Source organism: Brassica napus, chromosome C3 (assembly GCF_020379485.1).
Source record: "Brassica napus cultivar Da-Ae chromosome C3, Da-Ae, whole genome shotgun sequence".
NCBI lineage: Eukaryota > Viridiplantae > Streptophyta > Magnoliopsida > Brassicales > Brassicaceae > Brassica > Brassica napus.
The window spans coordinates 60,289,326-60,361,414 of NC_063446.1; the positions used below are offsets into that span (position 1 = coordinate 60,289,326).

Sequence of the window (72,089 nt, forward strand, 5' to 3'; positions counted from 1 at the left end):
AGAAGATTGGCCAGCTATGGCTTCGGAATGTAATGAATTCATTCATCTCTTATCTCTTTTTACTGTTTTTTCAATTTCTTTTATCGCAAGAGAGCGGAATGTAAGAACGGACCTTTTTGCAAAAGGAGCTCGTTCACAAAACTCTATTTTCTTCCATGTAGACTCTGTAATCCGGATGGTTAGCCCACAAAGCTAACCTTTTCATCCTGAATTAATAAAGCATGGAGTTCGATGTTAAAAAAAAAAGAATCAACAATCTACTACTTAAGATTAACTCGAATTTACATGAATAAAGAGATCTCGCTCGCCTGTCTACGTGGCTTTGAGTGTATAAATGGGTTCATCTATTGAATTATAATGGTAGTTTTCGTTGACTTACAAGTCACTACAACGAAATCGATCACTTCTAAACGAAGAATTGAATATTGAATGCACTAATTTATCTTATTGTCAACTAGTAGAGTAATGAATAAATTCTCGTAGCTGTTCAAAAGGATAATAAGACTTAACAATGTGAACATAGTCTACTACTACTATAGATAATAATTAATGAGCGGATTTATTGGCCGGACCCAAATTACGGCTTCTCAACCAGAAATGTCGCCGGCAATTATTCAACACGTGACATGTTTTACCGTAATACTGAAGCAATTTTTGACAATTTTTTTCTTTTCAAATCTCACTACAATGTGAAAACAAATTATACAAAAAGCTACACTGCATGAACTTTTCTCTATAAACTTTACCAAAATATAGAATTCTGATAAAAAAGATACATCTGACGAACAAATCACTAAAAATAATGAAAACCAATCATATTTATTATACTTTTATTATAAAAATAAACCAGACTATCGTTCCTCGGGTTCACGGTCCTGAAATGATAACCGTAAAACCCAATTAGAGACTTTCATCTTTCTTAAAGGCTTTAGCCTTTGATGTTCACTTTGACTTCTTGTCGTAGATGACGGTCCATCAACGAACATCTTCAATCTAATCAAAGCAACCTTTAGTGTTTCCTCGCTCATATTCGCGAAACAAACCCTAAACCAACCCGGTTCGTTGCAATGGCACGAAGAACCGGGAGAGATATTGATCTTAACCTCGTAAACGATTTTTTTCCATAGCTCAATCTCGGCTTCAAACGTGTTAGATCTCAATAGGTGTCTCATGTCGACCCAGCAGAAGAGTCCAGCATTGCTCTTGAGACACTCGATACCTACAGCCTCTAGACCAGACACAAGCTTATTGTGTCGATTTTTGAGTCGGATTTGATTCTCTTTGAGGTAGTTCTTTGTGAAGTTTTTGTCGGATAACAATGCGGATAAGAGGTACTGCGTTTGAGAAGATATTAGACCGAAACTAGACATTTTTGTCGCTGCAGCCACAACAATATCATCGTTGGAGTAAATAACTCCAACGCGAAAACCAGGTAGGCCTAGATCTTTAGACAAACTGTAAACGATGTGGACACGTTTAGAAACATCGGTGTTTTCGAGTTTTTTTTCTTTGAGGACTTCCATTACGCTGATGAAACCAGGAGAAGTGAAAACAGTACCCGAGTAGATCTCGTCGCTTATCAAATGTATATTCTTACGTGACACGAAATCTAAGAGACGGTTTAGTTCGGTTCGGGTTGTTGTAGTACCCAACGGGTTAGATGGGTTGGTTATAAGGACTCCTTTAACTTTTAGGTTAAGCATTTGAGCTTGCTTGTAGGCTTCTTCGAGTGCGGATTTGGTGGTGCGGAATCCGTTTGCACTTGTGCATTGGATTGGTACAATCTCAACTCCGGTTCGCCATTTCAAATCCCTATCAAATCTGCAAATGATAAATGTAAAAAGAAAAGTGTTTTAGTTAACGTAAGCTTTCATGTTACTTGTGAATGAAGCAAGGATTTCAACAAAAGTTAACTAACCCTGGATAATATGGAGTAGGGAGCAAGAAAGCCTCTCCAGGATCAGCGAGACAGAACATAAGAGTTTCATTAGCCGAAGTAGCACCCGCGGTGAGGACAAGCTTTTTAGGATCAAAAGAAACTCGGTTTCCTCTATTTTCCGACATGAAATCCGCCATAGCCTGAAAAATAGTTATGACAAAAACATACCGATTTAGAAAATTGTGGTTTAATAGGATAATAGTTAGTAATATTTATCCGATTATTTTAAATACTTATATAATCCTACATTCTTGAAGGAAGGAAGGCCATGGTAATCTTGGAAGAGAGCTAGTTCCCGGAAAATAGATTGGCCTTCTCTTTCGAAGTTTGCTGCTTCAGGGTTCTTGGCAAGCCATGACTCAATAAGATTGAAAGATAACTGCAAGAGCGAACCAAGACCATAAGATATATAACATTTTGCTGTACACTAATTGTCAAATCTATTTTATGATTAGTGTTAGCTAGTTACCTGATTTTCTGCGAGACCCATTTGGATAATGCCATTAGGGTTCTTGACCTCGTGGTAAGGGTTCTTCTCGTACGCTTCCCAACCCAGAAAATACGAAGAATCTTGGCCATGAGTGATGCAAGTAGCTTTTCTTGACAATATACCCATTTTCGTTAGCTCTAGAGAGAGAGGGAGAGAGAGGGTAGGAGAATAAAGTGGAGAGAAAAAGTAGATATGGAAATGAAGATTTGAGAGAGAATGAAAAGAGATGTTTTGATTGGATTGTGGCAGATGTTGTAGGTAAGCTACGATGGAGAGGGTCACTAGGCATGTGTGGATGTTTATATATAGTTTTCATGCTACGCCACGACAGAAATTTGACCAGTCAGATATTCCAATTTTCAACAATTTTTGTTTTAATGATTAATCAAGAGAATTGAGTTTGATCCAAAAAAAAAGATTAATCAAGAGAATTAAAAGAATATTAATCAATTCACGCGTTTCCATCCACCGTCCCTAATCACTCAAATAAGCTCAGCTTAGAGAGTTATTACCACGCTTACCACAACGGTTTATGTTACGCCTCTCTCTTCTAAAGGCCGTTTTGGATTAATGTGTGCGTTTTAGGTTATTTTACCGTTAAGAGTGAAATTATTTTAGATAGTTAATAAAAAAACCATGTAGAACAAAGAGAGAAACAGTAACGAGATGCCCGTAACGACAGGAAATCAACTTGTAAAATGGGATATATACAACCCACATATTAAAATATATTGGCAACAAGTAGTACGAATAATTGAAAAAAGAATGTGAAATTGCCATTGTTGCATTTAGGAACTCTTTGGACCATGTTAATGTTGGTTTTTACCAAAAAAAAAAAAAAAATGTTGGTCCAGGAAATTGCCATTACAGTCCTGCTTCACAATCTATACTGTTGTGAACGTTGTCGGCTGTATTTTTTATATAGTTATTCTTGGGTTCATCTCCTAGGGTGAACTTCTAGGTTCACCAACCAATAGAATTTCATTATTTCAAATTCGATATCTTTAAAAAAAGAAACAAAATATTGTCAAGTTATATTATGTTTTTTAAAAAAAGTAAAAAAAAAATAGTAGATACAAAAAAAAGAATTTTAAAAAATATATTTTTAACGTCGTCAGCAAAATATTAAACCCTAAATCCTAATCTGTAAACCCTAAACCCTTGGGTAAACCCTAAACTCTAAATAAAAAACACTAAACACTAAAACCCTAAACCCTAAGCCCTAAATCTTAAACCCTAAACCCTTGAGTGTTTTAGTGTTTAGTGATTTGGATTTAGAGTCTAAGATTTATCCTACAGTTTATCCTACAGTTTAGGGTTTACCCAAAGGTTTAGGGTTTAGGATTTATGGTTCATGGATTAGGATTTATGGTTTAATGTTTTGCTGACGACGTTAAAAATAATATTTTTTTTGTAATTACTACTATTTTTTGTTTATTTTTTTTTATCTTTTAATTTTAAAAACATAATATAATTTGATAATATTTTATTTTTTTTTTAAAAGATATCGAATATGAAATAACACAATCCTATTGGTCGGTGAACCCAAGAATAAGTCTTTTTTATATATACTTTAATAGATAGTTTATTTATTTATGTAAACTAAATTATATTTTCAAATATATATCTATAAAATTTCACAATATTACAACTGGAAGGCTTGAAAAATGCTGGAATTATAATTAACATTCACGCTAGGTTCTAAAACTCATTAAAAGTGTTACTTACGAACAAAAAAAAAATCCTTACGTTATACAAAAAATCCTTACATCTTTAGATCTATATATATAATTAATTTATTTCCAAATTTGAGAATATAACAAAAGTATTAAAATAATAATTAAATAGAAAACTATTTCATTCTTTAGTTTCTAAATCAGGTGCTAAATTTTAACACAAATGAAATTTTAGAATATACGTTTTTTTTTTTGTGCTCATTTTAGAATATACGTTTTTTTAATATATTAAAAGACTTGAGGATATTCTCGACACATCGGATAGAGAGCTTCAACGCATGCGATTATGTTGGTTGCAACTTGCATTACATAGTCTGTCTTATTTTCTTTTTTTTGAACAACAGTCTGTCGTATTTTCAAACTTGATATTCCGAAGTAATATTCTATAACCAAATCAAAATATGGTTGATGACGTATACAAACGATAAAACCAATGAGAACAAGAACAAGAACAAGATGAAATCTTTGAACGAATTATATAGCTAGTTCTCTCGCCGGAAATGTGTCGGAACATACCAAGTTTAATTCGAGTTTTCTTCTTCTTTTTGCATAATGATAACCACTCAATTAAATTTACAAATTATATTAATAATAAATGCATATGTCTATTTTCGGAAACTAATATGGTTGGATATCGAACCAGTAATTAAGTAACTTTTTTGAGGTGTGAAAATCGTAGTACTTTTTTACAAAAAAAAAAAAAAATGGTAGTACTTGTTTCTTTTATATCATACTGTATGTCGTTCTCAGTTTGTATTCCCCGAAATTGAAAAGTAATCCATCTTGTGATGCCGAATCACATCGTGTTTATTACTCCCTCTGTTCCTGAAAGTAAAATTTTCTAGAGTATGCACGCTTATTAAGAATTTAATAAATGTTTATAATTTAAATTACTTTTTACTTTATTATACACTTTTCAATAACTTCCCACCAATGAAATTTAATCAATTCAAATATTCTCAATTAATGTTCCTTAAAAGTATAAAAAAATACCTTAACAATATAGAAAATCTATCTTTGTGGAACAAGAAAAAAATCTAAAACATCTTACTTTCGGGAACGGACGTAGTAGTTTAAAGCTTAAACAGATGTCGGCTCAACGATCGCTTTTGCTTCTATCTTTTCAAAATTTTACTTTAATTTTACTTAGTGTGCGTATGTTGTCCGAGCTGGTAAAATGCCGAAAACAATGATGAAAATATAAATAAAAATGGGACAACAATAGTTATTGTTCAACAACTTAGTATACTGGCGCAGTAAACGCGCCCATAGTTTTTAACTCCCTGATTAATCAGGTTTCCCGTTGTAACTTGTAAGCATAGATCCCGACATCTTATAAACGGATCCAATATAGTACTAACTTACTAAGCACTTCTATTTTTTAGTTTGTGATCCATTACTTTTTTTCTGGTGATTCCATCATCTTAATAAAAAACACTTGTACAAAGAGTTCGTTTGACTTGTACTCTATTTTCACCCGTATTAGAAGAAAACAATCTTTCTCACACTTTTTGACTTTCAGAGTTTGCAGATTATAAGTTATGTATCTCGCGAAAACTTTTGACTATCTGAACAATGCTCTCTTACAAAGTGCTCTTTCGAACGATCAGAATTGCCAAATATATGTATGTTTAGTTTGATAATTCATCGTTTCATTGATTATAGGTCGATTTAGTCAAACCGTGTTCAGAATCAAAACATTTAATACATTGCCATTAAATATATTCAGCTAGAGGTACACATGTAGTATCATTTGTCAAACTGCATTAATGCTATCCTGTATTGATATTTTTCCCTTCTTCACTATTTTTGGAATATCTACTTCAGAATCAACTAGCGGTATTTGTCAAATTTTTTTACTTTTAGCTGACTGAAATCTAGTATAACATATGTGATATATGTAATCACATGTTTTAAATATCCTAATTATTTAATTTTGATAATCATAATTAAACAAGTATATCTTATTAAATAGATAAAATGGTATATATACATATAATAATTAAAAAATCAAGAAATAAGTAATAATCAAATTTGAAATGTTTTATTACTCTTCCACATAGTAGTGCTATATAGTTTTATAATATTTTTAAAAATTTATGGTAGATACCAATCAAGAGATGATTAAATCGTGATATGTAATATATTGGTTTGTATTAGTGTTACTATTTTATTCTTTTACTTAAATACGGTTTAACGTATGCTGTTGAAAGAACAAAAAAACTAATCAAGTACTAATGAAAATCCGAGACCACGCTTAATAGGGTCTGCATATAATATTGAGACTAGGATATGACCCGCACTTTTTAAGTGTGGGATTATTTTTGTTGAAAATATATTAATACGTCTATTTGTTCACTAATATATTTAGGCGTGGTCATTAATTTCTGAATCACTTACATATTATTTTTGTTTTTTTGTTTTGGTTTGATTTTAATTTTGTAATGTTTCATATGGTTAAAGATGAACAAAACATGAAACAATTTGATCTTTCGGTGGATAGGTTGTGTATTAATAAAAATGAAAGAGTCCAAAATTTAAAAACAATTTTTCTATGGTAGATAAAGTTTAGGACTCTAAATTAATACAGTAGATTCAACAAAAATGGGTCCATATGTATATTTTTCCGACAAGGTCTTGCGGTTTGTGACCTTTAAGTTCAACAACATTAAGTGAAGACATATTGTTGTATAATACTCCAAAAAGTGCAAATCCCAAAATAAACTCGTACTCCTTCCTATTCAACATGGTGTATATTTTAGAATTTCAGACATATTAATAAAATATATTAAATTTTAATTATAAATACATATTTTTTTGTGAATATTTATTTTTCATAACTGTAAACCATTAAAAATCAATTTTGCAAATTGTTTTTAATTTCTACAATTAATTATTATTAGTTGATAAAAATGCATTGACAATATAAAAATATATTCTGAAACAATTTTTTTCAACATGTATTTTTATGAAGCGGAATGAATATGTTAGTTAATTAATTGATCTTCGACAATATGTTTCCTTTGTACGTATAATTAATTTAAAAGTTGACATTGAGATAAATTAGCATGGAGACAAGACTTCCGATAAAAAGACAAGACTTCCGAAAATATACATATTGGTTTCTAGGGAAGGGGAAAATCAAACATGTATTATGTACAATTGAACTGGGTCTGGTGGCCCAACTAAACCAAATTGGATTTTGTGGGTTTGGTTTTGGTTAAGTTATTAGTGATTACCGGTAAGTATATCGGGGTCTTTTAAGCAGCAATTTATGCTTTATTAAAAATAATTTACAGGTGAGTTTACCGGACTCATTCTCATTTTTGTTTCGATCATTTTCCTCTGGAGAGAATTTCACTATCATACATTTTTCCTATCGAGGAAGATGTCTCCTCGGATTAGTTGTCGAGCTTCGCCTTCAGTTTCTTCGTTGGTTTGTTATCTTGCATAGCGGTTTATAAGAAGTTCGAAGATGCAATCAAAATTATTATGGTCTTTTTCATAGGTGAGGGCTAGCCTTCAACATCACACTATATGATTAAATTTTAAATTTCATACTCTATCGTGAAGGCTTTCTCATTCAAACTTTGTTTTGAATTCGTTGTAAACTTCTTGTGAATATCTATCTTGTTTAACTTATTCAGATGTTGTAGCTTTTAGTTATTATTGCAGAGGATGGATAATCTTCTCTTGTTATTGTAGTTTGCAAGTTGAAGTTTAATGAATGAAAATAAGACTCTGAATGGTAACATGCGGGACAAGTGCGATATGGTTGTAACAGTAACAAAAACATATAAACATGTAAAGATTTTTGTTACTATTATTCACGGCGGTACGCTGCAGTCCATCACTATTCGAAGGCTAAATTGTGTTCACTCGATCTAACCATTTGAAAGCATTGGGTAGCGATCAATTCTACATTAATGGAGATCGGTTTTACTTATGTAAATGGCATAATATTTATTGCTTTAGTTTTTTTGGTAAAAGTGTATTGCTTTAGTTTTAGTGATTTGTTGTGTAAACTGTTTCTTTATAAAAGAAATGCACCTGTTTCAGAAAATATTCTAGTGTGATCAATAATCTAAATTTTACGAAATACATGTTTAGGGATTTAAGGGGATAATAAGCACGTGAAAGCCCAAACGCATATATGTCCCACAACGAAAATGTCACATATTATCCGTGAATGCAATATATATCTATACAAGATTAATAGTCACGATGTGAATTTCTATGGAGTGGGGTTTATAGTATTGCCAATCTATAAATAATCATTTTTATTTTTCAACTAATCGATTTGGGTCCAATTCAGATTGAGTGACAACTAACGTGACGTTCATGTAGCTCCGATCCTCAAGAATTTCCTACGAGAGACACTCTATGGACCAATTTTCTTCACCTCTTCCATAACGTAGGACCCTTCTTCATCCCCTCCATCGTCAATTTTACATTTCTTTTGTCTCTTCTTCCTTTCTAAATAAAAACAAAAACAGCTCGATATTTTTCATTTTGACAAGGAAAACATATTTATCCAATTTTTATGTCTTACTTTTGACTCGGATGGCCATAGTGTTTCATAAGCAACCCAAAAACCCGACAATGTTGTTCACTACCGTTGAATAAACTCGATCTTCAATTCAATTGGTCTTTGTTTTGGCTGAAGTCAAAAATATATATATAATTTTTTTATTAACACGAGGGTGTCTCGGACCTAAAGAAGAGTCTAGATTAATCATCAAGGGAAAGTCTAGCCTATGGATAGACTCTCTCTTCGGACGTTCAGATGGACCGAAAGCAACTCATATCCATGTGAATGTCCAAAATAATGTGAAGTAGTTTCGCACAACAAGTTGATCGAAATGTGTTGGCGTCCCAAACCATTTCTCTTACCACTCGACTACAAGATCCCGAACAAAAATATATATATTTGATTGCATAATTTTACTTTTGGTAAACATGGAGAACTATAAATGTGTTCAAATAACCATAACAATATTTGATTGCATAGTTTTTTCGTAAAGATAATTTAACTTATATATGGTGGTTAATCAAGTAGTTAGGTCCATAAAGTTCATTATGTTGCACACATTGACTAGTATTTTTTTTTACATCCATTCTTTATAGTTGAGTGGTCCTCATAACAAATTCTAGGTCTCGAGATTTCTGTGAGATTGAATTTACTGGATCTTATAAGTTATAACCCAATAAAATTTGAAGTTTATTTTCAGTTAAATTAATTAATGTCCGTGCAAGTTGGAGGAAATTAAAACACGCAACATGTACACGGAGTTATTCCAATAACTAGACGTGATATCTTTGAAGCGCATATATATATGTAGCGTTTAGGCTTTGAAGTCCCTCTTGTGTGTCGTTAACAAGTTGCATAATTGGTGGATATGTACCTGCATTGTCCAAGTCAACGAAAACTACACATATTATTTCAACTAACTCCTTATATTTTTTCGGTGTAAAACTAAGTCCTTATATTATCCATAAAGTCTAAACCATTTTATTTTTCGACATGTTGAGATATATAATCAATTATCAAAATTTCTAATAGAATCGATAACTCTTATCACATCACTATTCAGTAACGTCTCTCTCTGGAATGCATTCTCTTTTACAGCTAAAAACATACTTTCTCAAAAAAAAAAAAAACAGTATGGGAATGGGAGACGTTACGAAGGTGCGTGCGTGTGGGGGGGGGGTTGTTTATGTATGGGAGTGATAGATTAAAATCGATGTAATATTATCTTTTTTTTTTTTTTGATAATCCAGGGGTTTCCCCACTTACGTGGGTCATTCTCCTGGGTCCGGTTAGGCAGCGGTCCACTTCATCCGGGAGGGCTTTACCTGGGCTGGGGACAAGGTCCAACACCCAATACCGCATTTGGTGACAGAATGGGCAGTTCGCCTCCGCCTGGCGTCGAACCCGTGAGCATGACAATTGGCCCACAGGGTCCTTACCAAGTGAGCTACCTCATCCCATCATGTAATATTATCTTTGAACCTAGTATTCTTTTCGTGCTAAAAAAAACCTACTATTCTTTTCATATTATATAAGTTATCTTTCTAGTATTCATTATAAGTTATATATTAATTTTACTTAGGATCCTTTATACTAAAGTCACATGAGCAATCAAAATTTTGACACATGACATGACATGGCACGTGGTTACAAAAAAACAATTTTGATAAAATAAAATGTGATCTCTGATTTTTTTCACATTATTACTCCCACGTTCGTTAAATCACATATGAAACTGTTTTATATGCCGAAAAAACTGTCTTATCTATTTTGGATCGAAATATTTTATTCCATTAATTCTCTCTCTCTCTCGTTTCTTCATCACTTTTTTTTATTCTCCATCGCTTTGTTCTTTTTCCATTAAGTTTTTCGATATAAAAAAAACTTCATACAAATTTATGGTTACTCTTAATTTAGATCCAGTTTCCTCTTATTTTTCAATTAATAATATTTTAATAGTTCATCTCAGGTTAAAGTGACACTTGAATATATTTTGTTTCAAAGCTTAATTTTTCAATAGAAGTTTGGAAAATCAAAGCTTTGCCAGCAATGAAGGTAATAATAAACAATTCCAACTCTTATCTAAAAAGTGGATACTTGCATATGTTGTATACTTGCCTTGCTTTTGCACCAAAAAAAAACAGAAACATAACAGAAACATAAAAGAAGATGACAAAAGACAAACAATCTTTCTTTGAAATTATTATGAAGTCCATTTCTAATGCAATAGAATGACAATCGGCACAGACCCATCTCCCCACTGCCAAAGTACCTGCAAATACTGGTCTTCCTTGTGTGTCGCGAACTCCTCCTGCTGCCGGCCCTAGCACTGTGATCTGCAATGTAGATGCAGCATGGGACGCCCAAACTAGAAATTGTGGTATCAGTGACATTTTCTCGGGGGGGGGGGGGGGGGGGGGGGGGTTTGTTTATGTATGGGAGTGATAGATTAAAATCGATGTAATATTATCTTTTTTTTTTTGATAATAATCCAGGGGTGGGTCATTCTCCTGGGTCCGGTTAGGCAGCGGTCCACTTCATCCGGGAGGGCTTTACCTGGGCTGGGGACAAGGTCCAACACCCAATACCGCATTTGGTGACAGAATGGGCAGTTCGCCTCCGCCTGGCGTCGAACCCGTGAGCATGACAATTGGCCCACAGGGTCCTTACCAAGTGACCTACCTCATCCCATCATGTAATATTATCTTTGAACCTAGTATTCTTTTCGTGCTAAAAAAAACCTACTATTCTTTTCATATTATATAAGTTATCGTTCTAGTATTCATTATAAGTTATATATTAATTTTACTTAGGATCCTTTATACTAAAGTCACATGAGCAATCAAAATTTTGACACATGACATGACATGGCACGTGGTTACAAAAAAACAATTTTGATAAAATAAAATGTGATCTCTGATTTTTTTCACATTATTACTCCCACGTTCGTTAAATCACATATGAAACTGTTTTATATGCCGAAAAAACTGTCTTATCTATTTTGGATCAAAATATTTTATTCCATTAATTCTCTCTCTCTCTCGTTTCTTCATCACTTTTTTTTTTATTCTCCATCGCTTTGTTCTTTTTCCATTAAGTTTTTCGATATAAAAAAAACTTCATACAAATTTATGGTTACTCTTAATTTAGATCCAGTTTCCTCTTATTTTTCAATTAATAATATTTTAATAGTTCATCTCAGGTTAAAGTGACACTTGAATATATTTTGTTTCAAAGCTTAATTTTTCAATAGAAGTTTGGAAAATCAAAGCTTTGCCAGCAATGAAGGTAATAATAAACAATTCCAACTCTTATCTAAAAAGTGGATACTTGCATATGTTGTATACTTGCCTTGCTTTTGCACCAAAAAAAAACAGAAACATAACAGAAACATAAAAGAAGATGACAAAAGACAAACAATCTTTCTTTGAAATTATTATGAAGTCCATTTCTAATGCAATAGAATGACAATCGGCACAGACCCATCTCCCCACTGCCAAAGTACCTGCAAATACTGGTCTTCCTTGTGTGTCGCGAACTCCTCCTGCTGCCGGCCCTAGCACTGTGATCTGCAATGTAGATGCAGCATGGGACGCCCAAACTAGAAATTGTGGTATCAGTGACATTTTCTCAGGCTGGAGCCCGAGCTTTAAACCTGACGCAGAGAGAATATTTAGGAATATTCTAAATATTCTAATTATTCAAAGTTTTATTTATTATTGGGATAATTATCTCTAATGTTTTAGGGTTTTTATGTTTTCTTTTATATAGTCTTTGAGGCTATGGTTTTATTTAGTTGATGATTTGATTAATAAAAGTTAAGAGATTTCTCTTTATTCCTTGTTTTCGGTAGATCATTGGTGATCTCAACGAATTTAAGAAGACATTGATCTTAGGCATTCTTAGACTAAATAAGATCTTTGTGATTATCCTAGTTTTCCGGGTATTCTCAGAATCAACGGATCTCTAGTTCTATCCTATAAAGCTTCCGATACATCAGGTGGTATCAGAGTTGGTGTTTTGGTTTCTTAATCAAAACTCGATTCTGGAATCATGACGAATTTGTTCGTGGAAAGTGAAGAAATAGTTTTCAGAGAAATTCAGGGTGATCCGATTTTTGACCTTTATGATGATGAGGGTCGGATTCGAGACGAAGGCAATGACGTCGCGGTCAAAGACGTAGGCAGTTGGAGAGATGAAGTTCTTCCCCAAAAGATTCTCGTGGAAGTAAACAACTTGGAGCTAGACAATCCACGTTTTGATGATTATGGTGCCAATTGGGCTTTGACAGAAGATGGCCCAACAAGTGCTTTCACATATCATCGTAATAAGGAGGAGCACATGGATATCAGCTTCATGATGATTACATTGTTCACGGTGCAAGTCGAAGTTGGTGAAATATGTCAACATTGCTTACTTGTTTGGCAAGAATATTGTCATTGGATGCTAAGGAAGAGAAGAAACAAATTAATTGAAGACCAGGACAAATCTTTCCAACCCGGAGAAAATGATGCAGAGAGAATATTTAGGAATATTCTAAATATTCTAATTATTCAAAGTTTTATTTATTATTGGGATAATTATCTCTAATGTTTTAGGGTTTTTATGTTTTCTTATATATAGTCTTTGAGGCTATGGTTTTATGTAGTTGATGATTTGATTAATAAAAGTTAAGAGATTTCTCTTTATTCCTTGTTTTCGGTAGATCATTGGTGATCTCAACGAATTTAAGAAGACATTGATCTTAGACATTCTTAGACTAAATAAGATCTTTGTGATTATCCTAGTTTTCCGGGTATTCTCAGAATCAACGGATCTCTAGTTCTATCCTATAAAGCTTCCGCTACATCAAAACTGGATCCCATCTGTGAGTCTTGCAGCTTTGTCTCATTGGCGTTAATGGCTGAAGCCTTCGCCATCCGTTCGGTGGTTATGTATGCTGCCTCTTCGAAATGTTAAATCCTTGATGATCATGTTTGATTCTCAGTCCCTGGTGAAGTTGTTGAAGGGAGGAAGTTCGGTTCTAGTTTTATTCGGTATTAATTTTATTCAATATCTGTCATTTTAGCTCCTTTTTTATGTTGTTTCCTTTTGGTATGTACCTCGTTTGAGTAATGTGATGGCTGATTCGGTGGTAAAATCAGCTTTCTCATTGCTAAACTCCTCCTCTTCTAATGGAGTGTAATCTCTTTATGATATGAAATGAATGTGTTTGATAAAAAAAAAAAAGCTTTCTTTGAATCAAACTTAGAACAAAACTGTACACAATCCAAAAACAAATGGTATGTTTACCTCTTGTTTGATTCGATCTCTTTTATGTTTCTTTGACAAAAGTGTGTTTTGTTTTGTAACTTGAAAGAAATCACAGCCCATGATTAGCAAATGATGTGATGCCACTCCACTGAGAAAATAGTATTAACAGTTATGATAATGCAAATCGGGTATTTACAGATTTTTTTGGTTTGGTTACTATTTCACATATCTGTTTTTTTTTTAATAAAAGAGCATATTCTACTATCTTACAATTATTTGTAAGTATTATATAAAAATAAAATATTTTACATACATGTTTAATTTCATTTTTATGATATTAAATTTTAAGAATTTTATTTAAAATTTTATTTATATATAAAATACAAATAAAACTGAAAATATCAGTTATGATAGTTTTAGGTGTTATCCATCTCTAGAAATGTGCCTAAAGTAAGTTTAATTTTGATTAAAAACATTTAAAATTATTTTTAAATATAATTTAAACGCAAAAAATTGATTTGTGCTTATGATATACTAGTAACTAAATAAACCTCGAGTCAAAATTAATATAAATTTGAATAATATTATTCATTTTCTCTTATTACCTTTTCTTGGCAAACGCTTATTACTATCTTTTTATAATATTATTTTTAACAGTAAAATCTTTAACTATAAACGACTAAACGTTAGCCCAAACTTAAAAGAAAACAATCTAACTCCGCCCCTAGGAAGTTGAAAATGAAAGGTATAAAGAGACTCAACATCATAATGAATGGTATGTTTAAGTTGATAAAAAACACGACCGGTAGGTTTTAAGATGTGGCATTTTGACTTGGGCTATTAATGGGATATAGTCCTTAACGTATATAGCTCCAATCCATCTTTCACTCCTTTCAATTGTTTTCATATCATCAACGCCCATCCCCTCTTGTTTCTTAATTGAAGGTGATTGACACTCAATTCATCATTTGATTGTGCATAAGGTTTTGTTAGACAATAAAGAAGTAAAAGGAAAACTGAATTGCGTGGTAAAGGCCTGAAGACTAAATGACAATTTAAACTCATACGACAGTCTAATGGCTCATGAAACTATACATTCTATAGCCCATTACAATTTTTATGTGCTCTATATCAATTAAAACCTACAGCAAATCAAACATATATGAAAAGTTGTCAAACGATGCTTCTGATTCATATGAAGGAGAAAGAGCTATGAGGAGCATTGTAGCAGAAATAGTTCGAGGGAAGAGCATTTTGCCTCACACTGAAGGCTGGCCCAGAGGAATAGACAGCCAAGCCACCAGATTAGGACATCTAAATTGAGAAGGCATATTTCTGAATTTTTTATTAGAACTAGGTGCTGAGACCTCGCGCAAGCGCGGAGCTGGTTACTTTGGATATCGGTGGGGCGGTATGATTTACGGAATGTTGGTGTTGTTTAAGATTTGTGTAAATTAAAAAAATAAAATTTATTGGAAATAAGACAACAAAATTGATCCTAGCTTTTGACGATTAACTCAAGTTAGAGACATCTCCCAAAACGGAAGGAAAATTCAAAAAGTATAATTAAAGTAAAATATATAGAATGTGAAAAATGCCTAAACATGAAACAGAGAGCGTGGAACAACGGAAAGGGACAAAGAAGAAGATGAGGAAGCTTACGTCAAGTATAGAAATTAAAAAGACAGATATTGGGACAGCGCAGCACCAACTTATTTGGGGATCCATATCAAGTTATCAACTCTGTATATATCCGTTGTTTGAGTAAATACTCAAAGTTTCAAACTACTTGCATTACAAAATTATTTTATTTTTTCAAAATACACATTGTTTGCAGTACTTGTTAGGGAGCTCAAGGAATAGTAGCATATATTAAAGCTACACTAATCTTCATCGCTAAGATCACACATTGTCTACATCCTCAACGTTAGGATATTCCAAGTAACACTTCTCCTCGTCTTCCTCGTCACGGGTTCCATCTTCATCTTGTAAACTCCAAGTAACCATCTTCCAAAACGCAGCACTCCACTTCTCTTCCCTCTTCAGGCTTAGCGGTGGTCTGTGACAAAATCCAGCCGTTGGATTGAAACAGAGCTCTTATATTGGCTTTGTGGTTCATAAGAGTTTCAAGAATAGTGAAACTGGAAGCATCGTGGCGTGTGGCTCCCCTTCTAAGGAGATCTTCCCCCTATGTGAAATAGTTTAACAAAACATAAATATTAAAATAGTTTAACAAAACATAAACGAAGGTTGACGTTTTTACATTATGAAAAAGTAATTGTGGGTTTAAAATGTTTGGGCTCAAATTATGTTGGGCTCTATGTCAAAAACCTGATTTGAACTTAAAAACTGAAAAAAAAACGTTAGGTTATCTTTCTTTTTTTTTCTCCGTTGTCGGGGCAGCATCACCTGTGGGATCCCTTGCCTGATTAGAGCTTAAGTTTGTAAGATTGGGGAGCGATAATAGTGTGATACGTTATTGAAGAGGAGTTTATTTACATCAGTTAGGCTTCGTCCGCATCATTCCGTTGCCGTTGGTCCTCGGGTGCTTCGTCGTCGTCGGAATCTGCAAAAGAAAAGGTTTTAATTTGTTAAGTAAGATGTCTTTTATTTCTTTTAGATACGGTTGCTAAAAACATAATTCATTCAGTTTTCATGTTTTGTTTGGAGATTGCAGGGAAGAAACCGTGGATCACAGAATCCTGTAAAAAAAACAGAGAAAAATCATTAGTTGTTCATAAAAAAACCCATAGACAAAAGCAAAACAAAAACATGAAGACACGTTTCATATATGAACAAAGAATAAGCAAAGCAGAGTTAAAGTGATAAAAAAATAAGTTAGAAACAATCATCACCAGTTCATCAAGGAGGAGAATGGTGATGCCCATAAACTCTCCATTCTTGTTAATGGTCCTGGAATCCTAGAATCGGATGAGCCGACCAACAATGGACTGAGTGGACCTTCCAAGGCGGAGAGAGTTGAAGGTGGAGTAGGGAACGGTGGCAATGGCGGCTGAAGCGGCTGGAGCAGCTGGATAAGTCATTTTCGCGACGGATGTGAGAAAGTAAAGCGATCGGAAAACTGAGAAAGAAAAGTTTGAGACAAGATGGAGCTTTTACCTCGACGGATTCTATATATATGAGAGCTCTGAAGGCGTTAGAGGAGAAGCTAAGCGTTTGGTAGGCGCAAAACGTGCGTAGAACCTTAAAGATCGACCATAATAGCTGATTGCCGGAAGGGGAATCGCAAGCGACGAAGGAGATGGTGAAGATGGCGGCTTCCCTAATCTTCTTAGCTTTGTCCGTATCACCACTTTGGGCAGATACAAAGCCTAATAAACAGAAAATCAATAAGCCCAAAGCCCAAAGCCCACTTTTTGTCGAAGACCATTCGTTACCCTTCAATTTAAAAAAAAAAAAAGTGGGGTCCACAATGTTATATTAGTTTCCGAACTTCGTAATATATGTTAGTTTCGGCCATCAATGTACAAAGAATAACCTTTGGTGTAGTGGTATAATTGGGGGTGTTTATATATCAATAACCTGGGTTCGAGTTACAGATTTGACACTTTTTCACATTTTTTAAAAGTGGGACCCACAGACTGCTGACGTGTTACATCAGGAGGAGAGAAACTCTCCTATTATATAATAGATTTATAAATATGCTGAGTTTTTTAGATAAATATTACTTATTGAGAATTATTAACCAGTGAATAAATTCTAATACTTTATGACACTAGTGCTTCTTTAATTTGTTTAGTTGTTTTTCGTTATCCGTGTAACATATTAAATAAAAATTATATAAACAACGTAATATTTTTATAAATATTATTGTTATTAGAAACTAAATATAAATTATGTTTACATATAATCTTTTATAAAATCATATAACAATATAAGCAAAAATTATATAAAATATAAGTAAAATATTATTTTTTAAATGTGAGTTTTGTATTAACAATTTATTTTAGTAAATTATGATTTATTGTGGTCAAAATGTTGGTGATAGAATTAAAAAATATTGCTATACAATTAGCTTTATAAAATTAATTTTAATAATTATTAATGCAGTTTAATTAGTTAAAAAAAATTAATGTGATATTTTATGTTATATATATTTATATATAATTATTAGAAAAAATATAAATATATGTTGTTAAAATATTGCATAGGGCATCTAACCGTGTTAGACTGGCACTGCTCACACCTTCGGCTTTTATTATTGAAAATATAATCTCCGATACACTCTTTTTGAAACTAAGAAAAAGATTGAAGATCTTTTTAATTTACCACAATGTCAATATTAGTAATTTCAAGGATAGAAAGAATATTAAAATGAGTGGTTTTTATTTTTTTTGTAAACAAAATGAGCAGTTCAAGTTTAAACTAAACCACTCATTCATTTATCTGAAATATGAGTTATTATTTAACATTTGTTATAAACTATTATGTTTATGTCTATATAGGCTCATAAGTCTATGTTCTAGAGGTTCTAAATCTTAGCATTGTATTCTTATATATGTGTATAGTTGTCTATGGAATAACAATAAGAATAACCGATTCTCTGTTGCTCTTGATTCGCAACACGTTATCAGCGCGAAACCCTAGCCGGTGAGAAAAAAAAAATCTAAAGTCTTAGCCACTAAACAATCAGAAACCATAAAAGACTCTTCTTGTTACCGATCGAGCTAATCTCCATTGACGGCCGCTAATCTTTCTCATCGTTACGGTTTGGCGTCTCCCTAATTTGTTTGTTATCGTTCGAGATAAGTATTCCTAATTTTATATTATTGGTACAGAAGACGCTCATTCCTATATGGGTAATTTTATAGCAAATATATAATAGCTCTTGCATATAAAATTCGTCCCTACGCCACTTTATAAAATTCAAGCACATGGTTTATATTCGTGATTCTTGCTGTATTGTTTGGTTTGATATTCGTTAGTCTAGTAGAATTTTAAAACTGATAAGAATCTATGTACATATTTTATTACTTTACATCGATTCATGTCCTACAACTATGATCGCATAGTTCTATAGTGTATTGGAATAATATTTGACTATTGTATAATCACACAAGGAAAACGTAAATGGACAATTTTCTTTGTCACATGTTTCCATGCTTTGTCTGTTTAATTCATTCACCAATCTTATAGATACATGATGGCTTTTATATGTTGATTTGGAAAGTTAAAAATAATTGTTAGTTTGAGTTAGTGTTTGGGACAGTTGGAATCGTTAGCGAATGTTGGGACTTCGTAAGAGCATGATCAACCCGGGCTCTTAGGATGAGTTATTTAGCGGAAGTTAAGAAACTGTTTTTTAACTTTTAACTAAAAAAACTAAGAACCGGTTCTTAAAGTTCTTATTTAAGAACTGGTTCTTACACTACAAGAAAACAGCGGTATTCTGACGGACATTCCGACGGAAAATGAAATTCCTCGGGAAATTTCCGAGGATATTTCGAGGAAACCCAAAATTTGGTTTCCTCGGAATTTCCTCGGAATATACCGACGGAATTCCGAGGAAATATCAATCCGTCGGAATATTCCGACGGAATACTGAGGAAAAATATATTCCTCGGAAAAAACCGATGAATTCTGAGGATATATTATAGCCGTTGGAGAGCCGTTGGGGGATTTTAAAAATTCCGAGGAAATTCCGACGAACTAGCCGTTGGCGTCGGAATTTCCTCGGTCTGTCGGCAAGATTTCAACTATAAATAAAAGCACCCCTCTTCCTCTTCATTCACTCTATATCTTCATCCTCCCTCTTACTCTCTTTACACACGAGTTTGATTCATAAAAAACATGTCTTCTTCAAATTATTTTCGTTCTTGGGTCGATCGACCTCATTTGGGTCCGAACACGAGATTGCTTACGGAAGAATACCAACGAGGTATAACCGAATTCATGGGGTTAGTTCACCGAAAACCGGAAGCAAAAACATGTATGTTAAGATGTCCTTGCTCTAATTGTAAAAATAGAAAGGTTATTAAAGAGTGGGATGTTTGGACTCATCTATATTTGCGTGGGTTTACACGAAGTTACAAAATTTGGTATCATCATGGGGAAACTGATTATGAACATGGTAGTACTAGCGAACCTCAGCCAGCGGTTAGATTAGAAGAACCAATTAGAACGGATGTAGATTATGGTGTAGGTACTGAGGAGATGGTAAATGATCATTTTAGAGGAGAAGATTTACCCAATGCACAAGCTAGGAGATTTTATGATATGTTGGATGCTGGAAAGCAACCATTGTACAAAGGTTGCAGAGATGATCATTCAGCTTTATCATCTGCTATAAGATTGATGGGCATTAAAACAGATTTTAATTTGGCTGAAGACTGTGTGGATGCGATTGCTGATTTTGTAAAAGGTATTCTACCCGAGGATAATGTAGCTCCTGGTTTATACTACGAGGTTCAGAAACTCGTAGCTGGTCTTGGTTTATCGTATCAGGTAATAGATGTATGCAGCAACAACTGCAAGATTTATTGGAGGGCGGAGGAACAGCGGGTTACATGCAAATTTTGTGGAAAGCCTCGTTATAAAGATACGAGTGGAAGAGTTCCAGTGCCATATAAAAGGATGTGGTATTTGCCTTTGACGGAAAGGTTGCAGAGGTTGTATCTGTCTGAACGCACAGCGCAACCAATGAGATGGCATGCGGAGCACTCAACAGATGGTGAGATCAGACATCCTTCAGATGCAAAAGCGTGGAAGCATTTCCAATCAAAGTATCCCGACTTTGCGTATGAGAGAAGAAATATCCACCTTGGATTATGTACTGATGGTTTCAGCCCGTTTGGCAAGAGTGGAAGACAGTATTCTCTATGGCCAGTCATTCTTACACCATACAACCTACCCCCAAACTTGTGCTTGCGACGAAAGTTTTTGTTTCTCTCGATTCTCGTTCCCGGACCAGAGCATCCTAAAAGATCACTTGATGTGTTTCTTCAGCCACTAATATATGAGTTGCAACAACTATGGGCTCAAGGTGCTGAAACATACGATGTTTCGTGTAAAGAAAACTTTCAAATGCGGGCAGTACTAATGTGGACAATAAGTGATTTTCCAGCATATGGTATATTATCTGGATGGACAACGCATGGAAGGCTATCATGTCCATATTGTTAAGATAACACTGATGCTTTCCAACTAAAACACGGAAGGAAAACGTGTTGGTTTGACTGTCACAGGAGATTCCTACCACCTGATCATCCATATCGTAGGAGTAGGAATTTGTTTACGAAGAACAAGAGGGTGTTTGACAGTCCACCTCCGAAAATTTGTGGGAGAGATTTGAAGACACAACTAAGAGATTTTGGTGCAGAAAGGACGCCAGACGTCGGTGGACATGAGCGTTTTCCGGTAGATGCTGTTGGAGACCTACATAACTGGCACAAAAAAAAGTATTTTCTGGGATCTGCCATACTGGGAGGATCATCTGCTAAGGCATAATTTAGATGTCATGCATATTGAGAAGAACTTTTTGACAATCTCATGAACACGATCCTTAATGTTCAAGGTAAAACAAAGGATAATTTGAAGTCAAGACTGGATTTAGTCGATATATGTGCTCGTTCAGAACTTCATGCTGATGAGAATGGTAGGGCTCCTTTTCCCATATACCGACTTGATGCAGAGGGAAAAGATGCGTTCTTTGATTGGATTTCAAACGATGTGGAATTTCCAGACGGTTACGCATCTAATTTGCGTAACTGTATCGACAGAAAGGAAGGAAAGTTTACTGGCTTGAAAAGCCACGATTGCAATGTAATGATGCAGCGCCTCCTTCCGTTTGCCTTCAAGGAACTATTACCACGAAATGTTCATGAAGCAATTGCAGGGATAAGTGGTTTCTTCCGCGATTTATGCACGAGATCAGTGACTCTTGAAGGTATTGAAAATTTGAAGACTAACATAGCCGTGATTCAGTGCAACCTTGAGAAGATATTTTCTCCCTCATTTTTTGATGTTATGGAGCATCTTGTTATTCACCTGGCAAGAGAATTGGAACTTGGTGGTCCTGTGCAGTATAGATGGATGTATCTGTATGAGCGGTATATGTTCCATTTAAAGAAGATGGTGAAAAATTTAAGTAGGGTGGAAGGTTCTATAGTCGCACAGATGATCAATGAAGAAACTTCAAACTTTGCCGAGTACTACTTTCCAGCAGAAGTTCAGACCAAAAACAGAAGACCTGCTCGGCATGATGATAGAGGCGAACGAGCAACATATCATGTTACGGTTCCAGACATTTTCACAAACGTTGGACGACTTAGCCAGTCTCGGGATTCCAGCCATTTTCAGGATTCCCCTTCGCCCCACAGCTCCTACCATACATCTCCCTCTTCTGCACCCGCTCCTGCTCCTCTCGCTCCCGCTGCTGCACCCGCTCCTGCTCCTCCGGGCGTGATGAGTATTGCGGAGTTGGTTCGACAGCCCGGTCGTGACCATCTTTCGTATCTCACTCCGTATCCACATGGACGGGGTCAAACATGGTAATTAAACATATTTTCTTTTTCATTAAAATTTGATTTCATTATTAAGCGTTTGTTCTTTTTATTAGGTTCAACCGATCCGGGAACGGGATCAGCGCATGAATCAACCGTATGATGTACTCGGCCCTCGACAAGGGACATCACACTTTCACTGACTTCCCTACCGACAAGCAGCATCTGTGGTTTCGGCAGTTTGCGGTAAGTATTCTAATTTTTTAATTATATTTTTAATATTTAATATAAATTTTCTACTAATTGTGTTTTTTTTTCCAGCAAGAATTCACCTGGAATTCCGATGAGACGCTCTTTATCTATCACCACTTCGTCCATATAGTTATGGACAACTACGGGAAGCAGATCCACGAGTGGAAGAAGAAGTGGGAAATCAATAAGGTTCGATTTAATTTATTAAACAATTTTTTAATTTATTAAAGTATTTTTTAATTTATTAAACTATTTTTTTTTTTTATTAAAAGGTCCCAAAGTCGATAAACAACACGGTCTGGACGGAGTTGTGTGCGCATTGGGATAAGGAAGAGACGAAAGAAACTTCTTCCACCAACTCCACCAACCGCAGGAGCGACCTTAAAGGGAAGGGCGTCTTCAAGCATAACTTGGGTGCTCAATCTATTGCCTCTCTGGGAGATCGCATGGTAAGTTCAGCCGCCTTTTCTTCAATTATTTAAGTTTTGAAATTTTATTTTTTGTCCATTTCTTCTAATTTCTAATGTTTCTTTAATTTATGTTTTTTTTCAAGGCGGAAGAAAATGATGGCGAGCCGGTTGATGATCTCGCCCTAATGAAGAGGGCGTATACCAACAAGAAGACCGGCCAGATTGATGACGGTCTTGTGAGGGAAGTGGTCAGCCTGGTCCAAACTCACGTGCAAGACGAAGTGTCTCAGCTTCAAACCGAGGATGACGCTTCGACGGCTTCGACCAACTTATCCCGATTTCGAATCAACGAAATCGTTGAATCCGTAAGTTCTTTTTTAAAAGTTCAATTTATTTATTTCTTGATTTAAATTTGTAAATTTGGTTATTTTCTATTTCAGTCGGTTCCAAAGAAGAAGAGACGTTTGGTCGGTTTGGGTCGTCGCACCCAGTCGGTTCCTCCTTCTTCTGCACCACCGCCTTTTGTTGATCCAGAAGTACTTACGGCTCAGTTGAAGGACAAGGATGATCGCATATCTTTGTTGGAGACCCAGATGGCGGCTCAACAGGCGGGCTATGAGGCACAGAGGAGGCTGAACTAGCAAATGATGGAGATGATGCAGAGGATGTACCCGAACGAGGTGTTCCCGGACGTGCCAGACCCGTAGTTTTTTTTTTCCCAAAAACTCGGAATGTTTTATTTTTATTTGTGAAACTTTGAATATTAATTAATATGATTTCAATTTTAATTTTAATTTTATATTTTCGAATTTAAATTTCAAAAATTTTATTTTTTTAAAAAAAATTAATTTTTTTTACATTCCGAGGAATTGAACCCTCGGAATATACCGACTGAAATAGAAAATAGCCAAATTTACAAATTTTTTACATTCCGAGATTTTTTACATTCCGAGGAATTGAACCCTCGAAATTCCGAGGAATATTTCGTCGGAACTTCCGAGGATTGGACCATCGGAAAGTCCATCGAAATATCCCGACGAAGTTCTCCCTCGGTATATTCCGAGGAGCTTTCCGACGAACTGGTGGTCCTCGGAATTTCCTCGGAAACTTGTTTCCTCGGAATTCCGTCGGAAAATTCCGAGGGATTTCCGAGGAAAAATGAATTTCCGAGGAGTTATTTCCGAGGACTTGTTTCGTCGGTATGTCGCCGGAATAACGTTATTCCGACGACATACCGACGACATACCGACGATTTTTTCCTTCAGTATGTCGCTGTTTTCTTGTAGTGTTAGCTTTTTTAGTTAAGAGTTAAAAAACAGTTTCTTAACTTACGTTAAAAACCTCCTACTTTTGCCTTCACCTCATCCCAAATTCCCGGATGCCTCGTCTCCGTCAATTATTTTGTGGAAGTGTAGCAGATTGTGACTACCGAGATTATTATCAAAATCTCTAGTCAGCGTTCAGCTCCAACAATGTTTTCATCAAATAAAAACCAGCTAAGTTCACGTCTTGCTTATATAATCTAATGTTGCATGTTATATTCAGCATGTTAAAGTATTAGTCAATTTACCAAACCCTTTAATTTGGAAGTTGTTTGATTTATAATATGAGTTGGTTAGATTTGATTATCAGTTCACTACGTGATATTTTATTATGAACGATATTGTGAATAGATGATTATATTGTTCATAGTTTAAATAGCTTTGTGGTTTATTAATGGCTTATACTGCTTATCTTTTTAAGTCACTCTATATAGAATAAATAGAGTGATTAAATACTTGGTATTAATACTATCATGATAATTATATGGTTTGAAAATAGTTTTTCGAGTTGGTTTAAATGATCACTTGTTTGCGTTCACAGATATTTTATGTTGATTCAATGTTCTAGGATCTGATGTCTTGTGTTACGTTTTCGTTGAGACCTTTTCTTTTGTTTAGTAAAAGACCTAAAGAAAAGTATGTGGTGTTAGTTCAATAGGCTCGCCTCTCTGTTATAATTAATAGATATATAGAATCGAATGAAATTCATATTTAACTATGTGGATTAAATTTTAATATCTAATGTTATATAACAGCCATGTTTTCATGAGCAAAGTTTTGGAAAATTCAGATATATATGTGCTCTTTATAAAAGATGAAGTTTGGTACGAGATCTAACCAGCGGGGAACATATTGTTTTCAACACCATCTCCATGTCAAGTCTCATGTCTTCCTCCATATCTAGATAAGTACTATTAATTTCATGCTTAAGCTAGATACAGAATTAAATAAAGTTTGATTAAATAGTTAAATTAAACAATTCGCATGAAAGTTGGTACATGTAGCCCTAGGACGGATCCGAATATCCGAGAAATTTAGGGTATCCGGATCCGGATCCGTCGGATCCGTGGATTTAATATTCGGATCCTGATTCGTGGTTTCCGGATATCCGTCTCGATATTCTATTATCCGTGGATATCCGGATCCGGATCCGTCAAAATAATTAAAAATAATTTTTTTAACAAAAAATACTAATTTTTTTTAATATAATACATAAATTAAATATTTATAAATATATTTATATATGTTTATAATATTGTAAAAACTAAAATATAATATTATAAGATTAATTCATGTATAAATATTAATATATCAAATATTAATATTAATAAAATTTAAAAATTTAATGTATTTTAAAAATACGGATCCGGATCGGGATATCCGGACCTAAAAATTAAGATATACGGATCCGGATTCGGATCCGGGCACCCCGGATATCCTTTTTTCGGAGCGGATCCGGAGCGGATCCGGAGCGGATCCGGAGCGGATCTCGGATAATAATTCCCGGGCCTAGGTACATGTAATATGAAATTTGTTCACTAAAATGTGTGATTGATCAAACACCTTATTAAATAGCATAATAATAAGGAGCTAGTAAATTTAAGACAAAATTGGAAAATAATGACATTTTATACTTCGATTTGTAAGAGTAGGACTTTTTGAAAATTCTTTAGATAAGTAGGATTTATAATTTTGTAAATACCATATTGCCCTCAAATTAGTATAGTTAAGATTTATATAATTAATATTAATATTTCGAAATATATTTAACCACTTTTAAAAAAACAAAAAAACAAAAAGTAAAAACAGAAAGTAAAAATAAGGGAAAAACAATAAAAAAAAGTAGAAACAAAAGTCGATTTACCCTAGAGATTAACAAACCTCTCTCATCTTCTCCGCCGAAAGCTTGAAGCTCCTCCAATGGCGATTTTGGGTAAGAACAAAGCCAAATCGTTTCTTCACTCTTTAACTTTCATTTTTCATCTCTAATCTAGTTATTTTCGTCTTTCTTTTTGCTATCAGCCTGAAGAATTGGAGATTTGTTCTTACTCTACGACATCGTCGGACGCTCTTCTTCTTCTTCCACCATCAATTTCATCAACATCTCACGTTTCTAAGAAGGTGAGTTTGCGATTACTTGTTTTGATTCTCTTAACCCTAGATTTCAAGTTTCTCATCACTTAAATCCGATTTATCTTATTTCTTAATCTAAATTACTTGAATGGGTTGATTAATCTCCTTATACATTACGCAATTCATGGATGTTATTGTTTGGGTGTTTTGATTTTAGTTTCTTATCTTCGATTTTGGTCCTTTTTTGAAAGAGGGAAAATTGACAAATATATTCGTTTTTGTTGTTTTCCGATTCAAAGGTTTGGTTTTTTGTCAAATCTTCTTCTTTTTTTGTTTGTGCTCTGATTATAAACTTCTTTTCTGTGATTGTAGGTATGTCTGAGGAGTTACCAAAGCGGTTGTTTAAGCCGGGTGAAGAGACCCAAGTGCATCAGATCAATAACAACTGCAAGATTGTACGCTATTTCAAAAGATTGATGGAGTGGTTGCCAAAGGAGTTGGAGACAGTGAAGAAAGATCCTGTTTTTGCTCAGATTTTTAAGCTGTTCGATAATGGTTTGGGATTCTCGGCGAGAGTGATACACGGCTTCTTATGTAGGGAGCTGTTGACTTACAAAGATTATGAGCTCTGGTTTGTCTTTGCGAGAAGACCTCTCCGATTTTCATTGCTTGAGTTCCACGCAGTTAACGGGCTTCAGTGCGATACTAGTCTCTCACTTAAGGAGTTGGTTGACTGGGATGATGATGGTGGTTTCTGGAGCTTAGTGATCAGGACAAATAAGGGGATTTCTATTTTCGAGCTGTGGGAACATCACAGGGCAGCTGTTAAGAAGTGGAGTAATGCTGATCGAATCAGGCTTGTGTATCTTTGCATCATTGTTTGTATGGTTTGCGGGAGAGATGAGAAGGCACCTATCCCCATCAAGTACGTGAAGTTGGTGATGGATCTTGAGCAGGTTCGAAACTACCCTTGGGGAGTTGCTTCTTTTGACCTTCTATGCGAGTCAATAGCTGAAAAACGAGATAAACTGAAGGAGAATCCAAAGAGTTACGTGTTAGATGGCTTCACCTACGGTCTTCAGATATGGGCTATGGAAGCAATACCAAAGCTTTGAAAGCTCTGTGGAAGAAAACTGAACAAAAGTTTTAAGAACGGTCCTAGATGTGTAAACTGGATGGGAGCTGCAAAGATTTCGTACGAGGAGCTCAACAAGTTGGAGAACATCTTAACACCCAAGGTAAATATTTATTTTAACAAGTAGTAAAACAAACAAATGTTTGTATTAATGATTGACTCTTTTCACCTTTCTTGTGTAGGATGACATATATCCATACATCTCGTGGACAGGGAATTATACAGTGTGTGAAAGTCTTCAATTTAGCAGACGAGATGAGGTGGAGGATGATAGAGTCAAGCTTCTCATGCAGATGATAATGAAGCAGTTTGACTTCAGTGGTCATAATTGGGAGTACGAAGAGACACCGGTCTTTTCTTTTGAGGTTGATAACAAAGAAGGTGAGAAGGAGAAAGTAGCTACGCATGAGGGAGAAGGTGGGAGTGATGAAGAGCCTAACGACAAGGATGGTGAAGGTGGGAGCGATGAAGCAAGTGGGAGCGATGAGGAGTTTCAAACTCCAAAAGGATCAGCAACCATAAGGGCGAGAGATACAAAGGGAAAGAAGAGGCTCCCTGATCGTGGAATGGAAAAAAGGAAGCATAAGGTCCTACATACTAGACCACAACAGGCGCCCTTTGATGAAGAAATGAAGACTTTTGTGACGCAGTTGTTTCAGCAAGGTTTTGCTGCGATGGAAGAGAGGCTAGAGAAAAAGATGGATGAAAAATTTGAGGGAGTGCAGTCTGAGCTTAAAAATTCCCGTGGGGATTCAACCGTCTAAGCTGAGCATGGAGATCCATCTGCGAGCAAGCCAGCGCCTAGCCACCCATCGCCTAGCAAGCCAGCGCCTAGTAACCCATCGCCTAGGAAGCCATCTCCTACGAAGCCATCGCCTAGCAAGCCATCTCCGAGGAGGTCCAAACGCTTGGTAAACAAGCACTAGTCTTCATAACTCTCTGCAATGTGTCTTAACTTCTTTTAGTGTTAGTTTCATGTGTTTATCGGCGTTGTGATGTGTTTTGCATTGTCTCGTTTTGGAAGTGTGTTTGGTTTGTAATTGTTGTTCAAAATCAGGCTTAATTATGTATCTGCATTATGATGTGTGTTTTGTTATGTGAACTATGTGTAAAATATTTATATGAATTTTATTAGTTTATAAAATCATGTTTTTTATGAATTGCTTGTGTGTGCTTAATAACTGGTTTTTAAATGAATTGCTTGTGTATTTTGAATCTGATTTTTGTTTGAATTGCTTGTGTGTTTTGAATCCGGGTTTTTTATGAATTGCTTGTGTACTTTGAAACAGGGTGTAAATTTCAGTCAAGCAGATGATATGGACGAACTAATAGGTACGCAAAGCCTTGAAGGACTTTCTCAAGCCTCGTACGTACCCGATTTTGATCCATCACAGACCAATAATGACAACGATGCAAGTGATTGGTGGACTCCAATGACTACTGTCCGGAAACTACGAAAAGGTGGATCAAAGCAATCAAATGCACCTCTAACATCGGCAAAGTGGGATAGATGGACTGGAGGACCAAGCAAGAAGCTTCAGCTTAGTGACTCACCAATGGCAGATGACGGTTCTCCACAGGCGTCACTGTATTATTTCACCGAAGAATCGTGGGATAGATTCACGAAATGGTCTACGAATCCAACAGCTTTGAGGATTGGTCCCTCTGTCTTTAATTTGACCTTCGCACAGAGAATAGTTTGTGCTGGAAAATGGCTTGGAAACGAGGTATTATTTTCTTAACATATATTTGATTGTGCATTGGGTAATTTTCCATGTGAATATTCAGGAAATGGATGCGATGATGTATATATGGCGAGAGAAAACATCTTTGAGGCGTTGGAATATAGACCGTGTTGCTTTCATGAACACCATGTTCTGCCTCCAGATCGAGAAAGAATACGAGAAGTGTAAAGACGACAAAAGAGGCTACGTAGTACCCAATCTTCTTCTTGCTTATGGGAGAGGAGAGCTTCCATCTCATGGGCGGACTAATAGAGTTTGGGGTGTCGATGTTGATCGTCTCTACTTTCCTCTGTTTGTCCATGCTTCCTCTACACGTCTCCGTTATTCAAGTATTTTTTTTAACAAAATAAGTGATGTCCGTTGCAGGTAATCATTGGATTGCTGTATGCGTCAACATGATTGAGAAGAAAGTGGAAGTCTGTGATTGCAATCGGGGAAGGAATAGGCAATACGTAGAGAAGTTTGCTTGTATGATTCCTAGAATTGTCAAGGCAGTTGGTCCACCGAAGAGCAAGTTACTCCTTACATCCTATTCGATTGTAGATATGCCTATGCAGACAAGATTGAACAAGTCTTGTGCTGATTGCGGGGCATTCGCACTCAAACACTTGGAGTGCATCCTTCTTGGTCTCGACCTCAGTTTAGTGGAAGACGGAATAATGCCTGGTTGCCGACAGAAAATTGCTTATGATATATGGGAGGCTGTCCATGATCCCATTTTAATCCAGCTTATGGCACAACACATCCCTTCGGATTTTGAGAGTTCTACTTTTTATGACTTTGAAGAAGACTGATTATGTGTGTTTGTTTAGGTTTTACCAGGAATGTTGTGACAATACTCTATTTTAGAGTTTTCTAGAAATTATGTGACATGACACTATTTTAGTTTACTAGTTATTTGTGGTTTGATTTTGCATGAAATATTTACAACTAAAATATCCAATTACACTAAACCACTAAACTTATCGATCTTTACCCTAAACCACTAACGAACCCAATATTTACCCTAAAGCCTAAATGTACCCTATACATAAGAACTCTTTACTCTAAACTCTTACCATTTGTGTTGAGAATGACATGTTTTGTTTCATGTATAATCACTACTTTAGTGGATATATGGTGAAATTACATACCCTAACTAATCCCTAACGAACCCCTAAATGGTTTTTCATTATATTTACTAGATCTGCCTCAGGTATAAAACATGTTTTCTACGTCATGAAACGACGTAGTTTTGTATTATTTTTTTACCTAATGCCTTTTCTTCCTCATTCTTTCACGACAGAGAAAAATCAAGGGGAGAGAACTTGGGAGATCAACTCAATCATGTCTTCGGTCGGTTCTTCTGTCGATTCAAGATATCAGCACACCAAACAAAGAGGAATTCCGAAAAGATGCAATTGCGGCAAGGAAGTGCATCTTTTCACTTCAACAACTGTCAAAAATCCGGGAAGATTGTTCCATTGTTGTCCGATGGGATCTGAGATGGTTAGTCTGTATTCATATAACCTTCACGCATAGTCCAATCTAACTGTTTGTTGATGTTAATGATGAAGGACAAAACTCACTTGTTCAAATGGACTGATAAGTCAGTTGTTGAGGAAGTTGAAGACTTTCAGGATCTGTTTGATGTGCTGCTAGTGGACAATTCCGAGTTTCAAAAATCAGTACGAGCTTCTGAGACAATCCTAAACGACATAAGAGTAGACTTGAAGAGATGGAAGATGCAATTGCTCGTTGCGAAGAAAATTCCATCGAATGCATTAGAGAGTTAAGGATCATCAAAGCTTTGTTTGTGTGTTGTTTTGTTATGGTCTTCATGTACCTTACCTATGCATGATGTTCAATTTCTTGTTCTGTTTTTTTCTATATAAATGTAAGACTATGTTCTTTGATGTTTTTGGTGATTTGCATCGAATATAACAAAAAAAATTGCAAAAATCAAACTGTCAATAGGAAGATTCGATTTGTCTCAACAATGTTGTAAGCAAACAGCAAATAACAGAGAACACACACAACAAACTAGATAGGTTTATCACATGTTCCTCTCTTGTGTCCCTCCATACCACACCGGCTGCACTTGTGCTTTTTCTTCTTTGTTGATCCTTGAGAAGATCTAATCTTGTCTTCTACTGTTTCATACCTTCTCTTTACTGGTCTACCAGCACTCTTTCTTGACTATGGTGGTAAGATCTTCGCAAGTTTAACCTCATCTGGGACATTCCATTCAGCCTCTGGAACTGGTATGGGATTAATGGATTCCGCGTAGGCAGCTCTCCACGTTGCAGTGCTATAGACGCCATCAGTAAATCAGTGTACTTCCATACCTGTGTCAAAAAAAGACCGACCAATGTCTAAACGCTGCAAAATGCTGGAATATATAGGTACCAAGATAATGTTTATATACTTCCATACCTCGAGAATATATTGCAGGAATGGCGTGTCTGCATGGAATTTTTCCTAAATCAAATTTCCCACATGTGCATGTTCTGGTTTCCAGATCAACATGACAATCATATATGTCTCCTTTAACAAGTGATCTGAAGTTGTCAACCTTCTGAACCTGAAACCCTCGAGCCTTCACGATTCTCCTATCAATCTTTTTCTCCACCTTATCGGTTAAAGGATCAATATGTTTGGAGCTTAACATGCGACGCTCATAGAACCATCGGGTCATCATTTCTCTTATACTATCTAGCAAAGGAATTAATGGAAATTGTCTAGGAGATCTTAGAGCTGAATTAATCGACTCGGCTGGGTTATTGGTCCTGATGTCATACCTGGATCCAGGGAAGAGAGAACGAGCCCATTTTCTCACATCAGCCTCCTGTAGATATCTTCCAAGTGTCGGACTGATATCAACAATTTCTGTGAAACGTTCCTGAAATTCACTATACCTATATGCTTTTGAAGCCTTCTCGACCAAAGCAGTGAACCCCTTTGTCCTGAAGAATTTAACCACATTGGTCAGCAAGTGGTGTACACAAATTCCGTGCTTTGATCGTGGGTAGACATCCTTGATTGCTTTAGCAATTGACGCATGTCTATCTGACACAAAAGCTAAGTCTTTACTATCAGGAATAACCACACTCAACTGTCTGAAGAACCACTCCCATGATTCTTCATTCTCTGAATCAGCAACTCCAAATGCAATTGGATACAAGTTGGAGTTACCATCTACAGCTGTAGCAACAAGTAGAACTCCTTTATATTTATTTTTCAGAAAAGTTCCATCAACAACATTCACCCTACGCATATGACTGTGAAATCCTCTAACTGATTGCCCAAACGACATAAATAGATACATGAATCTACCATCCTTCTTAGTTTCATAGTGAGTGTGTGTACCAGGATTAACTTCTTTAATCATATGCAAATATTTTGGTATATTTGCATAACTTTCGTCTGGTATACCTCTAACAGCTGCAATTGCATACTCACGAGCTTCCCAAGCGTGCCAATAAGTAATTTCGCAGCTATGTTCTAGCCTCATAAACTGAATGATGTCGTTTGCTTTGGGGCCATCATTGGCATCATCAAACCGATGTTGTATCAGCTTTCCAATAGTTCTTGCCGACGCCGTTTTTCCGAAGTTGCTTTTCTTTGAAGGAGCACATGAGTGTATACCCACACACTTATTGATCATGAAATATGTAGACCCATCAACACATTCCGCACGCACAGTCCAGTTGCACGTATTATCCTTACATCGTATAGACCACCACTTTTTCGTTGATTTGGTAACAAGGAAATCGTAATTATTCTTCATCGCCCAAATTTCCATTGTTGCCTTTAGGACACGTTTACTTTGGAAAAGTTGATCTTTCTTCACGAAATCTTTGTTCCCAGCTCGGCTTTCCTTTTCACTATCGCCATACTTTTCACTCTTTGAACCAGCATGACCGGAACCATCCTCAATGACATGATTCTTCCTTTTATCACAACACTTTGTTGATGGTTCTGCAAAATCTCCCAGATTTATGTCAGGAACTTCACCTTCCTCAACATTACTTGAATCACACGGTTCCTTATTGAGATCGATATTGACTCGGTCCTTTTACTTTACACCAGTACCAGTACCAGAGAACGTGACACACAAGGTTGTAGAGGAACCCTTCTTTGCGTAGCCCACAAAGTTACACACTTGTCGATCATTACTGATACTAATGGGAGGATTTCCTCTTTGATTGACCATCTCATAACTGAACTCGACATTAACCAAATTAGGGTCGACCCCATAATCTTCACACACCATGATCTTGAGTTCCTCCAGTAAAGTAGTAGTTTCTAATGTCACCATTCGACCACGCCTTTGTTTGTCTGCCAAGAAACTCCACTCGTCACTGAAACTTGACATCCATACACCAGATTTAACGTAGATTAGAACCATCTTGTGTTGGTTGATAGAAGAGATTTTTGTCGATGAAGAAGAGAGAGGAACAAGGAACGAGGGAGATAGAGATCGTGTGAAGAGAAAAGGGAGAAAATCGTGGGGGGGGGGAGATATTTAGGAAATATTTAGTTAGGATATATTTAGGAAAGATATGATCACGAAATTTGGAAGTTTCCATTTTTACTTTATTTGGCAAGAATATACATCATACGTAAGGCAGAAATATGTAGAGAGAATGGAAACTACATTCTGCCTTAGGCAGAAATATGTAGAGAGAATGGAAACTACATTCTGCCTTAGGCTATTATATAGTAAAAGGCAGAACAAGGTATGACTTGTAAAAAAGAAAAGGTATTTCACTGACTCTAGGATAGAACTTGTAAAAAAGCCGTAGGTAGACTGAAGTTATCAAGATAGAATATTACGACAAAAAATCTAGCTAAGGTAAACTATTGAAGAAAGTGTAGTTTATATTTTCTATCCAAGGTAAACCTATGTACAATATTTTATATTCGCTTTGTAGACTACATATATGGCTAGAATAAGTATTCTGTTACAGCTTTGATATTAAATAAAACATAGTTCCACAATTTTTAAAAATTAAATTTAAACATAAAAGTATATATACTTTGGTTTCAAATGATTCTACATTTTTTTATATTTTTTTACCTAAGTTTACTATTTTTTCCACAACACAAGGGCAAAACCAGTCCAAAACGACCAAAGTCTTATTTTGACAAACAAAGTTCGAAAATCTCTTGTTTTTCCAATTCTCCCTAAATTTAATGGTTACTATATGAGTATTATCTATTTTTGATATAATAAGGTTCTCGTGATAATTTTTTTGGCTATAAGATACGATTTGATATGTATAAATATTATATTTATATACAAAGGTTTTAAGTTTAAGGCTTGATCTTAAGAGATCCATAAGTTTTGGAGAATAATTCAAAGAAAGGTATGATCACCTAAGTGTTTTTACCTAAAACTCAATATTTCTTTTGAAGCTAAAGATTACAAGACGTTAAGTCTGTAAATATATCTAAGTTTTTATAACTATATTTTGTTTCTTTGAGATTAAGAAAAATAATGAGTTATTGATGTAAGATGATAAATCACGTCTAGTTAATTATGATATTTCTCTTGAAGAGAATATAGCACTTATATTAAGAAAGAAAATCCACACAAATAGTATTGTTGTAGACGTGAATATGGATATAAATAAGGTTAAGATCCAAAGTGTTTCTTTTTAGAGCACATAATCTTACTTGAAGTTAAGAAAATAAAAATGATAGTTAAGAAAAAATATGTTTCAATCATCTAAAGATGAAAGAAAACCGATGTGAATACAATACAAGGTAATATAGAACTTATAAAATGTTCAAGAAGAGGATATGCAGAAGAGTTCATAAATATCACTACACATTAAAAAAAAAAAGTGATTTGAAATATTACATTCTCATAAGTCTCAAAGTAAGAAAGATCTATGAAAGAATACATAACCCGAATATGGTATGTTGTTGATTCAAAAATGAGATTCATTCGAGATTGATAAACCTGTAGTAGTATCATCTCGAGGCGAAGAGTTAAAGAATCTCACATTTTATATTAAGTAAAACATCTAGAAGATTATGTTTTACTAAACTGAGATTGATGAATCCTTCAAAAACTAAATCTATATAAATCTGAGACATTAAGCGAAAGAAATGTTAAATCCATTTTATATCAGAAATATTTTTTAAAAAGTATAATCAAGAAAGTGCCTACATCTTCTTCATGTATTGTAATTATTAGAAAATGGAAATAAATGAAATAGTAAACCGGAAGTTTACTGAAAGTGTAATGTTTGGCAAATCGGTTATGCAATCCCGGTTAATAATGATGCGAAAGATAATCATATAGACATTCATTGAAGAACCAGAAAATTCTTAAGGATGATATTCTATATGCTACTTGCTTACAAAGCAATATAAAAATATGGCTTTTCACCAGTTAAATAGATTTAGAATCTATAAATACAAGGAGATGTTTGTGGGCTTGATCACCCACTGGTGGACAGATCATCCACCATGTCTTTATAATTAATGCATCGACAAGACGGTTGTATGTATCCTTGTCATAGATCCGCAACCTGATGTTTGCAAGATTTATTGGTAATACTGGTGAAGTCACAAGCCTTTGATAATTATGTTATGCATGTTGAGATACATGATGAACATGTTGTAGCTAATGTTCATATGTAAGATGCAACATCATTGATTCGCATAATGCCAAAAGTAATTAAGAACTCTCCCCATCAAATTGGTTATGGGTCAGGAATCAAAGATCCCATCTAGAAAATTTGGATAAGTTGTAGTTGCTCCACCACACCGCTAAAGATGAGACCTCAAAGGAGGTTATAAATATGTTGGGATATGATCTCCATTGATTATAAGATTTAATTAAAGACTCAAAGTTAGTCTACCCAACATTAGGGGGAGAAAAATAAACAGCTGGAGAATGAATGAGTTGAATGAATTATCAATGATCCTCGGACTAAAGAGCGTGAATAAAAGTTCAAAACTGAATGATGGAGATAATTCTATTAAAAAGATTAGCATATGAGTTGCAAGACTCATTTGCTGACCTTAAGGAAGTGATTAAGTCACAAGTATCAGCTGTAAATGCTCATGTTTAAATTGATGTCCTAGAAGGACAATATCAAACTGCTAATGAGTCTAAAAATTGTCTGAAGCGTGATAGACCTATCAGTTCCAAATATAAAAATCCTCTGAAAAGAAAAAGAACATGAATGGGAATGGAAAAATCGATGAATGAAATATTAAAGATCTCGAGAAGAGATAGAAAACATGACAAGAAAAAAAAAGATTCAGGTACCTGAGAATAAAGAAATCTCAACAGCTATGTCATGTCTAGAAAAATATGGAACTGATATCAAATCGACGTCGTAAGATTTGATCTCCAAAATATGACAAATAGACCAAGATATGTGCATGGATTCCAAATAGACCAAGATATGACATTTTTTGTGAAAGAGAGGCTATGGACTACAAGCCTAATGGTCTAAGAGATTATCTGCAAATCAAACGAGTTTATTCATTGAGAATATGTTTATATCCATTCCTAAAAGGATGATATGTATGATGATAATACATCTCCCAAAGATGATGCTTCCAGGGGGAGAATATGATGATGCGCGTGGTTGTACTCTTTTTCCTTATCATTGGTTTTGTCCCACTGGGTTTTCCATGTCAAGGTTTTAACGAGACAACCAATAACACGCTAATGATACACACCTAAAGAGGAATGTCATCAATCTTCCAAAGTATTTTTCGATATTCAAGAAGCAGGAGAAAATGAGATAGATCAATCTTACTTGAAGAAGAATCAATGCATGAACACATTCCATTCTAGAGACAGAATCGAAGGTCAAAAGATTTCCAATCAAAGGAGACCTTCTAGATGGAATTAAAATATGAAATTGGTTTCCAGAGAAATATATTTAAGTCTATTTTCATCTCCAATTTGAATCAAGTCATTCTCCATGATAGAACTCGAGATATGAATGTTTCCGTGGGACATGTACAATCTGTCTCAGAATACCTAATATCGTCTGATATTCCAAATATGGCTAGATATTCCAATCTTACCACAGCTACACCAGTGCCTTAAGTTATAAATGGATGTTAGCTTCGATTTCCACGTGGTTTGAAGTCATTTTGTCCTACGGCCATCAAGATATTCAAGTTTCGGCGAGGAGTGTCGAATCAGCCAAAAGAAGTGAACCGGTCCAAGCCTAAAACGAAGGAGTTAATTCATCACATTGGATTGTGTCATATCAGATATCTCAAGTTATGTTTTAATCAGGGGGAGTATGCACTCTTTTTCCCTTAACCATGGTTTTTTCCACTGGGTTTTCCTGGTAAGGTTTTTAACGAGGCAGCATCATACGCGTATTAGGACTTATTTTGTATAATGGACATCCAAGGGGGAGTGTTATAAACTATTATGTGGATGTCCATATTGTAGATCCTAAAATCTACACTAAGAATTTAATAGTGATCGGGAGTTCAATGTAGGGAAGAAATAACGTGGGCAACGATATAATCAGGCCTGAGTCAAAATAGACTATATTCGTAGGTCAAATATCATATAGATATTAGGAGAAGGAAACATCGTGACTGAACTCGGGATCGAGCTGCCTACGTACCCGTCAAGGGATCGTGTCATGTCCCCGATTCTGGATAGGATCGTCCGGACGGACTGCGGTGCGTGGAAATGCACCAGTATGGTCATATGGCCCAAAGACAAGCGTGTCATAGCCTGGAAGTAAGGTTAAGGGCATCAGGAAGCTAAGGCATAGCTAATCCAAGAAGGAGATAAGCTCAAAGGAGCTGGACAAGCGAGCTGGTAGCTGGACAAGATCCAGGTGAAGCTCGATGAAGTGAGTGATCAGAATGGATCATGGGAAAACTAAGTCTAGGTCTGGAAATTGACCAAGGGACTTAGAAGGATTGAAGAAGATAAAGGAAACAAGCTGGACACAGTGTATAACAGCTGGGCGATGCAGTAAGCAAGCTCGACCAGCTAGGTGAAGTGTAGTGCAGCTCAGTGTAGCTCACTGAAGAGTGTGTCAGCTCCCTGAGCTGGATGGTCTAGCTCACTCAGCTGGGTCAGCTGGGGATCAGCTCAACTCAGATGGACTGAGTGTTCAGGTCTCGGGCAGTTGGGCCGGGTCTGGACAGTGGCCGGGCCATATGGACGGTTATGGGCTGGTGGGATCTTGACATGAACCACCAAGGGTCTGTGGGTCTTGGCCTCAGACAAGGGACTCAGGATGATTTTCTGGGCCTAGGTTTCGGACAGCCCAAAGGAGAGAAGAGCAGTTGGGCAGTTATTTCCAAAAAGGTGCAAAAGGGGCAGTTTTGTACCCTTTCTCTCTAACTGCTTGTGGTGGTTTCTCCAGGGCAGTTGGGGCTCAGTTTCTCTATAAATAAAGAGTCCCTGGCACAGATAATGGCACGAAATTCCTTAGGCAAAGCTCTGCCAAAATCTTACCAGAAAGATAAAGAGAGAGAGACCGGCGGTTAAGAGAGGAGGACCGTGTGGAGTGGTGTGATCTTGCTGGCGTGTTCTGATCGTGGGAAGACCAGGCCGTAGAGATGCACACCAGGGCTTCCTTCTACACCCTGAAACACAAAGAAACACAGAGAAAAGATAGAGAGTTGGTCGGATTCCCAATCCAAGACCCATGGTTGTGTGAAGGCCATAAAGAGGCAGTTTTGGGAGAGATCAAGGGGGGAAGTTATGAACGACTTTCTGGTGGCTTTGATCCGTGATGTTATCACCCAAAGCATCCTCCAGGGCCTGAGAACACACGCAAATGGTGAGGAAAGAAGGTCGATGACCGGAACTCATTCCCAAAGGCGAAGACAGCCTTAAGGGCAGATGTGTGTAGAAAGGCAGTTTCATGGGCACTGAAGGGGGAAGTGATGGACGACCCTGTGATGATGTTTGATCATGGATGATCACATCCTGGGCTTCCTCTGTGTCTTGGGAACACACGCATTTAACCAGGAGAGAAGGGAGAAGGCCAGACTCCACTCTTACAGGCCAAGACAGCCTTGAAGGTAGATGCAGTGTAGAAAGTGGTTTCATGGAAGTTCCATGGAATGACTGATGGGTGCGACCCATGAATGGAACTTATCAATACTGGAAGTATATGATAAGGATTGATAGAGGCGTGCACTGGAGGAGCATGGCCGAACATAATAAGGAGTGACACATGATCTAATCAGATCATGTATAAGGTAACCGGTTTTATGATTACCTTTTGAATTCCAATTCTGTTGACTGGGGAATTGATCATGGCCAAGTATGGCACGTCCTTGAGGAATATATATATTATGAATGATTATGGTGTAGTCTGTTGGATCAGACTTGATGACACTAAACCATGGCCTTGGCCGGTTAGGAGAAATCCTCCATAGCCTTGGTTTGGAAGGTATGATCAGATCTCATAGTTCCTGAAGGACTTGAGGGGATCTGATGATTGATTCTTCTTAGTGGGTATTTATAATGAATTATCATGATTTTTATTGGGTTTTATCGAATTGATTTAGAGATGGTCAGTGTGGCCGGTTTGGCTGTTCGTGGCCGAGATCTCTAGGATCGAGGCCGGTTCTGCAAATTCTGATTATGGCATTCTCTTAGTTGGGAATTATCATGAATTTACATGAATTTTATTTAGTTTTTGGATCACATTTGAAATCGGTCAGATTTGGGTTTAATGAGAAAATGATCGATTAGTTATGGAACCAGCCATGCAATGATAGATCCTTGTGTTAGGTTATCGGATCATATGTTTGTGTATTGTGAAATGTTTGTCACTTATGATTATTGATCATAAGGAATGTTAGTTATCAACCTTGGGTTGGTAAGCTATGTGCAAAGCATTGGCTATGTTTTTGGAGCAGGTTTGCTTGCGGTCGAAATTGCACCTGAGGGCATATTGGGGTCAGATCCTTGTGTTAGGATATCTGATCATATGTTTGTGTGCTGGAACATATTGTCACTTATGATATTGATCATAAGGAATTGCTGGTTATCAACCTTGGTGTTGGTAAGCCAGGCCGTGTGTGATCTGATCATGGGTAAGGATGGATGACCTGATCCTTGGATGATGGATCAAGGTGTCTGATCTGATTGATCAAAGGATGCACCAGTGGTAAGAGCAACACTAATCAGGTTCAGTGGGACATGGTTCCATGACTGATTAGGAAGTGTGAAGACTCATCAGTTCTGAGTCATGTGGGGTGGTTGGTTGATTGACTCAGGATCTGATGGGCATTGTTAGTCCATGAGCTGGACTTGGTATCATAAGTTGATAAGGCAAAAAGGATGTGGGACAGTGCATGAGCCGGTAAAGGCCAGATGCATGTCCTTAGCTGTTTGAAGACTTCTCAAGGGTTACTTATGTCTGTGGGGATGGTTGGCTGAATGACTAAGTACCCAAGGGAAGAGTTTATGCAGGTATAAGGGAGTTGGACGAGTGGATGGGGAGCTGGGCAAGGCTACCTCGCAGCTCGATCAGCTGGTTTATGAATTCATTCAGCTAGTGTAGCTGGGCCGATGATCTAACAAGCTCCATGGATGTGGCAAAGGTATGATCTGTCAATGTTGCATAGATCTAGATAGAATGGCTTAGGGGAACGGAACCTCTGATTGTATGACTTGGTCTAGGTTCAAGATTGACCTTGGAGCTAGCTGGCAGTTGCGTTTACTGACCAGTAGTTGAGGTGATCTGACCAGACAAGTGTTAGATTGGTTTTAGACCAATGGTTAAGTAGATACTATTCCACTATGCATAAGTTGAAATGATCTAAGCTAGGGAATGACTAAGGTAGTCTTGAGCTAAGATCTGATTTATCCCTCGCCTATGGGTGATGTTTTAATTAAAGGGCAAAAATTTTTAGAGGTTCGGTCCTGGTATGGACTGAGCGACGTGAGGCATCGACCGCGGCCTAGTAGGCCGGGATCGGGTCTTACAGATCGAGTCTAAGCGTAGTTCGGTTATCATCATCTCAAAGGAGATGTCGGTTTCATTGGTCTTGAGTATGATGTCGGCCTCGTCTGTCTCGTGTGGGACATCGTTGGCGGGTGAGAATAATGAGCTCGGGATCTCGGATTGGCTGATCACGATCTCGTAAGATCGGGTCTCGTGTGAACAGCCTTGCTTCTTAGCGCTTCGGAATACATGAACGTATTCGATTAACGGAACATCGGCGGAGTTAGTCATCGTCTTGAGCTCATGAATACGAGCTTCTCTTTTATAGGAATGGGGAAGAATGGAAGCGTGTCTCCTTTGGTCTCCAGGTTAGTGCTCTTGTTTCTAGTCAAGTGTTAGATCGGAGGAAAAGAAGACCCTTACCAAAGTCATCTCTTTCCCTTTTTATAGGATTTGAAGATGAATGGTGGTTTGTTACGCCTCCCCCACAAGTCTCGCTTTGACCAATTATTATGATCTCACGAAGCCTAGATATTAGGAGATCGAAACAAACTCTTTTGACTTCTTCTCTATAATAAATAACATATAATTATAGTGAGAAAGATTCGGTACAAATCATGGTCCAACATTTGCCCCCCAGTTCTTCAAGTGAGGTGACGAGGTTGGAGAACGGAAAATCTTCCTAATAACCAAAACGAAGTCGATTTCCTATTAGAGTTTCCAAAGTCGTTTGCCGTTTGATAGTGAGATCGGGGAAGAAAGGTTGCATTGAGCTTTTGGTCTTGGTTACTTCATGATCGAGATGTGAAATTGATCTAAGCCAGTGGATGAGCTACGTCAAATCTTTTGAAGTTTGTTTGATCATTGAGATCATTTTCGTTTTCGTACGTGGGTCGGTATAAGGGTTCGAAAACGTTGCGAGAGAGATGAGATTTGGATGGAGCTGAAAACGTCGGCCGAGCTTGTCAACAAGGTTCCTGATTCTGAGAAGTATGGAGAGTTCCCTTGAACTCTCGTGGTAGATTGGACTTGTATGATGAATACATTCATCGAATTTTTTTTTATGAGCTTTTGATGTGAGTCTCGTTGTTTATTTCGCGTAGACTCAAGTATGTAAATATTTTGCGTTTGTGTAGAGGTGTTGGAAATATATTATATAATCCCAACGAATCATCAAGTCAATGCGAAATGATTGGTTACACGTCGATAGTCGAACTTTTACTTTGGTTCGGTTAAAGGAGCAATTTATATCGCTCGTCCTCGGAGTGTTTTGCGAGATAGAAGCTGATCAGGAAACTAACTCGCAGGCCAGTGGTGGCCTAAGGACGTGGTTTATAGGTGTTGTTTTTGATACGGTCGATGAGATTTGGGTCGTTTGAGACCATATGGTAAAACTCGCTAAGAGTTTGAGCTTGTTTAAAGTTGAAAATAGAGTTTAAGGATATTTCGAGCTAATTGAGACCAAAAAGTGAATCTCAATAGTAGTTCGAGCTACTGATAGCGTGAGAATAATGTATAAAACATTATGCGGTTTATATAAGTTTATTTATGAAATTTGTGATTTGAAATAGTGATTTGAATTTGATATTATATAAGTTGTGAAAGTAATACGAGAATCTATTCTCTGATGCAATGTATTTATGTGTAAATAGATTAAAGATAATTGTTTACCAACATGGGTGTGTTCTGGTTTTAACGACTGCGATCTAGCGGAGAAGAAATGGTGTTGGATGTTTGATCGGTTTTTCCATGTGTAGTTGATGAGAAGTTGATGCGGCTGTGAATTATTAACTTGATATGTGCACAACTCATAGTACGCCGTCGTGGACCATGTCGCGCTTACTGCCTCTTGCGGCTTTGCTTTTGTTTGGAAATATCGTTTTCTTTGTATCTCCTAAAATCTACACTAAGAATTTGATAGTGATCAGAGTTCAATCTAGGGAAGAAATAACGTGGGCAACAATATCCTCAGACACAACGATATAATCAGGTCTAAGTCATCAAAAATGGACTATATTCGTAGGTCGAATATCATAGAGATATCAGGAGAAGGAAGGATCGTGATTGAACTCGAGATCGAGCTACCTACGTACCCGTCAAGGGATCAAGTCTAAACGTAGTTCGGTTATCATCATCTCAAAGGAGATGTCGGTTTCATTGGTCTTGAGTAATATGCCGGCCTCGTCTGTCTCGTGTGGGACATCGTTTGCGGGTGAGAATAATGAGCTCGTGATCTCGGATTGGCTGATCACGATCTCGTAAGATCGGGTCTCGTGTGAACAGCTTTGCTTTTTAGCGCTTTGGAATACATGAACGTATTCGATTAACGGAACGTCGGTGGAGTTAGTCATCGTTTTGAGCTTATGAATACGAGCTTCTCTTTTATAGGAATGGGGAAGAATGGAAGGTGTCTCCTTTGGTCTTGAGGTTAGTTCTCTTGTTTCTAGTCAAGTGTTAGATCGGAGGAGAAGAAGACCTTTACCAAAGTCATCTCTTTCCCTTTTTATAGGATTTGAAGATGAATGGTGGTTTGTTACGCCTCCCCCACAAGTCTCGCTTTAACCAATTATTATGATCTCACGAAGCCTAGATATTAGGAGATCGAAACAAACTCTTTTGACTTCTTCTCTATAATAAATAACATATGATATTAGGCGATCAAAACAAACTCTTTTGACTTCTTCTCTATAATAAATAACATATAATTATAGTGGGAATTATTCGGTACAAATCATGGGCCAACACATATAGGCTCATAAGCCCATGTTTTAGAGGTTCTAAACCCTAGCATTGTATTTCTATATATGTGTATCGTTGTCTATGGAATAAGAACAAGATCAACCGCTTCTCTCTTTTTCTTGATTCACAACTATATTAACTAGGTTTTGTAAGTTTTCACGTAATAAATTACATTAGGTATTTTTATTAATGAGTATTTAAAAAAACTGGAAAAATAAAATTTTTAATTCCACACATTACTGTGGGATAAATGAAAAAAAAAATGAATTACATTTATGATCAAGTCGGTCAGTCGGGTGGATCTTCGGCTCCGGCACCGAAGAGAGGCCGTCCCTTCTGCATTCAATCACTGTCTATGAGTCCACTGGAGAGAGCGGATCTATAGATCCATTGTTCACGAACTCTGCCATCAAATTCAGTTTCTAGAGTTTAATGGGTGAGCAAGTTGAGAAGATATTCACATGGGTTTTGAAAAACTTCTCCGATTTGCAAGACGAGCCTAGCTACTCTCGCCCTTTCGCCTTCGCCGGTTGCAATTGGAGATGTGATACCAAAGTATTAGGTGAGTCTTTTCCATTTAAAAGATAATTCTTCTAAGATGTATATATTGTTTGTCACCATTTGATGAGATATGTATATTGTTTTGTGTTGTTGTGTAAATGGCAGAAGGGCAACGGTGGTTCGATGCAAGTAGTTGCGTTTGGGGGTTTAAAGAGTTCATGCCCCTTTCAACAATTCGTTACAGAGATAATAAATTTCTGGTTGGTGACAAAATTGTTATTGTCGCTGAACTACACCTTTTTCCACTTGTTGTGGTACCAGTGAAGATTATTGAACCTCTGAGCTGCAATGAAGGAAGCCAAGTTGCTGCTGGAAAATCTCAGAATGCTGCATCTCAAGAGAAAGTAGTAGACTTTGATGTCTCTCAGGGCATTCCCTGTCTCCATGAATCTAAAGAGGGTGTGGATGATGATGATGGCGCATCTGAAGAGGGCTCAGAAGATGATGGTGCTTCTCAAGAGGGCTCAGATGATGATGCTGTATCTGAAGAGGGTCAAAATGATGATGATAATGATGCTTCCTCTCTTGTTTCTGAAGATGGAAGTAGGGAAAAAGGTTCCTTGAAGGAGGGATCTCTTACAGTTGGAAACTGTGGTAGGAAGTGTAACAATGTGGCATCTGAGACTGAGGTTTCCAATGTGGATTATTATGATGATGCGCCTATAGAGGATCCAGGGGATGATGATGTAATTGAAAATGATCAGGGTGATGATAGTGCCTCATCTCTTGCTTCGGGTGTCAGTGACAGAGATGTAGGCTCTCTAAACAAATTTGAGCACGCCTCTCAGAGGGCAGATGATGGTGATATGAAATGTAACAAGGTAGTATCTGTTACTGAGGCTTCCAATGATTTTCCGGAGGAGGTTCAACCAGTAGAGGAAACCAAAGATGTTAATGGTTTTCAGGTTTTTTCTTCCCATGTAAGAATGGTGAATATTTCTTGTTTTGTTTTCAGTTTTCAGTCTACACAATCATGTTCCAATACAGTTTACATTGTTCTCACTTTTGCAGGTAGAATCAGTGAGCCATATATTCAGAAGACATCCGGACATAGCATTAGGCTTCCGTCCGAAGAACCAAGAGATCAGAAAAGCTTACATGAATGAACTTCTTAGCCTCATTAAGATGCTGTGCTAGTCACAGAGAAGCTCTCCGAGGATGTTCTGAGCAATGCTGATGATCATATGACCGGTAAAGAGAAGTACTGTGTGTTATTACCTCACAAAGAATTTTTTAGATTCCTATGTCTTGGCTTAAGAACCTTGCAATGGAGCAATTAAATGTTGGGGTTTCTTAACTTTGTCTCTTAAGTCACTTTTTCTACTTAAAAACATTAAAAAAATAATAAGAACCCTAATATGGGTCTTTGCAATAATCATGCTCTAGAATTGAGGTGGTGATGTATGTTGGATTGTTGTGGGACGACATGGTCAATAAAGCAAATCGCATTATTGAAGAGAAATTACATATATTAGTTACTTTATCTTATTATTTCTCTGAACAAAAAAGAATAATATATCAACAACAAAAATTAAAGTGAGAAGAAACCTAATTATTAGATATGAGTCATTTCGTCTTCCGTGCACCTTCTCTTTTAATATTTTCTTACCATATATTTACATGAATTAACATTCTAATCAGTTACTAATCTTGTAGCGCTTCTGAATATTCATGCTCATAATACTATTAATAACCAGTTCGGGTTGATTGTATTGTCCCAACTCATTTTCTATGATTTTACCAAATCCATTTACTTTTTAATCACATGACCACTTATAGGGATCGAGTGCTCTTATATATAAGTAACTTAGAGAGAATTAGTAAAAGGCCTTAAAATCATACGTTATATTCATTCTGTTTCAAATGAAAACTAATCAAAAGAAACATATACCGCTCCTAAGCATAAACTATTTATAACCGAATCCAAATTTAAACCGGCTAAAACCGTCGATAAACTGAAACACTTAGCAACTAAACCAAGAAAACCATAGTCAGCCATTAGATTGGATCAAGAATCAGCCCAAGCAGCGAAAACCGGCATCTGAGGCAATGTAAGAGAAACGGCCTTGAGCTCAGCATTAGGGTTTGTAGTCCAAGAACTCGTGTTTCCGACCACATTTGCTCCGAACATCTTCGGACCAACTTGAGGCAACGAGAAAATCCCAGGAAAACTCAAAACCCTCTCCGGACCACTCACTTCTTTATTCGAACCACCGTCCACGACGGCGTTTAAAGCGGTTTCCTCGTCGTTATTGTTGCGGACCACAATGCTGTTGCTATTCCTTCGAGCCAACTCTCCAGACAAGAGTGTGTTACTAGACATTATTCGATCCACATCGTACCTTGTAATGTCAAAGTTAGTCACAGCGTTTGTGCCACGGAACTTGATAGCTGCTACATCATACGCTTCCCCCGCTTCTTCTTGAGTTCCTAATAGGGTTAAATATATTCCGTGAGATACAAGCAATCTAAAAAGAGCTTTAATAGATGATAATTATCACTGAAAATTACCAAAAGTTCCGAGGTAGAGATCTTTGTTTCCAGCGACTCTACCGATCCGAGCTTGCCACCTTCCATGTTGGTGATGTCTATTAAAAGAGAACCACAAAGTCAGTATTCACATTTTTTTATGAAATGAAAACTATATACTACAAAGCTATATACATGCACGTAAAAGGACCTTGTAACTCCTCTATAGATGGAAGCACCCCTAGAGAAACCACTGCTTTTCCTTCTTAAATGAGCAACATGTTCTTGACGAGTCATGTTCTTCATGTCCTCAATCTCTTTCTGATATATCTCCACCTTTAAACCAATAAAGAAAACTCCATTAGCGTAATATAAAACATCAAAGATCAAAGAGATATAAAGTTGGAACTAAAAATAGATTAAAAGAAAATGGTTTACAGAGAAATTAGTGTGAGTAGAGGGACCCCAGTACTTGAGTGCAGCAAGATCATATGCTCGGGCAGCTTTCTCCTCCATATCATAACCTCCTAAAAAGATTTAATCAAACAAAAAGCAGTCAAAACCCATCATTATTTTCCCTAGAAAAATATTGGGGGAAATCATGAATCCAGGAAGATTGAAGTGTGTACTTACCCAGATAAACTGAGAAGAAGATCATCAAATCATAATCACACATAGAGAAAAAATAAACCCACAATGTCAGATAAAAAACATTTATCATAAAGAAAAGTAAATAATAAAACATAAAAATAAAAGCACTAGACCTTGTCTTCCTTTTCTGCTATGACCTTCCTTCTTGAAACTATTGTCCCATAGATGAGCTTCATATCTACCGGTCCATCGATGTCTATTTCACATTATTTAAACGATAGAATAAGTACAGAAACTTTATGACCAAAGTCAAATAATATTTAAAGAATTATAAGAAAATAAAACCTTGTAACGCCTCTGTATTGAGAAGTTCGTTGTCCAAAAGTATCAATGGATTTTCTATGAACAGTCTGCTTCTGTCCAACAACCACAACTTCCTCTTGTCCTCTCTTCTTCTTCTTGGCAGCAGCCATTTGTTTTGTCTCAAACCCAACATTTGTCTCAACCAAAGCTTCAGAGATCTGATGGTGGTTTTGAGTTTGGTTGTGGCCTTGGTGGTGAGGGCCAGTGATGCAGCTAGATTGTGACCCAGGGCTCATGGATAAGCTCAGTGACTGTTGAAATTCCCCATATACCCTTACATTAAAAGGGCCTCTTCCATGTGTCAGACCAGGGACACTCTCGTAATTTCTTGATTCTTCCTCGTGGTGGTTTCTGGTTTGAGGGAAACTAAAGAACTCTTGAAAGTTTGTGTTGTTGTCTGGCTCATGAGTGGTATTGTAGAATAAACTATCTAAGCTAAGATCCATGGTTTCTTTGTGATTTGTGTTGCTGTGATGGGTCCCAAAGAAATCTTCTATCTTCGGAGATGAAACTAAAACCACCAAAAAACCAGAAAAAAAACGTTATAATAAAGAAAATAAAACATAAATTCTTGAAAACCAAACATGTTATCATGCCAACGTTAAATTAATTAACCTTGTGTATGGTGATGGTGATTTGAGTAAGAAGATCTGTTGAGAGCTTCCATTAAGCAAAGAGAACCATCAGATCTGAGTGGCATCACGGACATTTGAGAATAGATATCCCCAGCTGCCGAGTTAGATCCATAGCAAACTCCATAGTTGCTACTGTTGTCACCAACAACAAGTTGTGGTGGAACAGAAGAAGTTGCAATTGATGAAGACGAAGATGAGTATAGAGCTTCTCCTTCACTTCCTCCCATTTTCAACATATTTGAAGACAGCGAGAACCCTAACAAGTTAGTCGTGTTGCTATGATTATTATCATCATTATCACAAAAAGACTTCATTTTCATTTCTTCTGCGTCTCTTCTTTCTATAATGTTTCTCTTCTTTTCTTTTCTTTTTTAATCTCTCGAAATGGTAAGCTAAATCGCAATCATTAGCTAAACAACGAACACACGATCTTTTTCTTTGTTGCGGATCAGAAGAGAAAAGGAAGGGACTTGAGGATATAGGAGAGGTTTTTGAGAGTATTCTTATATTATTCTAAGAGGGAAGAACAAAGCACACACATTTGCTGTTTGAAGATGTTGGGATCCGTGTTCTTATCGAGAAAGACGTTTCTTTTATTTATTCACTTTTTTTCAAAAAAAAATTATTTTGGGTTTTAGGCTTTTAGCCCTACAAATCCCCACCTTCCACGTTATTATATTGGTTTTTGTAAAGCATCGATATACATTTCAAAGCTAATACATTGTTATGGGTTATGGCTTGACTAATGGATATGATCTCATTCCGGTCCTTGTTCGGAAACTCGCTAGTCGCTACGCGTGCAGTCGATCCGGGCCTAGCGAGTTAACAATAAATCGGGAAAAAATCAGAAAGTAATCGGGGATTTTTTCTTAGAGTAGTTATTGATTACAGGTTAGATAAATACATTTTGAAATCATAACGTATAGATTGCTGTAGTCCAGCGGTATAGTGTGCAACAACTCAGGAATAAACCCGGGTTCGAAACTCAGTTAAAGCACTGTCGTGTGTTTTCTTCCTTTTTTATTAATGAAGGGTAAAATTGTAATTCTAGTTTCATCTTCTTCCTTGCATCTGCAACCCTAGTCATAGCCGCTCCAGATTTTTTCAGCATGATTTTTCGAGTTTCTTGGCTATTTACATCGATTAACCTTTGTTTCCTTGTTATTAACAAGAAAATATGATAGATTCGTGATGCCATAGTCAATTTCGAGTTCCATAAACCCAGAATTTTTTTCCCCGATTTTTTTATCCGAATCAGACTGATTTGCCACGGTTCATGGGCGTAGAACGCATAATCGCCGAGAAATCGCTTCAAATCGCCGCGTTTTAGAACAAGGGTTCCAGTACAGCTATCAGTAAAACACACAGAACACTTGTAAGGAGTATCATATTAAATTTTTCAAAATATATCAAAATACATTTTAAAGTTTATAACTTTTTTTTGTTAGGACATTCAAACGCACTCTCGAAACATTTTATAAATTGTATTCCATTAGGCTTTAACATTTTTTATAACTCATTTCGAAACACACAAAAAGTTAAATATTGAAATGAATCATTTTACTTAGGGGAATTGGAGCAGATATACATAAGAAAAAGAAGAATTAAGTTTATACACATATCACCACTTTGGCTATGATATGTTATATATAGTTATGGAAAGTGTCAAAAATACTCCTTGTGCGTGTAAACGTGAATGAGTATTTTTTCTCTTTATTCTGGAAACTGAAAAAATTTGTTTTTTCCAAACTCTTGCTAGCGACAAAGAAGAGGAATTTGAAGAGAGTGCATGAAAATTTGAGTTCGAAAATAGAAAAATTGAAACTAGCGATGAACGGTTCGGTCGTGCGACATAACTAGGATATTGAAAGTTAGGGTTCCAGTGGTTCTTTCAATTTCACGCCGGCACGATTGAGTTTTCAAAACCAATGAATCAAGGTAAATTTGGTTTGATTTCATATAATCTAAGTTTCAAACCGATCTCGTCCTGTATTGAGAAAAAATAAATTGGTAACATCTGTTTTTTTCAAATTCTGTCAGTTTAAGTGTTTTCTTCGTTTTTTCCAACAGAAAGTTCTGATTAGGTGTTGAGGAGACAATGATGTCGTGTGATGATAGGACTATACTATATGAGAGATGTTCATAGTATAGTTACCCAAAAGAATTTAAAATAGTGTGATCTAGATATGTTGTGCTTCCATGATTGTGTTGAATGGTGTGAATGCTCTGCCCTATGTTCAATAACACATAGGAGAATATAAACATATTGTATTGAAAGTCATTTGTGTGTTTGATAATGTGACCATACTACATTGAATATAATATAGCCTACTGTTCGCGTTTTTTTATACACCACCATTCCGTCATATATGTTTTGTTTAATGGAACCACGTTCTTGCTTATTATGTTGCACATGTTATGCATGCATCAACCATGCAATAATGCTGGAGGATTGCTTGCCGGATCTGAAATTCCATGTTCCATCAACCATTTCTGCCCCCATTTTATGGTAAGAGGTTATATCGCTTGGCATATGCGACGTCAAGTTCATCCGTTTCCAAAGCTCTGTGGCCTGCCAATGCGGATTTCTCAGACAAGCACCGTCTTATAGTTTAAATACTATTCTTATTCCCCGTAAATGAAGCTTTCCTAGTTTCCATCTGTGGGACAACCTTTTTGGACCCGACCTTATGCATTTCTTTGTCATGCAACACCCAAGCTTTTGTTTATTCTCTTGTCTTAAAAGTACATATCTTTCGTAGGTTCCCTATTTGATATGGTTCAATATCTCTCATACCAGACATTCAATACGTGGGAACTTATTCACCTTTGCATAGGAAAGTGAAACCTAAACAAAATTGAAGGCCAAAGTTCGTTTGGTAAAGTGCCCATACTTTGACGACAGTATAGTCTGTTTTTATTTATTCACAAACCAGACATGGAGAATTATCAGTTGCGGTGACTGCCACCCCGTTATTCATAACTCCGCTGCACTTGTTACCGATGCTTATAATGCTTGCAATTTACAGCTTACATTCAAATTGAGCGAAAAATTACAGTGCTTTAAATTATTAAGTTTGGTGTTCAGTTATAGAAATGGCGGACTATTCTATGCATAGGTTTAGTACAACAAAATTAAGCACATGGCTATTACCTTTCGTTGGCTTCCACAAGCGCACACGCTTGCAGGGCGATTTTAGTCAATTTTTGACGAAGCCTGTGACTTCGGTAGGCATGTACCGTAGCATGGCTATATTGTACATTTTGTTACCTCTTATAAATATCCTACAAATTCTCCCTTTTACTTATCGTGAACATACGTATCATGTTATTTATTTTTTTGAACATTACATATCATATTATTGGAAAAAAGAAATACGAATACAAACCTATAAACAGACAAAATGGTAAAGAAAAGTCCAAAATTTCTCATAAGCGACCGTAGAAATTACGACGAAAATTTTGGTCACCGCTCTAAATGACCCGACATATATAACTCTGCATCATTTGAGCTGCAGTTTCTTATATCGTTATCTTCCACAATCCTCAAACCAAGTGGGTCGCTACTCGTATTTATATTTGATTTGGTAATACATAAGACAATAATATGTGTACACAATGCTGTCTCTATATATGTGACATGTTTGTACATTCAGCAACAAATTATATTTAAGAGTTTAATACCATGCTGAGTTAAGGAGATTTTTTTGGAAAAGGACGAACTAAATCCCAATGCACGAAACGAATAAATTGTTTTCGAATAATATGTAACTAGAAAGAAATCAGTTGTTTAGAACATTTTTCATAGATTATAATTTTTGGAAAACTAAGTTATATGTAATGTGCATGTGTGTGTTGTATACATGTTACGAGTTTGATTTTAGCCTTTTTAGGTTTACAGTGAGAACTCTCAGAGCATCCCATTAGGAGTTCACTCCCCAATTTTTCACATTTTCCAAAAAAAAAAAAATTATAATATTTATGGATCCACTGATTTTATGAATCTGTCTCGCAGAGGTGCTTCCTTGTGAACCCGTTTCATCACTGTTTTGCGGGCTCCACGCCACGTGGCCGCCCGCGATTATCTTGGTTATTTTATTTTATTTTTAAAAAAAAAATCAAACGAAAAGAAAAAAAATAATAATCAATAATAATGAAAAAATAAAAATAATAATAATAATCAAACAAAAGAAATCAGTTGTTTAGAACATTTTTCATAGATTATAATTTTTGGAAAACTAAGTTATATACTTAATGTGCATGTGTGTGTTGTATACATGTTACGAGTTTGATTTTAGCCTTTTTAGGTTTACAGTAAGAAGAGCATTCTATTAGGGGTTCACTCCCTAATCTCTGGCATTTTCAAAAAAAAAAATATATTATAATATTTATGGATCCACTAATTTTATGAATCTGTCTCACAAAAGTGCTTTCTTGTGAACCCGTTTCATCACTGTTTTGTGGATTCCACACCATGTGGCCGTTCGCGATTGACTTGGTTATTTATTTTTTTAAAAATAAAAAATCAAACGCAAAAAAATAAAAATAATAATAATCAATTATGTTGATTCGGGAATCGAGCCCCCCCCCCCTTTTCACTAATGGGATGCTCTGACTAGATCTCTATAAAGTCTTACGTACAGTAAACCTCAAACATACGTAGGCCCTATGATCTCTGCCACGACCAGCTGTAATGTAGGATAAGACACCTATACGGCGCCGTTTTGCTGAAGAACCACCCATCCATCTTTAATCACTTTGACTTATTATGCATCAGAGCTTTCCAATTTAAAAATGGAAATAGATTAGTCAATATTGATCAATATTTTGTGTTGCCGTCGGAATATACAAAAAATAGTAGCCAAATTTTTGAACAAAAACATAAATTTGTGTATGGAATCGTTTTAGACGTTGGTATATATTTGGTTTTGTTTTTCCATTCTTATTGTAACTAACGCATTTTTTGTCTTTTAATTCCGATTATCTTTATCATCTTTCATTAAACCTAAACTATAACTAAGTTCGGTCACTGTACTAATTTCATAAATCATAACTCTTCTTTAATCGAAGCAGTTTGGTTTATCGTTGTTTTTTTTTTTTGACGTCAAACGGCCATTCTATTACTCAAACGGAATAGAACAACCAATGAAAAGTAACTCTCTACGAAAATTTCTAGCAGTCTTAGCTAAAAAATCATATAGCTGATTGCGCACTCTTGGCACATGGTTGATTTTGAAGTCCGGAAAACAAATCTTCAACGTCTCTATCTTCTCCAGTTCTGTCGCAAAGCTTGGCCACTCCTGGGGGTTATTTAGCATTGCAATCAGCTCCTTGCAGTCTGTTCCAAAGCTCTAGCACGGCGAGTGTTGAAGCATATTCTCCATCGCCCATCGCATCGCTTCTACCTCCGAATGCAACGCTGATTCACATCGAGTGAAGTTTCGTGTTCCCATAAGTTATATGTTCTCCCTACTATCCATCCAGACCCATCCACATCCACTAAAGCGTTCAGAAGCTTTCCAGGATCCGTCTAATAGACAGATATTACCCAAGCTTAAGACTTGGTTTTCCTCATTATTACTGGCCTGTACTTGTGGCGGTATCATCTCATTTGCATTAAACCAGACTTGGCATTCACTCTCTCCATAACGAACGAGTTTCAAAGGATCTCTGTTTATACCCCTGAAAAGCTTATCATTACGAGCCTTCCAAATATACCATATTATCCAGGGATAAGGATCCCTGTCTCGATCTGGTGCAATGATATTATTTTTCCTCCAGAAAAGATAGTCCATGTTTGTGTAGACGCTTTCCTCTGAGAATATACCTGGACTTGTAGGAGTTGCCGATAAAGACCATACTTGCAATGCTGGAGGGCATTCAAATATTGCATGGGTTACAAATTCCTCTATTTCCCCACACCTTGGGCAATAATTATCGCACCTCATATTACGCCTTGCTAGATTCCTCGTTACTGCTACCTGACCCGTTATCACTACAAGAAAACACATGCTTAACGACGAAATTTAACGAGGAAAAACAATCCTCGTAAATTTACGTCGACTTTACGAGGAATTTAAGTGAAAAACTAAAATCATTGTTATTTCCTCGTAACGTAACGACAAAAGTGTTTCGTCGTAAAGTGGATGTAATTTTACGAGTATTTTACGAGGAAAAACTATTTCCTCGTAAATACGACGTAAACTTTGCGTGTTATTTACGAGGAAATAATTTACGTGTATTTAGCGAGGAAATTTTTGAATCCACCAACTTTGTAGGTGTTACACGTTTTTTTTTGCCACCTAATTAATTTTCGTCGTAAATTCATAGGAAACTTGTAACTACCAGATTCGAAATTTCCTATAAATATGGATGTTTGAACATCATTTTAAACACACCAACAACAAAAAACGTGAAAGAAAAAAAATGGCTGGCTCCGGGACTATTTACGAGTTGCGGAAGTGGATGTATATCCATAGAGATGCTAACGGGAGAGTGACGAAAGAATACCTTGCGAGTCTGGAGACATTTATGTATCAAGCAGATTCAACACCGCTCGCCCAAGAAAGTGGTAAGATGTTCTTTCCTTGTCGGAAATGCAACAATTCGAAGCTGGCAAACCGTGAAAATGTTTGGTAGCATTTAATAAATAGAGGTTTCACGCCAAATTACTATATCTGGTTTCAACATGGAGAAGGTTTTAATTATGATCAGAACAAAGCTAGTAGTAGTAATAGCAATTTTCAGGAAAAAGAACCGGTTGATCATCATTTGCATAATGAACATAGTTACCATCAGGAGGAGATGGTAGATTATGATAGGGTTCATGATATGGTAGCTGATGCATTCGTAGCTCATGATGAAGATGAAGAACCTAATATAGATGCAAAAAAGTTTTACGAAATGTTAAACGCGGCGAATCAACCACTTTACAGTGGTTGTAGAGAAGGTCTCTCTAAATTGTCGTTAGCTGCTAGAATGATGAATATTAAAACTGATCACAATCTACCTGAAAGTTGCATGAACGAATGGGCGGACTTGTTTAAAGAGTATTTGCCGGAAGACAATGTGTCTGCTGATTCTTATTATGAGATTCAGAAACTGGTTTATAGTCTTGGGTTGCCTTCGGAGATGATAGATGTTTGCATCGACAACTGCATGATCTATTGGGGAGATGATAAGAAGCTAGAAGAATGTCGATTCTGCAAGAAGCCACGATTCAAGCCGTAAGGACGGGGACGTAATAAGGTACCGTACCAAAGGATGTGGTACCTACCAATTACAGACAGATTGAAAAGATTGTATCAATCAGAGCAGACTGCTGGAAAGATGAGATGGCATGCCGAGCATACTCAGACGGATGGTGAGATGACTCATCCATCAGATGCAAGAGCCTGGAAACATTTCAACAAAGTACATCCGGATTTCGCTAGCAATATCCGGAATGTGTATATCGGATTATGCACAGATGGACTTAGTCCGTTCGGAATGTCAGGGAGACAATATTCATTGTGGCCAGTCTTTCTTACTCCATACAACCTGCCACCGGAGATGTGCATGCAACGGGAGTTACTATTCTTGACCATATTTATACCTAGTCCGAACCATCCAAAAAGGTCCCTGGATGTTTTCCTACAACCACTGATAAAAGAGTTGAAGGATTTGTGGTCAACAGGGGTGAGAACGTATGACTGTTCAACAAAGACGAATTTTACGGTGCGAGCGATGCGAGCGATGCTTTTGTGGACCATAAGTGATTTTCCTGCCTATGGGATGTTGTCTGGATGGACTACACATGGGAGATTAGCTTGTCCATATTGTAATGGAACGACATATGCGTTTCAACTGAAGAATGGTAGGAAGACAAGTTGGTTTGATTGCCACCGTCGATTTCTTCCCATTGGCCATCCTTACCGAAGAAACAAGAATTTGTTTAGGCACAAAAGGGTTGTGAGAGACACTCCTCCTCCATATCTAACTGGAGAACAAATTGAAGCGCAAATCAACTACTACGGAGCTAACGAAACAGTTCGTTGGGGTGGTAATTGGCATGTCCCTCGTAATATGCCAGATTCTTACGGTGTTCATCACAACTGGCACAAGAAGAGTATATTTTGGGAGTTGCCATATTGGAAGGATCTTCTTCTGCGCCACAACCTCGATGTGATGCATATAGAGAAGAATTTCTTTGAGAACATCATGAATACAATATTGAATGTCCCAGGGAAGACAAAAGACAACATAAAATCGAGGTTGGACTTGCCGGATATTTGCTCAAGAAGCGAGTTACATATTAAAAGCAATGGACAAGTTCCCGTTCCGATATTCAGATTATCTTCAAAAAAAAGTCGGTGTTGTTCAACTGGGTGGCATCAGAAGTGAAGTTCCCCGATGGGTATGTTTCGAATATCTCTAGATGTGTTGAAAAGGGTCAAAAGTTCTCCGGGATGAAGAGTCATGATTGTCATGTCTTTATGCAACGACTACTGCCCTTTGCATTTGCGGAGCTACTTCCAACAAACGTACATGAAGCACTTGCAGGTACGTAGTGTATTATATCACAATAATTTACAAAATTATATATGACTAACAATGTGTTTAATTTTTTTTTGAATATAAAAGACATTGGAGCATTTTTCAGGGATCTGAGCACACGCACTCTTAAAGAAGAAGTTGTGGAACAGCTTCAGGAGAACATTCCCACCTTATTGTGCAACTTGGAGAAGATATTTCCTCCCAGATTTTTTGACGTCATGGAGCATCTAGCTGTCCACCTCCCATATGAGGCATTGCTTCGTGGACCTGTACATTACGGATGAATGTATCAGTATGAGCGAGCCATGAAATATTTGAAGGGAAAAGCAAAGAACCTCGCCAAAGTTGAAGGTTCTATAATTGCTGGAAGTTTGACGGAAGAAGTTTCTCACTTCACATCGTACTACTTTGCGTCAAAAGTACGTACCCGGAGAAGAGCTCCAAGAAGATATGATGATGGTGGTGTTGCGCCAACATATGCAGTTGCTGGTGTTCCAGACATCTTTAGCCAGATTGGGCGACTCGGTGGGAAGTCTAAAGAGGTTTGGTGGTCGAGTGAACAAGACGCTCATAGTGCACACACCTATATTCTACTCAATTGCGAAGATCCATTGATGCGTTATTTTGAAATGTAACATATATTGACACTTCGAAACACATATAAGTATAATTAATTGTATAATTGCGAGAGATTCATTCCTATAAAATGTGATTTTACAGCCTATTTGTTTCTCAAGTCGAAGAAACATTTCCTGGTATATCCACAAGTGACGTGGACAAAAGGAAAGATCAACACTTCATTAAGTGGTTGCGGAATCACGTATTAACTCAAAAAAAATTTTCATACATGATCTGTATTTCATTAACATTCTCTTTATTTTTGCAGGTTGATTATGACGACGACGATGCAGATTATCCTAAGTGGTTACATGAAGTAATTCAATCTCCACTTGTAAAGGTCACCACATCACAGATGTATTTCACATGAGGCTATACTTTTCATACATATGACTATGGTAGACAGCGGGCGACCAGTAACTATGGAATATGTGTGAAAGGGGAAACATATTTCTACGGGATCTTGACGGAGATTATTGAAGTCGAATTTCCAGGGATACTGAAGCTGAAATGCGTCCTCTTCAAATGTGAATGGTTTGACCCCGTCGTCAACAGAGGTGCTCGGTCTAACAAATTCGGTGTAGTTGATGTCAACGGTGGAAGAAGGTACAACAAATTCGAGCCTTTCATCTTAGCTTCACAAGCAGACCAAGTTAGCTTCCTTCCATACCCTCGGATGAGAGATTCAGGTATAAATTGGTTAGCAGTGATCAAAGTTACACCTCGAGGACGGATCATCAGTGGAGAAAAACCACCATTGCAAGAAGAACAGATAAATGAAGTCGAGGAACCTGAACAAGAAATTGATGACATCCTTCTCATTAATCCGCATAATCACGAGTACGAAGATCTTACCGATGATGCCACAGACGAAGCTGTTGAAGACGAGTTTAATGAAAATGATGATGTTTCTAGTGATGACGAGAATGTCGATGTATCCGATTGATGTATTTGTTTTATGAATAAGATGAGGGAGTTTGTTTTATGAATAAGATAATGTGGGGTTTGTTTTATGAATAAGGTAATGTGGGAGTTTGTTTTATGAATAAGCAAATGTGGGAATTGTGGTTTGGAATGGAAATAAAGATGGGGTTTGGAATATATGAAGTAGAAAATAAGGAATATGGGGTTTGGGGTTTGGGGTTTCGGATTCTAGGGATTTAAACATAACACTCGTTAATTCCACGTAGGCACAAATCGTCGTAAAGTCCTCGTGGGTCAACGAGGACATAACAACGAAATATAAAAATAAAGAACGCGGGACTCGTTAATTCCACGTAGGATGAAATCGTCGTAAATACCACGTAGGATGAAATCGTCGTAAATACCACGTATGATGAAATCGTCGTAAATACCACGTAGGGTTAAATCGTCGTAAATACCACGTAGGATGAAGTCGTCGTACATATCACGTAAGACAACGAGGAAATAACGACGAAACTTAAAAATAAAGATGGGGTTTGGAATATATGAAGTAGAAAATAAGGAATATGGGGTTTCGGGTTTTGGGTTTTGGGTTTCAGGTTTCGGATTTCGGGTTTTGGGTTTCGGGTTTCGGGTTTCGGGTTTAAACATAACACTCGTTAAAAATAACGACGAAACTTAAAAATAAAGATGGGGTTTGGAATATATGAAGTAGAAAATAAGGAATATGGGGTTTCGGGTTTGGGGTTTCGGGTATCGGGTTTGGGGTTTCGGGTTTGGGGTTTCGGGTATCGGGTTTGGGGTTTCGGGTTTCGGGTTTCGGGTTTGGGGTTCTAGGGATTTAAACATAACACTCGTTAAAAATAACGACGAAACTTAAAAATAAAGATGAGGTTTGGAATATATGAAGTAGAAAATAAGGAATATGGGGTTTCGGGTTTGGGGTTTCGGGTTTGGGGTTTCGGGTTTCGGGTTTGGGGTTTCGGGTTTCGGGTTTCAGGTTCTAGGGATTTAAACATAACACTCGTTAAAAATAACGACGAAACTTAAAAATAAAGATGGGGTTTGGAATATATGAAGTAAAAAATAAGGAATATGGGGTTTCGGATTTGGGGTTTCGGGTTTCGGGTTTGGGGTTTGGGGTTTCGAGTTTGGGGTTTCGGGTTTGGGGGTTGGGGTTTAGGGGTTTGGGGTTTGGGGTTTTGGGTTTGGGGTTTGGGGTTTGGGATTTCGGGTTTCGGGTTTTGGGTTTCGGGTTTGGGGTTTGGGGTTTAGGGTTTCGGGTTTCGGATTCTAGGGATTTAAACATAACACTCGTTAATTCCACGTAAGCACAAATCGTCGTAAAGTCCTCGTATGATGAAATCGTCGTAAATACCACGTAGGATGAAATCGTCGTAAATACCACGTAAAAGGATTTAAACAAAACACTCGTTAATTCCACGTAAGCAGAAATCGTCGTAAACACCACGTAAAAGGATTTAAACATAAAACCCGTTAATTCCACGTAAGTACAAATCGTCGTAAATATCACGTAGTGTAAAAACTAAAAAAAAGGAAAAGGAGAAAAATACCAGATTAACATGTGGCAAGACTTCCAGCAATTATAATACGTAAGTCTCGCCCACATTAATTCTAATATCTTCTCATTTTCCTATTTTTTTCAAATATTTATAATTTGAATAGAATTTTTCTGAGGAACGTGATTTGAGATAAGGTGTGATTTGGGAGTTTGTGTGTGGTTTGAGAATGAGAGTTGTGGGTATATTTATAGGAAAGCAAGCCTCGTTAATTCCTCGTAAGCTAAATCGTCGTTAATACCTCGTATAAAAAAACACGGACCTTTGTGATTCCTAGCAATTTCCTCGTAAAAAAAAACACGGGCCTTTGTAACTGCTCGCGATTTCGTCGTAAACTTACAAGGAATTTGCGACGATATGTAATCTTATATACACCCGAGCGCTCACTCTTTCTTTCCTCTCTACTTCCTCTCCATTTCGTAGCAATGGTAAGCCTCTCTGATTCCTCTCTAATTTGGTTAGTTTAGGATGGATTAGGTGGTTAGTATAGGAAATTTAGATAGGTTTGCGGATTTTATGTTATTTAGTGTTGATTAGGTGGATAATGTTGGGAAATATATTGTTGATGTTAATTTTAAAATTTTAATTTTTTTTCCCAGGTTCGAAAAGGAAGACTTACTGCCCATTACAGAGAGATATTCGGTGAGCCGGGTAGTCGTTTAGACCCGGCCTCTTCTTCCGCTCCCGGTTCTTCGGGTCAAGAAACTGTCCCCGAGACTCAGTACACTCAGAGAGTCTCTGGGTCTACTTCTTCTAGTGCACCATCGGCTCCTCATGTGCCTTCCTCGATGGCTCATCCGACGATGCCTCCTCCTGTGCCTCCTCCGATGGCACCTCCGATGGCCGCCGATATTCATCCTGATTTGATGGTGCCTCCGACCGGACGGAACTGTGTGGTATGTTGCATTAATTTTTTTTTAATTCGTTTAAATTTCTTTATAACATTAAAAAATAATTTATATTTTAAATTTGTATTTTCCAGGTGGGGATTTGACGGATGTCTTGCATCGGACGTAACCGACACGATCAAGGGTTACTTCTCCATGCCACATCCAAACTGGAGTAAGACGCCTCACTACGTCAGAAAGACGTGGTTCAAAATTTACGCTGTAAGTTTCTATTAATTAATTATATATACTTTAATTTTTTCATGATTTATATATATATACTTTCTAAAAAACTAATTGTTAATTTCTTTTTTCCAACAGCAAAAATATAATTGGGCCTTGGGGATCACTGAGAGGGTGAGAAAGAAGTTTAACGCGAAGGCGAAAGCTCGCTTGTTGGACACGGTCTCCAACTGGAAGGGTGACTGGATCGTGAAGGGGTATGAGCGTGGCAAACCCGCTGAGCTCACCACGGATGTGTGGGATGGTCTCATCCGTTATTGGCGCCTTCCTGATTCCATTAGAATCGCCCAGGCTTGCTCTAACTACCGTAACACGGTCGATGAGCACGGAAACGGGCCGATGCTTCACACTACGGGCCAAAAACCCCACGCCGGTGTCCGTTTGGAAATGGTAATTAAATATTTTATTAAATAATTTTTTTAATATATATATTTTATTCTAACTTTCTTAAATGTTTTTTAGGCCAAAGAGACGGGACATCTCCCGTCTCTTATGGAACTTTACGAGAGGACCCACAAGAACAAGGCGGACGTATTTGTAGATGGCAAGTCCGAGCAAATCTACAACGACGTAGTTGCTCGGGTTGAAGACCGCAAGACTCAGCTGACCCAGCAGTCTACCGACGGATTACCCGTCACCTTATCCACACTTGAAGTGGATAAGATTTACGAGGAGGTAAATTTTCAAAAAAATTAATTTTTTATTATTCATTTAATATAACTTTAAATTTTTACTTACAATATTTATTTTTTGTTTTTAAGGTTCTCCCTAAAAAAAAGGGACGGACGTTGGGGATTGGTTCCGTCAACGATGTTCCGAGAGCGACATCGTCTTATGGTCAGCGACGGGATGATGAAGTCACTGAGCTGCGTAGAGAGTCCGCTCAGCTGCGTAACGAGTTGACCGCGACAAAATCTCGTATGGGTGGAGTCGAGGGCTTCTTGGACGTTATTGCGGCCACAAATCCGGAATGGGAGTCCATGTTGAGGAACATGCGACAACAACATCCCATTCAAGGCGAGTCATCCGACGTACATAACAAGGCGGATGTTACGAGGAGGAGTGATGAATTCTACCAGGCGATGAACGACCCTTAGTTTTTTTTTCCGGTTGTTGTATTATATAAATTCAAAACTTATTTATATGTAAAATATTTTCATATTGGTTTATTTTTATTTTAGATTTTAATTTATTATTAAATTAAATAATTTTAATTATATTTTAATTATATTTTTAAATTCTGTAAAATAATAAAAACGAAGTAAATTCGTAGCTAATGTACGACCTCTTTACGTGGAAACCTTACGAGGAAATGACGAGAAATAGTCAACGAGTATTTTACGAGGAAACATTTACGAGAAAATAACGAGGAAAGATAAACGAGTATTGTACGAAAAAATCCTTTCGTGGTTGTTACGTGTATTTTGCGAGTAAACGCTTTCAAGGTATTTACGTGTAGATTACGAGGAACTCGTTTCGAGGTATTTACGAGGAAATATAGCGACGTCCTTACGTGGAATATTGACGTGGTCTTTACGACGAAAAGCTCTACTTCGTCTTTACGACGAAATATATTCCTCGCTAAGTTACGACGAATTAGCGAGGAAATATGTGTTACGACAGATGAGTAACGAGCAAACGCGCTTGCTCGCTAATTCGTCGTAAAGCCTCTTTTACGACGAACTAACGAGGAAAACCGCCCTCGTTAAGATTATGTTTTCTTGTAGTGTATCAATTGCCATACAAGATGACACATCTTCCTTGGCGCTTGCAACTTCCAAGCAAAGGCCTGGAGTTTGGTTCATCGTTGTTAAACCTTATAATTTTTATACTTTTACATTACTTTATTAACCTTTCATAAGAGTTTTTCCCAGTAATCTAAAATTTTAAGAAAGAAAAAAAATTATGCTTATATCTTACCACTAGAAGTCTTTTTTTTTTTTTTCATTAGTTTTTCATAATAAAGATTAGGCCAATACATATTAAATACATGTTACAACGATGGGTGTAAGCCCAATACGAAAACCCTAATCGGCTGAGACACGTTTCTTTCACCGTTTCATCCTCCTTTGCCACGTGTATGAGACATGCATCTGGGGGAAAGATCTGGAATCGACATCCATCGGACCTAATCGGAACCTCCCTCATCTACATATAATTAACCTAGGACTAATCAGATTGACTTGATGAAAGATCTTTTGTCAGACCACCGTGAAGGTGCCAACTCTACTAAATCTTCATGAAGCCATCAAATTGAATCCAACATCACTTCTTTCTCTCTGTTCAGGATACTTTTCTTCAAGACTGATCTATTGGTTCCTTAAGAGGAGAGAAAAGATTGATTCCTGTAGGAGAGAAATACATGCATATCCGGGAAGAAGATGAGAACCAATTCAAAGCTGGACGGAATTTAAATAAGCTCAAGTGAAGAGCCAATAAAACAGATCATAGATGATCGGACTTTATTCCATCACCACAAAAGTCGCCATCGCGAAGGAGAAACTCGCCAAACGAAAAAGAGAGTCGATCGTGAGATCGAATTATATTTTACATAAAACAAAAAACAAAAAGATGGTCGATGACCGGCGGCATAAAGCCACCAACCACCAAAAGCGGTATCAGATTATTCGAAGCTTAGAGAGAAGCTGGAGCTCTTTTTAGAGAGAGAAAAGAAAAGATTATATCTTATGCTTACCACTAGAAGTCTAGAAACATTTTCTTTCTGTTGGATAATTTTGCTTTAAACGTATAGTCGTCGGTCAAATACCTGCAGCCTGCAGCAGAGGGAATTCAAATGAGAATTATATACAACAAATATTATTTCTCGACTTAGAACCGCCATTTTTAATGACATAAGAGCAAACCCTAATGGGGGTTTTCAACCTAAGGTTTTAACAATACACTAGATTTTGATCCGCGTCCGCGCGGATGTTTACTTTAACTTTTATAAATCAAATATGATTAATTATCTTTTTCAAATGTATTTATACAATGTTAGTATCTATTCGTGTTTGGTTTGGGTCTATTCGGATTTTGGGTTTTTGAGTTTGAAGAATTCACCCTATGTATTTATAAATTTCGGTCCAAGTTCGGTTCAGATCTTTTCGGGTTCGATTCGGATTTAGATAACCCATTTAAATTTTATTTAAACATTTAAATTTATATATACTTGAATTTCTAAAAATATAAAAATAAAATTAATATATAACATATGTATTTGAATAACATATCAAAATATCTAAATTCAACATAAAAATTAGTTTGACTTGAATATTTAGATGGAGAATCAATATATATTTTTAGTATTTTTGGTGATTTGAGTATTGTTTTCCTATTTTAAATATTTATTTTTGACTATTTGTATAATTTTTAAGTATTTTGGACAATTTCAAAATATTTTATATATTTTGGATATTTAAATCTAAAAATAATTAATATATATAAGTATATATATATATATATATGATTCAGAGATATTCAGATACCTGTAATATTACGGTTTGGATCAAATTCAGTTCTATTTCTTTAGATACAAAATTTGAATCCGTGCAAATATTTACCAGTTTTGGTTCGGATTCAATACTATTTTTCTGACCGAATTTAGTTTGGTCCGAGTTTATCTGAACCCTTTTGCATAATAACATTTTTTTATATTCAACAATCAAAACGATATCATATGTAATTCATCTTTTGTATAATAGCATTTTGGTTGTCTCTACAAATATTTAATTAAATTATGTTCAGTTTTTATTTTGTAATAACTATTTAAATATATCGTATACATTTTGATGTTTATATAATGTAAATTTATAGCAACACATATTTTATTCAATTTATTTTTATATGTAATTTAATTTGTTATCAGTTGGTAGTATATACCAATAAAGTTTCACAAAAGTTTCCACACTAAATTTATTATGAAATAAAAAAATTGAAAAACACCCGTAGAATATTATTATATGTTCAACATGAAGTAAAAGATGTATTCATACTCATAGAAATTATTTTTATGGGTTTAAAAATTACAAATTTTGTTCTTAGTAATTTTTATGTAATTTTTATGTAATTTATTTGTAATTAGTATTTTTTTATTATGTTAATTTGTAAAATCCTTAAATCTACCTATTAACTTAGAAAATTGGGCGTTGAAAAAAAAAAAAACTTAGAAAATTGGGCTTATTAATGGATATTGAAAAATACAAAAACATATTCTAGACAAAAGGCTTGTTGTACATTTTAACCCAACATACATTATTAACAATGAGCCGTTTATTACCTGTGACTTTTATTTGACATGTGACATTTTCTTTTAAAAAAAATCAGTTTAGTCTAGCGAATAAAAAAACAACAACTTTAGCTTTTCCACTTATCTTGAGAGCATCTTCAACCCAATTCTATATTTGCCTTTACAATAGCATTTAGAGGCAAAATCACTTTAATCCTACTCTATTTTCTTCTAATGGACAATATATTCAAAAGAATAGAATCGTTTAATTAAGGAAGTTCCTATATTTTTGGTGCTATAATATATGTTAAAAATCTCAAAGAGTGGAAATCACAACTATATATGGTTTTAAGTTATTATAAATTATGGAAAACTCAAAAACCCAATTGATTTCCTTTTTTTTTTTGTTATGTTGACGGCTTTGAAATAGGAATTTTTTTTTGGAATGTTATTGAGTTTAGGAATAATCGAATTTATTAGTTTCAAAGATTAGCTATATGTCATTTGCAAGTTTTGAAACAGGATCTCTCGATTATGTTAGTTGCTTGGTATCATTTTATTTATGATGATTGCGTGGAAGTAGGAAACATTTTCGGAATATTACTGAATTTAGGAAAATAATAAATTATCAGTTTTGATTTTGTTCACCGATAATATCTAATGATACCAACTATAATATCTTATTATGATACTAACTAACCTAACTAAGTATTTAAATAACATTTTATACGTGTTTGATAGATCAAAATGTATATGCTGTTACAAAACATAAGATTGATCATAACAAAAAACCGAGTAAACACAACACTACATAATATTAATAATTTAGATGAGAAAAAGTTCATTGATAGCACAACAACGTATTACACGATTTTGTAAGCATGATATAGATTGGATCGAATTATATGGTTAAATATTTATACAATTGGTTTTCATCATGCAGACCAAGATAAACCAAAGCATGCTGGCGAGAATGACGTTATATAGATGGGTTTATAGGAGTTAATTTTGGTTCATTTGGATGAGGTACAATTTAATTAAGGTTAAGTGCCGAGAATTATTTAGGTAGTTTAGGAATATTATGAAACAGCAGTTTATTAAGTTTATTAAGCCAATGGCATAAGTTGGTAATTATTGTGGAAAACTTAGGGCTATTTCATTTTTGTACTTCAGTTTTAATAGATTAGATTTTTCTGACCGAATTTAGTTTGGTCCGAGTTTATCTGAACCCTTTTGCATAATAACATTTTTTTATATTCAACAATCAAAACGATATCATATGTAATTCATCTTTTGTATAATAGCATTTTGGTTGTCTCTACAAATATTTAATTAAATTATGTTCAGTTTTTATTTTGTAATAACTATTTAAATATATCGTATACATTTTGATGTTTATATAATGTAAATTTATAACAACACATATTTTATTCAATTTATTTTTATATGTAATTTAATTTGTTATCAGTTGGTAGTATATACCAATAAAGTTTCACAAAAGTTTCCACACTAAATTTATTATGAAATAAAAAAATTGAAAAACACCCGTAGAATATTATTATATGTTCAACATGAAGTAAAAGATGTATTCATACTCATAGAAATTATTTTTATGGGTTTAAAAATTACAAATTTTGTTCTTAGTAATTTTTATGTAATTTTTATGTAATTTATTTGTAATTAGTATTTTTTTATTATGTTAATTTGTAAAATCCTTAAATCTACCTATTAACTTAGAAAATTGGGCGTTGACAAAAAAAAACTTAGAAAATTGGGCTTATTAATGGATATTGAAAAATACAAAAACATATTCTAGACAAAAGGCTTGTTGTACATTTTAACCCAACATACATTATTAACAATGAGCCGTTTATTACCTGTGACTTTTATTTGACATGTGACATTTTCTTTTAAAAAAATCAGTTTAGTCTAGCGAATAAAAAAACAACAACTTTAACTCTTCCACTTATCTTGAGAGCATCTTCAACCCAATTCTATATTTGCCTTTACAATAGCATTTAGAGGCAAAATCACTGTAACCCTACTCTATTTTCTTCTAATGGACAATATATTCAAAAGAATAGAATCGTTTAATTAAGGAAGTTCCTATATTTTTGGTGCTATAGTATATGTTAAAAATCTCAAAGAGTGGAAATCACAACTATATATGGTTTTAAGTTATTATAAATTATGGAAAACTCAAAAACCCAATTGATTTCCTTTTTTTTTTGTTATGTTGACGGCTTTGAAATAGGAATTTTTTTTTTGAATGTTATTGAGTTTAGGAATAATCGAATTTATTAGTTTCAAAGATTGGCTATACGTCATTTGCAAGTTTTGAAACAGGATCTCTCGATTATGTTAGTTGCTTGGTATCATTTTATTTATGATGATTGCGTGGAAGTAGGAAACATTTTTGGAATATTACTGAATTTAGGAAAATAATAAATTATCAGTTTTGATTTTGTTCACCGATAATATCTAATGATACCAACTATAATATCTTATTATGATACTAACTAACCTAACTAAGTATTTAAATAACATTTTATACGTGTTTGATAGATCAAAATGTATATGCTGTTACAAAACATAAGATTGATCATAACAAAAAACCGAGTAAACACAACACTACATGAAATTAATAGTTTAGATGAGAAAAAGTTCATTGATAGCACAACAACGTATTACACGATTTTGTAAGCATGATATAGATTGGATCGAATTATATGGTTAAATATTTATACAATTGGTTTTCATCATGCAGACCAAGATAAACCAAAGCATGCTGGCGAAAATGACGTTATATAGATGGGTTTATAGGAGTTAATTTTGGTTCATTTGGATGAGGTACAATTTAATTAAGGTTAAGTGCCGAGAATTATTTAGGTAGTTTAGGAATATTATGAAACAGCAGTTTATTAAGTTTATTAAGCCAATGGCATAAGTTGATAATTATTGTGGAAAACTTAGGGTTATTTCATTTTTGTATTTCAGTTTTAATAGATTAGATATATATGTATTTTAAAAAGCTCGTGCTAATAAATCCCCATTGAGTTTGCTCTAACAGTCTTGATCGATACAGATTTTTGTTTATTAAGATAAAATATTTGGTTAACTGATATTTTTTTACGTTAAGACATGTAATAATTTACCCCTATCAGATTTTATTTATTTAAATGTTCTCGGTTTCTTCTGTGTTAAAAAGATTTCTCTGAATAAACACTTTTGATCAAAGTTAATATTTGCCTAATGATGGATTAAGCGGTGGTAACCTTTACAGGAAAAAACTTTTATTTTAATGATTAAAGCATTAAAATTAATTATCTTGGGTCAAGGGACAAATAAACTTTATATTACATACGATCAACTATAAATATGAATCAACTAAAAATGAAATCAACATAACCTTAAAATAAGACTAGATATTAACCCGCACATTCGTGCGGATATATTTATATTTTTAAATTAATATTTCAAATATAAAATATGTTATAAAGATATATATCTAATATTAATTTTATGTATATAATCATATATTAATGAAGTATTTTTGTTTATTAATTTAAAATGCAACATCAAAATTAATAGTTTAATTTTAAACATTAGTTTTATATGAATTAATAAAAAAAATTATTAGCTTCTTTGTTTAGAAATTTTTATTTTCGAAATGTTTTATGTGAATAAATTAAATTATTTTTGTTATATTTTAAAATATTTTTTATTTAATATATTATATTTCTGTTTAATATTTTTATTTTTACTAAAAATATCAACATAAAATGTTACAACCAATAAAATATTATTTATTTTGTTTTATATAAAAAATTAATTTTATAATTTAAAAAGAATTGGGCTATACTATTTAATTTCAAAATTAGTTATTGGAATATATAAAATATGGTCTATATTAAATATGATAAATAATCAAGTGATAATTAACTAATGACAATATATTTATCTTTTCTTAGAAATGTTATTGTTTAGATGTATATTGTTTTTTTTAGGAGAATATCATATATGAATAATTTTAGGATGTTTAGTTAAATTTCTAATGAATGGTCTAACATAGACTTGTGTATGGTAGATAAAAAATATAATTCTATTTTAATAGAGTAGATAAGAGATATCAGGTAAAGTTAAGGAATAATAATTATTGATAAGATGTTTACCAAATAATAGTATCATTAAATAATAGAACCGGAAAAGCAATAATTTGAGATTACAAAAGAAATTACCTAAGATGATTGTTTTTTTCTTTGCATGAAAGTGATCACAAGAGACAGATTTTCTAGTGTGGATGATTTTGTTGGAAGGAAAAAAGGTAGTGGGAGCAGTTGTTTGGGAGGGAAATCATATGCACGTAGAGGTCCCTTGTTCCTTCCTTTGATTTTGGTAATGATTAACAATTCCACCAAACATCAAAATTAATAGTGGCTTTGTATCCAATTAGTTTTAGTTTTATTGGGTCCGACTGGTGTTTATGTCTTTTTCATGATACTTGTCTTTATTTTTCCTTGAATCGTAAATGAACTTCGAAAGTTATAATCAAGCCACGGATAGCTGACAAAGAAATAATCAAACGAAGAGATAAACAAAATGTCAACAACCCCCCAATTCGCGACTGAGGAGGCAAACGGAACGCCACACGAGATCTCTCACCATTTACTTATTTTCTGTTAACAGGCGAAGCAGCTGTAGATCTTCGGGACAGAGACGACTATTGAATGACTATTGTACCCGTGAAAATGTTCATAGTCATTGGTTTCGATTATAAATTAAATAGTCATTGCAGATTTATAAGGCCTTAATGAAATCTAATGAAATGTGGAAGTATATATTAGATAGATACTAAGACATACAGTTAGGCTAGAACTTAAAATTTGGAAGAATCTAATGAAGTATACACTACACAGTTAGACATATACTTTTATTTTATTAATCTTAGTTGAGAAGAAAAAATATAAACTTCGTAATATACTAGTATATATTTTTTTCAAATTGGACGCTGTTTATGATTTTTTTTCACGCAGATTAATTTTTTTTCTTTTTTTATTATAATTTTAATAATTCATTTAATTTAATTAAGGAGAAAATAGATAAATTAATGTAAAATTTGCAATGACACTAATTTTGTAAAAAAAGGTTTATTATACAACAAAATTTAATTAAAGAAAAATATATATAACTAAAGATGTCATTAGATTCTTCAAACATCTTAAGTTATAGTTACATTGAGATTTGCACCTTATGTTCAAGTAAGAAATACACCCGAATATAGTTGTGATTGGTAATTTCAGGATTTAAACAAGGATTGTATAAAGAGAAAATGAGAGAAAAATGTGAAAAAGGAAAAATATTGTTACTCTCATCGCATCTAGAATAATAATGAAAGTCAATTTAAACAGTAACTAAGAGAAAATATAATTCCAATTGATTGAGAATTTTATGGAGTAAACTAGATTTTAATCCGCATTTTCAAAGCGCATAATTTTTTCAATTTAAAAATCTAATTTTACTTTTTAAATAAATAATATATTGTTGTAAATATTATAAGTTTCATATTTTATTTTTTATACCTATAAATCAACTATTATTTGGCTTTTTAATTGTACAATAAATTATTTTAATTATATTTGAGCTTGCGAATTAATTTCAAATTATTAAAATCCTATTTTGATTAGTTAATTAAATGGGCTGACCTGTGTTTGTTACCATTTTTATATATTTCATATATAAATATGCGTATGTTACCCTCTAGCTAAAATTGTTATCATTTGGTTTATTGATTGTTACTATTAATACCTATAACAATATACTATTTCTTTATTTATTGAAAGGTTTTATAACAATATAATGTATGTTTTAAAACAAATCCCCTAGTCTCATAGACATTATTTGTGAAGTGATTTCACACATGTCATCTTCACAATCACTTTCATAAAAAAATGTGACAAGACATACTAAAATTGATGACATGACTTATGGTTAAAAGTGATATGGATAACAACATTTAATGTTAATTTCAATTTTTGGTAAGTTTTGATAATATGGTAATAACTCATAAATCATCATTAAAAGAAATCTATTCAAATATGTCATTAAATAATATGACAAGAGAAATATAAAAGATTTTAAAATTTCAAAACAGTATTTAAATATATTTTTATAATCATAAAAATTTTATCATTAAAAAAATATTTTCAAAATGTTATATCAATTTTACTGTATACAAGTTAATTTAATTTATCTTAACCAAAATAAATAGATGAAAATCTATGTAAATTATAATTTTAAATATAACTTGAAATTAATTTTAAATAAATCAAATTGTTTATTTTATCTTAATTCTATGTTTAACTAAATTAGTATTTAGTATTTTTATTAAGATATTAGTTTAAAATAATAAAATCTAAAATATTAACAATTTTTTTTTAAATATAGTGTAAAATTTTATCAGTGCAGGAAAAC

At 35.4% G+C, this 72,089-nt stretch overlaps 5 protein-coding genes and 1 long non-coding RNA gene across 7 annotated transcripts; 2 read left to right on the forward strand and 4 right to left on the reverse strand.

The window, feature by feature from the left end:
• Positions 1–630: 630 nt before the first annotated feature.
• LOC111204708 (1-aminocyclopropane-1-carboxylate synthase 8-like) lies at positions 631–2,843 on the reverse strand. The gene is made up of 4 exons (XM_022700006.2): positions 2,409–2,843; positions 2,187–2,318; positions 1,919–2,079; positions 631–1,821 (listed from the first exon to the last, which is right to left on the reverse strand). The coding sequence occupies exons 1-4, from the start codon at positions 2,553–2,555 to the stop codon at positions 852–854; spliced, it is 1,410 nt and encodes a 469-aa protein (XP_022555727.1). The 5' UTR covers positions 2,556–2,843; the 3' UTR covers positions 631–851.
• A 13,100-nt stretch (positions 2,844–15,943) lies between these two features.
• LOC125583931 lies at positions 15,944–17,316 on the reverse strand. The gene is made up of 4 exons (XR_007320943.1): positions 17,070–17,316; positions 16,805–16,980; positions 16,449–16,651; positions 15,944–16,137 (listed from the first exon to the last, which is right to left on the reverse strand). It is a non-coding gene; the product is annotated as an uncharacterized LOC125583931 (long non-coding RNA).
• A 10,327-nt stretch (positions 17,317–27,643) lies between these two features.
• Positions 27,644–28,367, forward strand: LOC111203817. Its single transcript, XM_022697899.1, has 2 exons — positions 27,644–27,706; positions 27,786–28,367. The coding sequence occupies exons 1-2, from the start codon at positions 27,644–27,646 to the stop codon at positions 28,365–28,367; spliced, it is 645 nt and encodes a 214-aa protein (XP_022553620.1).
• A 3,131-nt stretch (positions 28,368–31,498) lies between these two features.
• LOC106383629 lies at positions 31,499–33,738 on the reverse strand. The gene is made up of 3 exons (XM_022697900.2): positions 33,423–33,738; positions 31,756–33,308; positions 31,499–31,675 (listed from the first exon to the last, which is right to left on the reverse strand). Exons 1-3 carry the CDS (start codon positions 33,736–33,738, stop codon positions 31,499–31,501), a joined length of 2,046 nt encoding a protein of 681 aa, XP_022553621.1.
• A 10,372-nt stretch (positions 33,739–44,110) lies between these two features.
• On the forward strand, positions 44,111–46,010 carry LOC111204709 (MATH domain and coiled-coil domain-containing protein At3g58370-like). 2 transcript variants are annotated; one of them, XM_022700007.2, is made up of 3 exons: positions 44,111–44,549; positions 44,654–45,477; positions 45,560–46,010. In XM_022700007.2, the coding sequence occupies exons 1-3, from the start codon at positions 44,420–44,422 to the stop codon at positions 45,683–45,685; spliced, it is 1,080 nt and encodes a 359-aa protein (XP_022555728.1). In that variant the 5' UTR covers positions 44,111–44,419; the 3' UTR covers positions 45,686–46,010. The 2 variants fall into 2 exon arrangements, with proteins under 2 accessions (XP_022555728.1, XP_022555729.1); XM_022700008.2 differs by having other exon boundaries at positions 44,124–44,549; positions 44,654–45,468.
• A 364-nt stretch (positions 46,011–46,374) lies between these two features.
• LOC111197701 (AP2-like ethylene-responsive transcription factor ANT) lies at positions 46,375–49,159 on the reverse strand. The gene is made up of 8 exons (XM_022700009.2): positions 48,587–49,159; positions 47,954–48,482; positions 47,782–47,864; positions 47,651–47,659; positions 47,456–47,544; positions 47,229–47,353; positions 47,060–47,136; positions 46,375–46,978 (listed from the first exon to the last, which is right to left on the reverse strand). The coding sequence occupies exons 1-8, from the start codon at positions 48,924–48,926 to the stop codon at positions 46,557–46,559; spliced, it is 1,674 nt and encodes a 557-aa protein (XP_022555730.1). The 5' UTR covers positions 48,927–49,159; the 3' UTR covers positions 46,375–46,556.
• Between the last annotated feature and the right edge of the window lie 22,930 nt (positions 49,160–72,089).

Coding starts and splice junctions, on each gene's coding strand:
- LOC111204708 (XM_022700006.2), bottom strand. CDS start 2,555: ATGGGTATATTGTCAAGAAAAGCTACTTGCATCACTCATGGCCAAGAT. Junction 2,080..2,186: donor GCCTTCCTTCCTTCAAGAAT/GTAGGATTATAT, acceptor ACTATTTTTCAG/GCTATGGCGGATTTCATGTC. Junction 1,822..1,918: donor CCTACTCCATATTATCCAGG/GTTAGTTAACTT, acceptor TATCATTTGCAG/ATTTGATAGGGATTTGAAAT.
- LOC111203817 (XM_022697899.1), top strand. CDS start 27,644: ATGGGAGCTGCAAAGATTTCGTACGAGGAGCTCAACAAGTTGGAGAAC. Junction 27,707..27,785: donor AGAACATCTTAACACCCAAG/GTAAATATTTAT, acceptor TTTCTTGTGTAG/GATGACATATATCCATACAT.
- LOC106383629 (XM_022697900.2), bottom strand. CDS start 33,738: ATGGTTCTAATCTACGTTAAATCTGGTGTATGGATGTCAAGTTTCAGT. Junction 33,309..33,422: donor TGTCACGTTCTCTGGTACTG/GTACTGGTGTAA, acceptor GAGATTTTGCAG/AACCATCAACAAAGTGTTGT. Junction 31,676..31,755: donor TATATTCTCGAGGTATGGAA/GTATATAAACAT, acceptor TTTTTGACACAG/GTATGGAAGTACACTGATTT.
- LOC111204709 (XM_022700007.2), top strand. CDS start 44,420: ATGGGTGAGCAAGTTGAGAAGATATTCACATGGGTTTTGAAAAACTTC. Junction 44,550..44,653: donor ATGTGATACCAAAGTATTAG/GTGAGTCTTTTC, acceptor TGTAAATGGCAG/AAGGGCAACGGTGGTTCGAT. Junction 45,478..45,559: donor TTTCTTCCCATGTAAGAATG/GTGAATATTTCT, acceptor TCACTTTTGCAG/GTAGAATCAGTGAGCCATAT.
- LOC111197701 (XM_022700009.2), bottom strand. CDS start 48,926: ATGAAAATGAAGTCTTTTTGTGATAATGATGATAATAATCATAGCAAC. Junction 47,354..47,455: donor CTACTCACACTAATTTCTCT/GTAAACCATTTT, acceptor ATTGGTTTAAAG/GTGGAGATATATCAGAAAGA. Junction 47,137..47,228: donor ATCTATAGAGGAGTTACAAG/GTCCTTTTACGT, acceptor CTCTTTTAATAG/ACATCACCAACATGGAAGGT.